Source organism: Dipodomys spectabilis, unplaced genomic scaffold (genome assembly GCF_019054845.1).
Source record: "Dipodomys spectabilis isolate Male_0828 unplaced genomic scaffold, ASM1905484v1 ptg000095l, whole genome shotgun sequence".
NCBI lineage: Eukaryota > Metazoa > Chordata > Mammalia > Rodentia > Heteromyidae > Dipodomys > Dipodomys spectabilis.
Window position 1 is genome coordinate 19,011,507 of NW_024870772.1, and position 72,089 is coordinate 19,083,595.

Genomic DNA, 72,089 nt, shown 5'->3' on the forward strand with positions numbered 1-72,089 from the left:
GATGTTGCAGCCCTAAATAGCCTTGACTAAGCAAGCTTATTCACCAGATGGCATCAGTCTGTATCTAGAGGTGCAAGAAAAAAATATAAATATGTTGCCTAACTCTTTTCTTTTTAATAATAGGAAACTTTACTCAGTTGAAGAATACATACTGTGAATGCAATGCAAATTGGATGAAGAGCCTCTGCCATTATTCCATAAGAAATAAAGCAGAAATCTGATGGGCTCCTTACTTGACTTGGAGCTGTCAAGATAGTGGAGCAAGGATGGAAAAAACATCGCTAGCTTCCTCTGTTAATTGATTATTTACTTAGTGCTTACCAGGTGGTCAGTACATCATTAAGGTGGAGTTACTTCTTTCCTTGTTTTAATGGCAAAAGTATAAGTATATTGCAAACTGAGGAAATAGTACATCCGTATCACAATGGAGATTCATTGCAACACGCATTTCTTCTTGTCACAAGAACATGATTCTTAGATTTTGCTTTTGTGACCCTTTTCTCCTTTACTGATTCTGTCTTCCATATGTCACTTCTGCTCACTCCCTTCCTTTACTTTCTCTGTATCCATTGGTTCTGTATCTGTGAGTTCAGCATATTTGTCATCAAAACCATATGAGGGCTGGGGATGTGGTTTAGTGGTAAAGCACCTGCCTAATATGCGAAAGGCCCTGGCTCAATTCTCAGCAACACACACACACATACACACACACATTATGTCTCTACTGAGCATCTAGAGACTTTTTTTCTTGTCTTTATAGATGGAGCTTCTTCTGGAACACATCTAACAGGCAGGTAGTATTACTTACTAGTGACCTATCACAGATAAGAAAACATGGCTATTTGTTGAGTTGTGAGTCCCTCCCCCCACAAATTTACATAATGAAGTCCAAACCTCTAGTATCCCAGAAGGTGATTTTTTTGGAGATAGGATATTTACTCAAATCAAGTTAAAAGGAGACCTTTAAGAAGTGCATGAAGCCAATTAACTAGTATAATAAGAAGGGGAAAGTGAACAGAGACAAACAGGGACGTGCCATGGGAACGTGAGGACAGCCCAGGAGAAAGGCCTAGAACAAATCCTTCCCTATAGACCTCAGAGGGCTTCTAGACTGCCAACTCCCTGAACTCAGTCCTCTGGCATTCAGAACTGGGAGACAGTAAGCCTGTGTGATTTAAACCTTCTCCTTTGTGGCATCTGGTTAAAGTACCCCAAACAAAGTCATCCTCAGAGACTATGACACCTGCCAGGATCATCTACCTAAGGGGTCTACAGAACTCCCCAAACTTTGATGTCTGAGTCTAGAGCTTAGGCTCCACTTAACCCCTTCTGAGGCAGAATGGTCTCTTCTCAGGTTTCATATCCATAAAAATGGATGAGCTCATTGTTATGGAGGTGGTAGTTTCTATATAATTTTAATATTGCCTGGTGACTGCTTCTTTGCCGTGTCTTATTAAGGGTGAACATTATTCTTCAGGAAGCTAGGGCCAAATTGACTTTGTCCATTTGTTCTTTAGACTAATGGCCTACACTGGAGCCATAGTTTGAACCTGAGACTGATACTGGGGTGCTGTTACCCAAGTCACGGTCTGAGTCGAGTAGAGTCACTATAACCCTGAAGCCGGTGTTCACTTTCGAAGGCCACTTTCATATATCTTTTGTTTTTTAGGTACTAAGGTCTGAACTCAGGGTTTTCACTTGTTCTGCTGCTTCAGTCATGCCTCTAGATTCTCCTCTTTATGCTGCCTGCCCTTGCTGAGATGACCGGTGTGCACTCTCACTACGCTCAGCTTTTTCTGTTGAGATGATATCTCCCAATTTTTTCCCCCTTGCTGGATTGGAATCATAAACCTTACCATCTCATCTCTCATGTAGCTTGGATGGCAGGTACACACCATTATGCCCAGTTATTGGTTGAGACGGGCGCTTCATGAACTTGTTTTGTCTGAACTGGTCTCAAATCACGATTCTCCTGATTTCTGTCTCCTGAGTACCAAGATTATAGGCCTAAACCACTATTCCCGGCATCAAATATTATTCAGTGACACTCAAAACTCACAAACTTGATTTACTCTGCTTCCTAGTCATGCAGTGTAATGTCCATAATCCTTTGTTTAACATCCAAGAACTTACAGAACGTTGTCCTATGCTTTCTATCTTACTGTAACACCATATGCACACATGGGCAGGCATGCATACTCCCTGACCCTCATGCTGCCAATCTTTTCACTCCAAGTTTCACTGAATGCTCTCTCATACCAAGTATTGCTCTAGATGCTTCATGACCTTAGGCTCTCTACTTTGCCCTTATCTATCCACTGGCATTCAATTAATTCCAATTTAGCCTAGCTCTTCAACTGAATTATTTCCCCTCTAATTCAAAGGTCCAGGGCCTATTTCCCAGCCTTCCTCCTAATGAGATGGTTATGACTCTGTCATCACCACAGTCTGGAAAAGCAAGGCTTCTGCCTTTCCAGTTTGCATGTCCTCTCCATTTAGCATGGTTGTAGTTCCTTCCTTCCTTCCTTCCTTCCTTCTTTCCTTCCTTCCTTCCTTCCTTCCTCCTTTTCCTTCTTCTCCTCTTCCTCCTCCTCCTTCTTTCTTCTTTTCCTTCTCCTTCTCCATCCTTCCTCCTGTTCCCCTTCCCTTTTCTCTTTTTCCTTCTCCTTCTTCCTTCTTTTTTCCTCTTCCTTCTCCTCCTTCTTTTGGTTTTGGTGCTTGTCCTATGGCTTGAATTCAGGGCCTGGGCCTTTGTGCTCAAGACTATAGCACTCTACCACTTAAGCCACAACTTCATTTCTGGCCTTTTGGTGGTTAATTGGAGATAGGAGTGTTATGGACTTTTCTGCCTGGACTGGCTTAGATCCTTGGATCCTGGCCTCTTTAGTAGTTAGATTACAAATGTGAGCCATCAAAGCCCAGCATTGAATGATCTTATTTATACAGTAAAGTTTCACTACAGTTTATAGATTTAACACAGTTTCTAGGTCACTCAAAGAAAACTTCTAGATAAAGCTCCAGAAAATCATCACGCAAGAGACCAAAAGCAAGAAGCCTAGTCCTTAGCTTTAATTTTAGGCAGAGGCAGATAAAGTTAGAGACACTTTCTCAGGTTTTTCCTGGGAGACAAAGTGTGTGCAAATGCTTATATGATTTTATCTTGATTTTAGACTTAACTACTTTGAACTCCAGGAGCTATATCACAGCACACTCTGGTAACAATTCTTTCACCTTAGGTCAAATAATGAAGTGACAGCTCAGATACAGAGGTGGCCCCAAACAGAAATAATATTTACTATCAAAGTGAAAGTTGCCTATGGTCAGTTTATTGCATTTCTCTCACTTGCTTTTGTCTTAAGAAATGTGAAGACAAAGGGCTAGGGAAGTAGGCCAGTAGTAGACTGCTTACCTAACATGTACAAAATCCTGAAAGTGATCTATCTCATCAACAAAAAGAAAAGAAAAAGAAACGTAAAGCCAGAATAAAAGAAATATCTGTCCTTAAAGGTCTCACCAAGCCTGGCTATTCAATAGAAAACCGCTATTGATTTTTTTCAAAGTCTTGATCTTGAAGGGAACAACTTCATTAGCAGCAAGAATCAAAACTCAGGTCCTCTTTCCATGGAAAAGTTCATCTTGAACTTGATGGAAATGATTCTGCCCTAGATAGCAGCGTGTAATTGTTAAGTACATGACCTCAGGAGCCAATTTGCCCAGGGACAATAAATCTTAGGGACCTTGTGAATGACTTAAGATTCTGGACTTCAGTTTCATGATCTGTAAATTAGGGATAGGTTATTGTTTTGTAAGATCATGTGATAGATTCATGAACCAATACTTGAAAAGTCTGTGAATCAGTGCCTGGGAGAATAACATTGCCTTGAATGTCAGCTGCTACTATTCCATAAAGGAAGAAAATGGTGAACTCCATTTCAAGTTGCTTCCCTTCCACATGCTTTTTTTTTTGGCCTTTTTAGAATATGCTGGAAATTATAAGCAAACATGTATTAGTTCTGCATGGGAGAACAGCTCCCTCTCCCCATAGGTGAAGGATAGCATGTAGTCTTGCCAAAAATCACCCGCCCCCAAACCACCTGTGACTGTCAATTACCTGACTGTGAGTCAGCAAAGAACCCTAGGCTCAGAGGTCACTTCCTCATCCGCTGACATCACTTCCTCATCCTTCCTCATCTGCCTGGTCATGCCTTCTCCAGACAGTGAGAGTTCCCCCAGGCTCTGAGGTCACTTCCACATCTGCTGCAGTTACATCTCCTTGCCTTTCCCTATATACTTCCTCGCCCTCCAAAAGTTCACTCTCTGCACACACACCTACATCTGGTGCAGGCCAGAAGTCTGGCTCTTCCGAATAAATTCTTTTTTGCCTGGACTGCATGGCAGTCTCGTTTCAGTAACCCTTCCAACATGCAGGGGATGGATGTATATTTAGTTTCACATACAGCCTCATTGTTATTTCCTGGTATTCTTCCAAGTTATCTTACAAGTTATCAATCTCGCCAGGACAGAGTGTGTTTTCTGACCACTTCCCTTTTGCAATTAAGGACTGTGACCACTCGCTTACGCAGAGTGAGACCAGCAGCCCTAACCCCAAAGGAGGTCAGAAACTCCCAGCTCTCCCCGCCAAAGGGGCTAGTTGAGAATCTGATACCATGTGTTTTAAGGTTGTGGCAAGAGCTGTGACCATAGGAACTGGGAACACCCACCAACACCCTGTCTTCCCCTAGCCTCCCTTCCTTCTCTTCAACATTATGCAGCTTGGTTGCAATGCATCTGTGAATGTTTTCAGTGGTGTTCAGTTTCTTGTTGAATTGCTAAAATTTTTAATACTTTTTTATTGTAAAAATACTGTATGGAGGGGTTATAGTTACATGAGTAAGGTAATGAGTATATTTCCTATCGAGCATTGTTGCCTTCTCCTTTATTTTTCCCCTACCATCCCTTCCTTCCCACCTCCCTAACTGCTCCCCCGAATTGCTAAAATTTTGAAGACAAAGAGACAAGCAAAGAAACAGATGGCAGGTAATCCTGGACTAAACTGCACTAGGAGCAGGTACACTCAGGATGAACTGAGGCCAGGGTGAGCCCTGTAAAGCTCTAACCAGAGCCCTAAGATTTGATCAGCTGCTCCACAAATAAAATTTGCCTTTGATATGCACTGTGGAGGTTTTATTTGCATAGGAAACCTTCCAGCCTCACCACAGAGAGAAGGGGTCATAGAGTGGTAGGAAGTTTTCCTGTTTACTGGCTACCTTCTGTGGACGTACTGAATGAGGGGGCTGAACATGGTTGACTAGAGCTGTCTCCTTGTCTCTTGTTAATTCTGCTGTTTCTCCGAAATCCACACTGTGCCTCTGCTCAATGTAAAGCTTAGAGGCAAGATAAGTTCACCAGACTCATCTTGAGAAGAGGTGGGAGGTGATGGTAGAAAGGTCAGATTGCATTGTGCCATCCACAGACTTTCTCATCTGGGCAGGAAGATTGCCCCATCTGACTTCATCATGGTACTAAACCCCATGTGGGTGGAGATGGTGTCTAGGCTGCTCATCACTGCATGCCCAACATCCCTTACAGGACTAGGTGCATAGACTTTTAGTGACAAGTTGTTGAATAGATAAATGTCAATAAGTAGATTCACTTTCTATCAGTGAGATGGGTGTTATTTTAAAATATATAATGAGACATTTTTGTTTTCACCCCCTCACAATCGTGCTAGCTTTAGGCTTAGTCAGTTTGATCATTGTACACGCTGTGCAGTTTCTGGGGGGGGTAAAAGAAGTAACCTTCCGAGATCTGAGGGGAAGGTTACATTTGGAAGTACCACATACAAACTGTGTGTAATTTCCTGGGAAAGGGATGGCAAAAGCTCTGGTTATTGTTCCATTTGAAGGATTTTGTGTTATACAATCTTCTCCATCCATGGTCAATTGCATTTCCTTAGAAACCTGGACTTTATCTCTCCTTACTGAGAAACTCAAAATTTAGATAAATTGAAGTTACTAGATCTGTTGAGGATAAAGTTGTAGAGCACAATTGAAGATTATGAAACGTTATACTCTTTTAGACATTGTGTTGACTACAGAGAGTATCAATTACAGCCTAACACAGAATTGAGAGTCTTTTCCTATAAGTATAGTCTAGGGATCAAATGTAGAAATGAGCAAAAGATCCATATCCAACAAAGTGGATTGCGTTATTCCATATGAGAATCAGAAGTTGGAAACAATTTCAATGTCCAGCAATAGGCAATAGTAAATAAATTATGGGGTATATCTAGTAAAGTAGCAAGCAGGACAGTTAGTTGTGACCATTTTTATACATGAATAGTTTCTGTCCTCAAACAACAAACCATTGAAATTATAAGTTGAAAAATAAGAGTGATGAGTTTGTCTCAGTTCTAGAACTCCAATTCTTGTTTTCTTTGGCTCTCAACAGGATTTAGATGGGTTGGATACGCAAATAACTTATGACCAAGAGTCAAAATCTTAGTAATTTGTTTTTAATGTCACCAAGTAGCTATGGATATTAAACATACCTAATAATAAAAGAACCAAACCTTTATCTATGAAGGTTTTATTTCTAAAAAGTACTTATCAATACACATATGCTAAATCATTTGCATTAAATTTTTACCAGTGAGTAGTTATAAATAACTTGTTTCTTCTTAAGGTTTCTATTTTTAAAGACACATACTGATTTCATATTGAATTAACTTTATGTTAAGTATAATTTTATACTGAAATTATAAGAGAATTAAAATCACCATATGATGAAACTGGGTTAATGCCAAAGAACTAATTGATGAAAAATGTTTTTCAATATTGAGGCAAGTTCCTCTGGTAAAATGAGTGACTACTTCCTTACTTTCCCATGAGAAAAGTAGCTATGAGGGATTTTCTACCTAAAGGGTTAGTGAACCTGAGATATGGGAAACTGGGCTTCTCAGTACCTCTTACATTAAAATTATCTGTTAAGTTGTGGAGGATAACTTGGTACTGCATTGAGAAATGGGTTGCTGGATTGCTTGGTGATGGTGGGTTCCCCCCCCCTCCCCGCCCTGCCTGGCAAGTGCTGTTCTAGTGAAGTTGTTCAACAATCTGTCCTATGGTATTTGTAACCTGCCCAAATCTCCTTTCAGCACACCCACTTTCCAGCTCTCCTTCTGTCTACGGTGGGTGATTCTATATCTCCAATAGACATATTTACAGTATCAGACATAAAAAACAATGACAGTTTTAGAAAACAAAGCCAGAAGCAGCATAGGCAAAGCTTCTGCCTTATGCTCCAAGTATGTGTTCCTTAGGAGGTTGCTATTCTTACCCACAGTAGAAAAGGGACAAGAGTGTGTTATCAATCCCAGAGGTTCAGTTCTCTCAGAGGTATGGATCCAGACAAGAGCAAGCATGGGAAGAAAGCAGAAGAATCTTCTGTGGTTGATGATCGCCTTTGTGCTTCTCAAAATCAGGCTATCTCTCCAACAAAGGGTCAATAACATGGCAATCCTGCTTGTGGATGTGCAATAAAATGAAGACTTCTCATCTTCTGAACAAAGTTAAGGACAACGTGCCACTCATTTTATTCATGATATGGAGGTAGTATTCAAAAGAAGGAATTTTATGAAGCATGGATTTTATTACTAGAGTTTCTGACAACATAGTAGTAGACTAGAAGTTTAGAGATACTTTTCTGTTAGCCTGAATTTTTCTAGGGCCATGCTTGGAAGAACTGGCACAGCCTTTGGAAATTCTCAGGATCTTCGTGGATCAAGCTGGATCCAGGAACTGTTTTCTTGGGGCTCTAAACACATATTAAATCTGGACAGAGTGGAGGAGAATACAAAAAAGCAAAAACAGAGTAATCAATTTATTTGCCACATTGTGGTTAAAAGTGTTCATGAAGGAAACATATGTTCAGCCTCCTGAGAAGCTAGGATTACAGGTGTGAGCCACTGGCTCCCAGCCCTAAGCAAAGTAATCTTATCTCAACTAAGAAGTCTGTGACCCTACAGAGAAGGTGCTGGAAGAAGAGGACATGAGTTTTCTAGGGTGATGTAATAAAATACCACAGAAATTTATTCTCTTGCCATGGGGACGAGAAATCCAAGATCAAGGTAGTGGCAGAGGTATGGTGAAGGATTGGTTCCAAGATCTTCCTGTGTCTTCTCTGTGACTTTCCTCTGTATGAGTCTATATTCAAATTTCCTGTTTTAAGGACAGTCAAGTCTGGTTAGAGTTCATTTTAATCTTAGATTTCATTTTAATCTTATTTTCTCTTATACAGACTCTACTTGTAAATATGGTTGCATTTGGAGGCACTTGAAATTAGAAATTCAAACTATGAGTGCTAGAACACAATTCAGCCTTAGCAAAGCCTATTTGTTTCTGACAGTGATAAACTCTGATATAGGAATAGTCCCCAGTCTTTAGTATCTGTAGGTACAGAGTCCTTCAACTCTTTTTACCAATGAGAGAAGGATGGAGAAAGTCAGTCAGTAAACAATGGTTTGCAATGAAACAGTGAGGTGCAAGACTTCCTAGAAGAGCCATCTATTCAGTCCCAGACTACATGTGACCTGCTCTCTTAAATGGAGCATTCGCAGAGAAAGCAGAGCCCTATGGTGAATCCAGACAGCCAGAAATGATGAAGCTGAGCAGTTTGGCTGTGCGGTGGAGCCCATTAATTATAGTGGGTTCCGATCATGTTTGTCTAAACTCCTTCTTGGTGTTGCAAAATTTACTCTACTTGAATGTAAAACACCAAAATGGAAGAGCTCATGCCCAGTATTCATCTTCCTATCCCCTGTGGCTTCAGGTCTATGGTGAGGAGGCTCAACCAGACAAACAGGAAGATATGCTAACGCTCACTGGGACCAGGTCCTGCAAGTCATGGGCTCACTGTGGCCTCATTGAAAGACATCCTTTGGAGCAGTGTAGGGGTGAATATAGTGGTCTGTAACACCAGCTACCATCTCTCTTATCATCAGTCATACATTTTGCACATTAGGCTGACACATTGGGAGGGGACTGGATGGTGAAGGGAGGGAAACACTCTCAGCTCAATTCCTAAATGTCTTTTATCCTTGCCCCAGACTGTGGTCAACTAGAGCAGTGACCAGCTGGCCAGCCGTGTTTGTTTAAGATGTTGACTAATCTCCGAGTTCATGTGCTGAGCTGGTTCATGAAGTTCTTGAGCTTTTATTATCCTTGGACTTCTAGCACAGAAAAAAATGAAATAAGAAACTAGTACTATCTTTTTAGTATTTTTTTAATTGTAAAAGTACTGTACAGAGGGGTTACAGTTACATGAGTAAGGTAATGAGTACATTTCCTATGGAACATGGTTACCTCCTCCTCCTTTGTTTTTCCCCTACCTGCCCTTCCCTCCCCCTATCTTTTTTTTTTTTTTAAGAGCTTTGATAAAAAGAGTCAGATTTAAGAAATGTGCACAATATCCATTGAGGGCTATTCTGGACCAGGAATGGTGCTAGGCTGTAGAACAGAATGAAATTTAACTTTCTCTTAGCTCTGTCAAAAGGTCTATGCTCTCAGGCTGCCTCCAAAGCCAGTGGTTCATGCCGATGCTTCAGTGTATTTGGAATACAATGATTTAAATGTGCAGCATAGTAAGCAGACATAAATTGTGAGATTTTACAAAATGAATATAGGCATGCGCTCTCTAGTGGGGTAGCCATTTGTGCCAGGGGCTAGGGAGAAACTGAGGAAATTCAGTTCTTCAGTTTTACAAGCCAGTGTCCAGTGTTCTCAGACAGGTATGCCTAACATCTGTCATATTGGACAGGACAGATATAGAACAGCTTATCATTGCAGGATGCTTTATTGGATACAGACCATGAACAAATCACTATGAACTTTTTTAAGACTATTTTTCATTCCAAAAATTTTTTTTTGTAATCTGTGGTCTGTATTACCTGAAGGCCAATAAAGATTGCTAGTTTATATCTCAATGCTAGTCACTATCGATTATTTAGATTAATTACTCATCTGGACTGGAATTATTGTTGTAGATTTCCTGAACTAACTCTTCATCTGCCAGCCTTGATCTTTTTTTTTTTTGTTGGTCATGAGTCCTGAACTCTGGGCCTGGGCGCTGTCCTTCAGCTCTTCAGCTCAAGGCTAGAGCCCTACCACTTGAGCCACAACGCCACTCCTGGTTTTTTTCTGCTTCTGTGGTGCTGAGGAATTGAACCCAGGGCCTCATGCATGCAAGGCAAACACTAACCACTGAGCCACCTTCCCAGCCCCCAGCCTCAATCTTTGATGGGCTTCACAATTCCAGTAATGGAGATTATTGTCCAAGGTAGAGGCTCTTGTCAGGGAATTCTTTCCAGGCTAAAATAGGAGAGATAATTTGATACATAGCTCTTAGAAAAGCTCATTGTTCTTTCAAAATATGAAAGAATACCAAATTCTTATTTGTGTCTTTGGAGACCATTTACACAATTCCCATCAAAATTGTTTATAGGAAGAGTAAATGTCAAATGTGGATATGAATATCAAATAAAAATGGGTTATACCATCTGCCTATTTGTCCTGCATTTTCCTTGTGAATACCAATTATGATAATTAAAAAACCAGAGATATTATCATAGACTGACAGATGATATATTACTACTAATAATCTTGTATGTTTCTGAAAATACGTTTTATAATTGGAACATGAACGAGTTTTTTGAATTAAGAAAAAAATCAAGCTTACCTTTTATAACACTTATTTCCTAAGAATTAGGATTCATCATGGTAGGAATAGTATCATGTGTGTGCTTGAGTAAACAGGGTCTACTGGCACACCCCAACTTTTCCTCCAGGTTTGTTGCTCTTAGTGCAATCTACTGGATCAGAACCTTGCAAACACAGAAGCTAAAAGCTTGTGACCTGCAGTTGCTCCTTGTGTGTTCACATTTCCTTTGGTCACCTTCCTGACTTTACCTCATCTTTCCCTACTATTTCTTTATAAATTTTTAAATTGTGAAAATACTGTACAGAGGGGTTACAATTACATGGGCAAGGTAATGAGTACATTTCTTATCAAGCATTGTTGCTTTCTCCTTTGTTTCCCCTTCCCATCCCTTCCCATCTCTTCTTACTATTTCTAACTGCTGTTGGCTATGTTTTATTATAACTGAGAACTATCTCAGCTGCTTTAACTCTTCTCTCTTTATACATTCTAGGTATCTTCTCAAAGATAAGAGCTTGAGTGATTATTCCACTAAGATTTGTAGTTTCTGACACTAGGTAAAGTGTATGGTCTTTGTTTCAGCCAAGTTCCTCAGTATCTATCCTCTTACTTTCTGTACTGACTGATATTAGCAGCAATTCGGGTGGCTGAAGCCAGGTGTAGTATAAGATGAATGTAATCCCAGCTACACAGAAAACTGATGGTCTGTGTTTGTCATAGTAATCATTGTAATAGTAGTAGCAGTAGGAGCAGTAGTTGTAATAATAATAGTAAGATGGAGGAAAAGGAAGAGGGGGAGAAGGAGATGGAGGAGGAAGAAAAGGAGGAAGAGGAGAAAAATAGTACAAATAGCAGTGACATATATCATACATCGTTCTGGAGATTTTGTATATGTCAATTCATATGAAACTCATAGCAACCCCCAGAGTACAGGGTCCCAGTCCACCAGTAAGCTGTTCTGAGTGTGAGCTTGCAGCCCATTTACCCAGAAATAGAGGTCACTCAGCCTGTAAGTAGTACAGTCTGGATTTAGCTATAGGACATGTGGTTTCAGAGTCCTCACTTTTGTTTTTGATTTTCCTTACCTTGACACTTGATTTCTTAAAATTTCATTGTAAAGGTGATTACAGATGGGTTACAGTTACATAAGTCAGGTAATGAGTACATTTTCTTTAGAACTGTGTCACCCCTCCCTCATTCTCTCCTAGTTTTCCTCCTCCTGTCTCCCCTCCTCACCCAAGTTGTAAAGTTCAATTCCAACATAGCGTCTAGTGGGTTTTACTACTGGATTAGTTCACACTTTGTCCCACTATTTCTGTGCTTCTCCTTCTCTTCCCCAAATCAGATAAACTTATACACAAAGGGTACAGAAATAAAAAAAAGTGACAGAAGGAAATAGACCAAAGAAAAAAGAAACGAAGAAAAAAGAGAACTGCAAACAGTAAAATATAAATCTTATTGTTTCCATTTCTTGGAGTTCATTTCAATAAGCATCATTTTATATGATCATATGCACATAGCTATTGCGCCCTTGTGATCCTCTCCTAAGAATACCATCCTTTGTACTCACTGTGTGAATGTTCAGACTGGTGTTTTTATAATTAGAGTCCTCATTTTTAACCACTTGTTTTAGGGCAGATTTCTAAACCTCAATTTTGGAGTTGAACATAGGTCTATCTGTGCTTAAAACAATCACTTATTTTGGCTCTCTATTGTGAGGTGACACAGTGCAAAAGAAAATGTACTTATTACCAGACCCATGTGCTGTTGGGCAAGAGGCAGCTTGTAGTTACAGGAAGTCCATAAGATCTGTAGTCAGCCTGCATTCATGGGACTTTTGCTGAGATGTACAATCCATGAGTGTTTGAAGAAAGTCCTACTTGAATATCTCAGATTTCAGTCTTTTCTTTAAGGGTATGACCGTTATCAGTGATACTTGTTTGCGGTTGGTGTGATGACAGCTGTGACACAGACTGTTTCTACAATAAGCCTACTCAGAACTATCACATCACAAATATGTTTACGTCTGTGTTGCTGCTACCCTATTTTAAAAGTCAGGAAGATCCACTTTATTCAGCAACATTGATTAAGTGTCTATCCTGTGTCAGAAATTTTGCAGCATGAGGAGAGTGTACACATAAGGATGATGGATGGAAAATACAGACTCCACATCTTCAAGGCTCCTATGGCCTACTGGGGAAGACACTAAGATAAATAATTAAGTCTTGAGAATGACAGAGGTGAAAGGGTAAAGGTGAGGGAAAGATAGGAGACAATAGGCTCTTTAGAAAAATCTAGGGATCTGGGGAAAGCCAGAAATAGCCATGAGCTGAGCTGAGACATGAGGGTTGAATAGGAGTCAACTCATTATCAGCACAGGGTCATCAGCCCTGCAGGTGGGAGGCAGAGCTTGTGTAATCTGCTCTTCTTCCTGGGTGCCCATTTCAGTGTATGCAACCTGTGTGACCCCCTTCCTCTTTCTCACATCCCTATGGCCAGTCAAATCACCCATATCCAATGGATTCCATGCCTGAGTGTGTCTGGGACCTTTCTCAGCTCTCTATGATATCCATCTGTCCACCAACCATTTCTTGCCTAGATTTCCCATTAATGGTTTCCACTAGATGCTTGGTCTACTGGTCTCTCACCACCATTCTCCTCCAAGTCCATTCTCCACACGAAGCAAAGCACATTTTGTAGTGCAACCCAATCCATGTTATTTCCCTAAGGGGAAAATGCTCAAGGGATCTTGTTGATCTTAGAATACAATTCAAATTTTTATCATGACAGAGAAGTCTTTATGCTTGCTTATGCAGTGTCATCTGCCCCTTTGCCTTCCTCTCTCTCCTGAGATAGACTAAACTTCTTGTAGTTCCTTGAATGCATCCTGTTTTGCTTCTTGGCTTTATATGTGTGTTCTCCCACTTTGTTTGAATACCACCATTACTCATCCCACAAGTCTCATTTTAAATATGGCTTCCTCCAAGAAGTCTTTTCTTGACTTCAAAGTTTAGGTTACAAACTCCTCTCATGTGCTCCCAAGACACATCGACTAATCACATGGTACAATAAGTGGCTGTTTTGTTTGACAGGCTATTAAGATAGGAACTAAATCCTAAGTGGCAAACCCATCCTTATTTCAAAGAATGATGCTAGCAGAGAAAGAATGTGGAAACCAGGTTAATAGTGTATATACTGAGCTTGAACGAATCAGGAAATAGTTTGAGGGACTTTGACAGAAGCAAATTGGGGAGGTTGAAGTTTGTTGTAAAGTCTGAAGTGACAAAGAGATTGGGATTTGTCCTATTTCTAAGAAATCTAAATGTCAACAATTGTGGCTGAAGTTGCTCGTCTGGTGGCAGGGCTAAGACGAAGCCACACATAGTGAAAACAAACTATGTTTTCACTGACAACAGTGATGAGTATATGCCCAGGACATGATGTAGACAGCCAGAGAGGAGATAGTCTACAGATAAACTTTAAAGGATCCTGATCCAAGATAGTCTCAAGGTGGGCTGTGTCCTGTAGAGCATGCTGACCAAAAGAAAGAGAATGGGATGTACCATTCAATGCAGAAATAGAGAGGTGTAGGAATTGTAAACAGTCAGTCATGGAGAAAGATAGAAGGCTGATGGCACTAGTGGATGAAACACTAAGGAATTATGGGAATTCATCATGATCCTTCATTAAATTAAACATTTCATCATGCCCAAAGAGCATCAACTCAGACTTTGAACTTTACCAGCTGAACATCTTATATATTGTCATTCCATGTCTCACCCCACACAGGGCATCTCCCTTTAGGTAAATCTTTCAGACTGACTGCGATAGGAGGGAAGAACTTCAAATTTAAGTAGAATCCTTGTTTTTGTTATTAAACTGGATTACTTTTTTTTTTTTTGGTGGTGTTAGGGATTAAGTCAGGACCTTAGGCTCACTATGAAAGTATTCTACTATTTGACCCATGCTGCTAGTTTATTTTTTTGTAATTTTAGTTTATTTTACACATAAGATAACACATTTTTTTCTTTTTTATTGTGAAAATACTGTACAGAGGGGTTACAATTACATGGGCAAGATAATGAGTACATTTCTTATCAATCATTGTAGCCTCCTCCTTTGTTTCCCCTTCCCATCCCATCTTCCCCCTACTCCCCTACCCAACCCTCCCCCCCCACCCACCAAAGTTGTAAAGTTCGTTTTTGACATAAGGACTTGTATGTCTCATTGTTGCAATGGGTCCTCCTGTATCCGTATTTAAATGATTTGTTTTTTCCCTTCCCCTCCACAAATTATAACAACATCAAAATACAGTGAAAGCAGGGGTTATACCGTGGGGAGGGACAAACAAAGCAACAAAGAAATAATCTTATAAATGTGTTAGAAACAATTGCATGAAAGAAAAAACATTTGAATATATATCTTAGGGTTCATTTCCCTAACATCAACTTATCTGACCTTTTCTGCTTGACTCAGACATATACTAGTTATTGCAAATAAGATAACACATTTTTATTTTTTGTTTTGGTCATGGGGCTTGAGCTCAGGGCCTGAGCACTATCCCTGAGTACATTTGCTCAAGGCTAGTACTCTACCACTTTGAGCCACAGTGCCACTTCTGGTTTTTGAGTGGTTAATTGGAGATAGTCTCAGGGGAACTTTCCTGCCTAGGCTGGCTTAGAACCAGGATCCTCAGATCTCAGCCTCCTGAATAGCTAGGATTACAGGCATGTACTACCACACTGTTTTGTTCCTATCAAATCATAACCTCCCAAGATATGATTTCTTCTACATCTATTTATTTTCTTCTAGAGTTCCAATTATACATATTGATAATGTTCTATGCTTTTCCCCCAAATTATTTTTCCTAATATTTTTCCTAATACATTTCTTAATACTGTAGTTTTGTAGCATTCTGTTGAACTGCATTTGAATTCACAGGATTTGACTCAGAATGGCTGTTCAGGAAATGTTTGTTGAATGGATACATTATCAGACATTTGAGATCAATAGTCTATAAAAATTCTAAGTTCTCTATGTTCTTAAACTAGAATTGTAAATGCAGTGCATAAAGTAAGTGGAAAGTGAAGCTAAAGATACAGAAGTTGCGAGTTTGGGCTTTTGAAGTTAGAGATGCCAGGAATGTGGAAAATCTGCCAAGTAAAACTGTAGGCAGTGATCAGAGATTGCTCCAGAGAGGGACCAAGTGGACTGCTGTCAGCAAGGCCATTGGACTTTACATCACACCATTGTGTGCCTTAGATGCCAGACACAGAGCTATAGGATCTAATTTTCCCCCCTCTGAGTTTCCATCTTGTTTCAGTTCCTTTGCCCTCTCGATAACACCATTCCTCCCATTTGGGATACTAGTAAGTATTGTGCCTGAGTGTTTTATATGGAAAATACATAATGTTCCTTTTTATTTTTACAGAGGCTCACAGCTGAGGATTTGTGTATCAGGAGATTCGGAATTTGGACTTTTGAAAAAATGTTGGAAGTACTTAGACTTTGGGGTCCCTTGGAGATGGACTAAATTCATTATGAGTTTCTGGAGGACTTAGGGCAGAATGTTATGATTTGAAAAATCATTATTAGCCTGAAAACATGCATATATGTCTTGTAAAACCCATGCTTATGAGCCAGGTTTTAGGTATGCTCGGTTTCGGATTTAGCAAGTACAGTCATCCATTAGTATGTATGGATGCTGTGGTATATTTCTGGACTTATTACATATGTGATCAGGTTAAGAACACTGAAATGAAGAGAAGATCCTGGATTGTCCACGTATGTCCAATGATACCACAAATCTCCTTCTGAGAGGGAGATAGTAAAATGAGTCAGAGGTCAGAGGTTACATTGGTGAGCTTTGAAGATGAAAGGATGAGCCAAATAATGTACATTGCTCCTAGAAGTTGAAAGAGGCAAGACAAGGGACTCTCCCTAAAGACTCCAAGCAAGCAAGCAAGCAAGCAAGCAAGCAAAGTACCCAGCAGCTCTGCAGATCTATTTTAGACTTCCAAACTCCAGGATCCTAAAATAATATTTTTGAACTATTTAAAATCCATACATTTGTGATAATTTGTTAGAGTAGCAATAAAATTAATACACATCCCTTAGCCTACAAGAATAAGGAGAGAGGAAGGTATTACTAGGGCCTAGAAAGAGTTGGAATTGTGGAACATGAAGGGCCACATGGGAGCTGTACCAGGACAAGCCAGTTGGGGCTAGAATGATTAATGTTAGAGCTGCATTTTAAACCTAGACTACCTACCTCTAGCCAGTATGTTTGACAGCCCATTTGATGGCCATTCCTCACGCTGCATGTGCTTTATCAGAGTTCTTCCCTCTCTGTCCAACTAACCCGCTTCATCCTCCTGGCTAGTTGCCTACACTTCCTTCTAGCAAGTTTACCTGTCTCCTGCCTGTCACACTGAAATTCTAACCTCAGCTCAGCCCTAGGGAGACATATTTAGATTGCCCATCCCATACAACTTTCATACTTAAAGTCCAACAGTGGTTTCTTATTTTAAACTTGTTTTTATTTTTGGTGTTGCTGAAAATAGTATGCCTCAGTGATTGCTGGTCATAGGAACTATTCTTTAAATAAAGGCTTAATTAGGAAACACATAAAAAAGAAACTTGACTGGCTCAGATTGAAGTAAGGGCAAGAATATTTCTGATTGAATCAAAAGTGATCTATGTGAATACACAATTTTTATATGTTAAAAGGTGTTAATGTTTGTAAGATCTTTGGGATTCCTGAACTACTACCATTTTTGAAATGACCAACGCCTGGTGTTCAAAATCATTCCTGGATAAGCTATCCATTCAAAGAAGAAGAAAGAACAGTCGATGTGATTGTGAGTGGGAACACATCACCAGTGGTTTCAGATTTAATAGGGAAACTAACACAATAAATCAGACTGTTAAATTTTGGTGCGGTAAAAAATGACTCCACAATTATTTCTCGCTTTTCTAATTATCTCTTTGTATGAAGCTATATTCTCATCACAGACTCAAGTAAAGTAATGTATCACAAAAGATAGAGCACAAAAGTAGAGTAGGGTTCCTTTTATTAAAGGGATTTGCAAACTACAGGAAGACAATCTTCTTTCAACTAGTAGTACAGTATTTCAAGATCAAATTTGTTTTTCATAAAAAGTTGCATTTTATTTCAAATGAATAAAGGATGTCTTTTCTGTTTTAACCATTATTATAGGATTTTGACATACTTTATTATTTTGAAAATAAATTGATTGATATATTACTATACTAATAAATATGAGTAAATTCATGAAAAATCCAACAGACATATGCAAGTGAGAAGATATGTTAAAGGATTAATTATAGCAATACAACCACTTTTGTTTAAGATAAGCAAGCTCTGGCTGTTGCTGTAGGATTAACTGTAATCAATATTTGTGTCTCAGAGCCTTATCTGTGTCTTTGGAATAGTTCTGGCCCCACTATTCCAAAGGTTATTATTGTACTTAAACTTTACCCCTAAACCATTCACCATGGCTTTGTTAATTATATATGACCATTTGTGCAATATTTCCCCCTCTCTTGTACAAGCTTCATGTTCTATCTCGATGTCCGTGCTCCAGGAATCCAGCACAATGCTTGTATATAATGTGTACATTGTGTGGGTACTCTTTATGACTACCACTACTGCCACCACTGGAGATTGAATTCAGGCTTGCTAGGCAAGCATTCTGCCACCTGAGTATCTGTGATCATCCTATCTCTGCTTCCAATTAGCTAGGATTGCAGGTATGTGCCATCATACCTGCTTAGTGTGTTTTTTTGCTAACACATTTGCAAAATGGATGGATGTGTGCATAAATGTCTATGGCAGGAGAAGTTAAGGGTGACCTGAGAACAAAAATCAGAGGGAGCCACATTGAGTGAAGGAAGCAGGAAGGACATCTGGAGAAGTGACTTGGCAATTGAGACAGGATGAGTAGGAGAGTCACCCAGGTGTGGGAGATGGAGGAAAGCATGCTCTAGATAAGGGCAGCATTTGAAATGGATAGAGACAAAAGAGTCTTGAGCCAGCTTGCTGAAGGACCATTTGAGGCTTTTAATCTCAGGACACTGAAGTGTGTGCAATGATTAGAAGCTATTGTTAGTGTGGATATAATGTGTAGATGTGTATGCAAGTACACTATGCACATGCATACTTGCTTTTAAAGCAAGTTCTGATCAATGTGTACAGAACTATTTGGAGCTGAGCAAGACGAGAAGCAGTGGGATCGGTTTGCAGATGTGACTGATAGAGGAAATCATAGTGTGGTTTGGGCTTGGAGAGTGGCAGAGGCTTCAAGAATTCCTTCACTCATTTTTCCTTCAACAAGAATTTACCACGCTTCAGCTGACAATATTCTAGGAAATGATGAATGTCATAGAGGTGAATGATACAGAAAATGTCTTTGAATATACAGGGTTGGTACATTAATGAGGGAATCAGATATTGACAGATCAATGAATAAAATGGCCAGGAAAGATAAAAGTACCTGAGAAGCAGCAGCTAGAGGACTGGCTGGAATTTCCAATGCAGACTATGGGAGCCCATATACAATGGAATGGCATGTTCTCTTTACTAATGAGAAATAAATGCCAGAAAGTAGACATGTCTTAGGAATGTCTTAGGAATGTAATGCATATATTATACCAGGTTATGAAGCTCGTGGGTGAAACATACCTGAATGTGATTTAGAAAGGACCTTTTGTTGTAATCTAAAGATCAAGATGTCAAGGAATGAAAAAAGATGTAGCAATACTATTATAGAAAACTCATTAAAGAGAATAGAAGAGTAAAGTCCTGTGGGTTTAGTTGCTAACAACATATTAGAAACAACCTTTCATCTTAATAAAGATTCATTAGAAGGATGAAATGTAAAACTGTCTCCCACATAAAGAAGACAAATAAGAGGAAGAAGAGGAAGGAAGAAGATTAGGAAGAGGAGGAGGAGTGGGAGAAGAAGAAAGCCAATGATTTCCCAGTGTTAACTGAGAAAAAGTAGGAAGAAGTTAAGGATGGCATGGAACGGATGATTAATGCTGTTTCTGTGCTGGAGTTTGAAAAATTAGTTCCTTTCCTTATCAACAGCATTTTAAAATTGGAACAAATCGTTTCATTTGCATGGTACCATTTCTTTAGTGTCCAGGGTCTCACTATATAGTTCAAGTTGACCTCCAACTTGAGATCTTCCTGCCTCAGATTCTCCAGTACTGATTACAGTGTGCAACCATGCCAGCAAAATGACCCAACATCCATTTTCCATGTTCAAATAGCTCAACTCAATCACTCTTCAACATGTAAGGAGATGTACCCATTCTATTTAGAAGATATGCTTTAGTAACTCAGCGATGTGTCACTTGTGATAAATGTGGTGCCCATTAGAAGTGGCCATTAGAGAATTGGGCAGAAAGAGGATGCAAACAAAGTATAATTAAAAAGGAAGAAATGGCCAGACATTGGTGGCTCATGCTTGTGATCCTAGCTACTCAGGAGGCTGAGATCTGAGGTGGAGGTATGGCTCCATTGGGAGATTGCCAGTCTTGATGAAAAAGCCAAGGCCTTATGAAAAAGCCCAACTACCTCACCCCCCCACACGGAGGAAACATCATCAGTTTTATATGTGTTTAAAATTAGACAGACCTCCTCCTCCTCCTCCTCTTCCTCCTCCTCTAGTATACATATATATGTATATATCTTTACTATATATATATAATAAAGATACTGTACAGGGGGTTACAGTTACATGAGTAAGGTAATGAGTACATTTTCTTCTTTCTTTCTTTCGTTTGTTCTTTCTTTTTCTTTCTTTCTTCTTCCTCTTCCGCTGCTCCTCCTCCTCCTCCTCTTCCATCTTCTTTTCTTTCTCTTCCTTCTTCTTCCCTCTCTGTCTCTGTCTCTCTCTCCTTGCTGGCATTAAGGAATGCTGAGCTTATACGTTTGCCTCCTCCTCCCCCCTCCACCTCTCATGCCTTGAAGAGCCTCCTTGGGTGCTGGCTTCTCTTCTGGATGGACTTGCATAGCCCTCTGATCTTCCTCTGCCCATCTCCTTCCTTCCCTCTCTCCTTTCCTCCTTGGCAGTCAGCTATCTCTAGGTTGACCGCCGCTGTGGACACTCACACTCTACCTCCCTAAAGCCACTTTGAAAAGATGCAAAAGCAGGGATTTGCAAAGGGAGTTCAGAAATTTCCCAAGTCACCACAGACACCTAGGGGATTCATATCTGGAACCAGACGGAGAGGACAAACTTTTAAGATGGATGAGAGGTCTCCTCAGTGAAGTTTTGGAAGAAGAGGATTGGAAGGGTCCTGGAGTGGTCCCCAAACTTAACTTTCTGGATCCCGACTGGGGGGTGGGCGGGGGGGTGGTGGATGAGCACTTCTGTGAGGGACATGCAGGTGGCCATTCGGGTCCTCTGCCACGCCCTCGTCTGCATCCTCCACAGCCCACCACCAACATCCCAGGAGAGGCCTCTGAGGGTGGGCAGAGCCTGGAAGCACCGGTCGCACCCACAGCCTCGTCTTTGAAGGCCCCCACGGGGACGGGTGGGGGGAGGAGGGTTTTGGTAAGAGTGAGGGAAGAAGGGAGGGCGAGAGGAAGGAAGCGGGGCAAGAGGTGGGAGTGGAAGAGGCAGCCTGGCCGGGGCTGATTGGCTCTGGAGCCAGCCCTGCCGATGTGGTTTATAAGAGTTGAGGCTGCCCAGGGCGCCCCTGCCCGCTTGGTCACCCGCGCGCCCCGGGAGCCACGGCCGGGCATCCAGCAGGCTCTCCACGTCTAGGCCCCGCCTGGCCCCGAGTCCGCTCCGCGGCGGCTGCTTTGGAGCTGGCTGAGGACCTCGGAGTAAAAGGAGGGAACCGCAGAGCCAGGAGAGCGCCCGGAGTAGCGGGCCAAGCGTCATGCGCCGAGCTAGCCGAGATTACAGCAAATACCTGCGAGGCTCAGAGGAGATGGGTAGCTGCGGATCCGGCGCCCCGCACGAGGCTCCCCTGCACCCCGCGCCGCCTCCCGCGCCCGCCGCGCCGCCCCCGCCCCACGCGGCCTCCCGGTCCATGTTCGTGGCACTCCTGGGGCTGGGGCTGGGCCAGGTGGTGTGCAGCGTGGCTCTGTTCCTGTACTTCCGCGCGCAGGTGAGTGGCCGCTCCTCCAGGGCGCGCTCGCCTCGTTCCTCCCGCGCGCGCAGGCGCGAGACCAGGGTTGCAGCCGCCCAGACCTTGCCCATTGGGGAAGGGGCAGTGAGTTGGAGAGAGGGAGCTGGCGGGGAACAGTGGGGGGGGGGGCTCGGACACGGTCACTGTGGGGCTCTCTCATCGGAGGCTTGAGGTCTGCGCACATGCGCTTCCCCCTGGCCCGTGCGGCGCGCAGCAGCGGCTGGGCACATCTGGGCAGCTGATGGGGTTTGAACATACCTCCCCCACCACACACACACACACACCTGGAAACTATATTAGCTTCTCTCACGTGGAGTTAAGCTTTGAGCAACTTTTAATTGAGTTGGGGAAAAAGTTGTGCGCCTTCCCAGGGGGCCATGGACAAGAGATCTTTTCCTTCCCTCCTGCCACCTGGTGATTCCCAGGGTTGGAATGCTTTACAAGGACGCTCAGGTTCAAGGTGCTAAAGAGGTGCACGGGGCCCGTGTTCCGATATCCAGATGGGCAGAATGGGATAGCCCTAATTGAGATGCCCCTCCATGGTCTGTGGTACTCTGCATTGGACTGCATCATGAGCCTGACAGCAAGCAATGAGGTGGGTGGAGGAAGGAAGCAAGGGTGTGTGTGTGTGTGTGTGTGTGTGTGTGCTTGTGATGGCATAGCCTTGCTGCTGCAATCTAGCCAGCAACCGACCTTTGAAGAGGTCTTACCCCGAAGGCTCAGTACTGCAGGGAGATGGCAGAAAGGAAGGGGTGAAGTGGTAACATTATGCTTTCTTGGTGGTTTGTGCTCTTGTGTTTTCTTGGAAATTGCAGAGCAGTTGGTTGGATTCATTCGAATCTTCTCGTCTGGTGTTGTAAACGCTTTCTCAGAGGAAGTGGGGGTGCTGACTGTGCGTTTTTTATGGGAAAAGAAAGTTGGGTTTGGACTTCATGGGTTTTCAGATTCAAAGGTGATTACTAAACCAAGCTGGATGCCTTAAACTGTGGCATGGCTTCCAACACATGGGTTTTTAACATGTGCCAAGTCTTGATTTCTACTTTTAATCATAGGTTCTTTTTTGGGGGGTTTAATATTTATTATCCACAAATTTGCATCTTATATTATTGGTGTGGTTTTCTCCTAAAGGAAAAGTAGCAATGATATGAATCCTACTTCAGAAAATTGTATTATTAGTAGTCATAACCTTACCTGTTGAAAGGATAATATTTGAATGGTTTATTTGCAACCCGAATTACACAAGTCCACGTGAAAGTGACTCCACTTTTTTTTCTTTCACTGGAGAACTTGGCAGTCAAGAAGGAATGGCTTATCCATTTTCCCATCCAGCATCTTGCTAACAACCCTATGTATTGCTTGCACATGACGCTTGTAAGTGGTGTGAGATAGGACTTATGAATCACTATTCAATACCTGTGTGAAGTCCAGTTGACAAGGGGGTCATTATTGATCTAATTCTTGGTCCAAGGAACAAGCAGTATTCACGACCGAAGAGGCATTTCTCTACCTTTGATCGTTTCTAACATTCGGGGCATGACATTTTCCTAGCAGTAATAGTGACATGAGGACTCTGTGTAGAAAGAGCAGCAGGGGTTGAATAAGTTCAAGGGACCATGAAAGCTTAGCTTGCCAGGAAGGATGCGAGGGAAATTGGCACAGCCATTGTAGGCAAGTGACCAGCCGGGATCTGGTTACAGTTGTTCAGCTTTCTTGAACAGTAGGGATGGGCGAGATGCCTGTCCTTCTGTTGTCACCTCCCATCACATAGCAGTCTAGGTGGCAGAGGAATAAAAATGAGATACTGAAAATACAAATCTCCCCAAGGTAAACAAGAAGGTTTTCATTTAGAGAATTTAATGCCATCTGAGTTTTGAGTGCCATTTTCCTAACTGTCATGATATTGGGTTTCTCTAAGATTTTGTGCCAAGTGTTGTAATCACTATTCTGAAACCAATTCTGTACTCTGTGAGTGTGTGTGTGTGGGGTGAGTACTGAGGCTTGAACTCAGGCCTTTTGTTCTTGCTTAGCTTTTTTGCTCTAAGTCAATACTCTATCACTTAAGCCATACCTCCACTTCCAATATTTTGCTGGTTGATTGGAGATAAAAGTCTCTTGGATTTGTTTGCAGAGGCTGGCTTTGAAGTGAGCTTTTCAGATTTCAGCCTTATGAGTAGCTGGTATGGCAGGTGTAAGCCACCAGTGCCTGGCTTGTATTGCATTTTTAAAAAGGTCGTCTAAGAGTAGCGTGCTCATCTGAATGTACCAGTAGATCTGAGTGAATTTTAAGAGTGTGGTATCTACATTTACTACCTAAAGGAATGCTCATCATTTAGAGATACATTCTGAACCAGTAGCAAATGAAACACCAGGATGTCTGGTATTTGTTTCATGGTCTATGGAGTAAATAAATGCTGCTTATAGATGAAGCAAGTTTCCTCTTGGATTGGAAATTGCAGAAGCCAGGCTATGAACATGTGAGGCTCTGTCTTCAATACTTTCCATCTTTATATGTTTGGAAGGCTTTCTTTCATAGTTCTAATTAAGAAGATTCGATTGGGCTAGTCACTGATTTAATATTTTTGTTTTTATTGATTCCTTTGAATGAGATCTTGGTGCCAATTAACAAACAGAGGTGTTTGGAAAATTGTGGATCCAAGTACTTAGGTTTCTGAGTGCATTTGAATGAGAATAAAATCATGAAGCACTAGGGGACATGTTCACAATTCTAATTTAAAGAAAAGAACTAGCCAGGCACTGTGGCTTATTGCTTGTAATCTTAGCTATTCAGGTGCCTGAAATCTGAGGATCTTGGTTTGAACTTAGCTCTGATAGGAAAGTCCATGAAATTCTTTGCTCCAATAACTTCCTACCCCCCCCTTCTCCCCCCAAAAAAACCCAGAAGTACAGCTGTGGCTCAAGTACTAGCATGCTATACTTGAGTATTTAAACTCAGGCCCTGAGTTTAAACCCTAGGATTGGCGCACACACACACACACACACACACACACACACACACACACACACACACACGTACAAACACATACATACAAGAGCTTCTTTTAGAGTCAGTTTTACCCTTATAGTTTAAAGGTGGGGGGAAAACTATGCAAATTTATAAGGAAAATTTATTCAGTGTATTCAAAAGAATGCCTAGAGTAGTGTAAAAATTATAGTGACTTAATTTTTTTTTTTTACTTTCAACTTGTATTTAAGCTGGGCATGGTAGTACATACTTGTAATCCCAGACCTCACAAGGCAGAGGCAGTAGTATTGAAAGCTTGAGGTCAGACTGGGTTACAGAACCAATCTGAGGCTACCTTGGGCTACATAGTGAGAACCTATCTGGGGAGTCAGGGTGGGGGAGGGGAAGAGTCCACTGGTTTTGAATAATTCACAATGAACTTTGTGGATGTTTCAGATTGGCTGTGCTCAGATTTTTCTTTCTTTCTTTTTTAAAATGTATGTACTAGACCCTTTGTAGATTTGCCAAAGTGAAAATAACATGTGGCTTGTGCTATATATTTAACCACATAGTACTCATACTTTGGTTTGCAAAGGAAAGGAAAAAAAACTTTCTATAAACGTGCTTGTAAAATGTGTGTGTGTTTAACGTCTGTGCAACCACACTCAAAGGGGGAAGGTTCATCTCTAAGATAAGCTTTTCAAGCTCTGTTCCCTTTTAACTCCTTCCCTTAACCTCCCAGCATGCCCCTGCCCACCCTGGGTGCTCTTTACCTAGGACAGCAGCCGCCGCTGAGAATCTGAAAGGAGGCGCCTGGGCCGGATAAGGAAGTAGGGCAATCGAGCATCCTGCCTCACTCAATCTGCCAAAGGCTCTGTGTGGAGGATGGTGTATTAAATAAAAACATTCCTTTCACAAGCCAGGTGCTGCTGGCTCACGCCTGTAATCCTAGCTACTCAGGAGGCTGAGATCTGAGGATCGCGGTTCAAAGCCAGCCGGGGCAGGAGAGACCGTGAGACTCCTATCTGCAATAAACCACCAGAAAACCGGAAGTGGCGCTGTAGCCCAAGTGGTAGAGTGCTCTCCTTGAGCTGAAGAGCTGAGGGACAGCGCCCAGGCCCAGAGTTCAGGCCCCACAACTGACAAAAAAACAAAACAAAACAAAACAAAAAAAACATTCCTTTCACAGCTACTCCCTCACCTGAGGAAAATGCACTTTTAGATTGTGTGTGTGTGTGTGTGTGTGTGTGCCAGTTGTAGGGTTTGAACTCAGGTCCTTGTACTTACTAGGCAGATAATCTTTCCACTTAGCAATGGCTCTAGCAAATAAATGTATTATAAAGTCAATTTAAAATATCAGGTATTCAGGTTTGCCTAGGTATAACGAATTCATTTGGGAATCAGCATGGCTGTGATCTATGTGGAACCTGAGTTTTCAGCTGACTGTAGTTTTCACAAAGACAGGGTCTGCCTAGTGTATTTAATTGACCTAAGGGGCCTTTCAAATGACTTGCAACACTGCACCAAAGCCCACTTTTAATTTATGGCTATGTACATTATCTTCTCAAAAGATAAAATAGCAGTCATGCAACTCCTCTACACAGACTGCAGTGTGCTGAGAAGCAAGTTGTTGGGTGAGAGACACACTCATTGGGTGGCCTGGATGCTGGTTGAAACTCCAGCAGCAGTTTTGCCCTAGCCCTGTGGTGTGTTGGCCTCATTTACTTGTGAGTGTGTTTAGTATCATACCCCCCAGCCCCTCCCAAGCTTCTGTATTGGCTTTTCTCCTGGGCACTAGAGTGAAAACATGTGGTCATAAGTTACACATCTATATCCAAGCTGAGTATGGTGGTTTATGCCTGTAATCCCAGGAGATCATGAGTTCCAGGTCAGTCTGAGCTATGTAGACAGATTTTGTTTAAAAGGCAAACCACCGAGGATCATTATATTGAAAATGAACTTTACAACTTGGTGGAGTGGAGGGGAGAGGACAGGGAAGGGAAGGGGGAGATGATGGGGGGGGGTAACACTGTTCAACAAGCAATGTACTCATTTCCTTATGTATGTAGTAATCCCTCTGTACATTGCCTTTACAATAAAATTATATAGCAAACAACTCCCACCCAAACCAAAAAAACAAAACAAACACACACACTGAGAGAGACAGAGACAGAGAGAGACAGAGAGATGGAGAGAGAGAGAGAGAGAGGAAAAAGTCAGAAAGAAAAAGAAAGTCTATGTCATCCAACCACGGGTTCTTTGAGGGAATAAACAGTTGTTGAAAACATATTTGAGCTCTAACCAGTGGCTCTCAACTGCATTTTTGAACAACTTTAGGGAAGATGCAACCACCGGACCTGTGTTAGGGGTCCCAATAAAGCCATTACCAATAAAGGGAATGAATGAGGTCTGGGCATAGTCATTTTTAAGAGAAGGGACAAGATATTTGCATTCTACTTCTTTCTATCAAACCATGAACTAGGATGATCTGTTTCTGTAACTTTTGTACTACTTACTGATAATTGTGAAACGATATGAAAACTTGTGTCCTGGGAAATTGAGTCATTTTCATAGCATATTATCAATATGGATTTTAAAGCAGTATCTTTCAAACAGTTACATGTTTGAAAACCACCTTGACTTTAGTTAAAATGCAGCTTCCCTGGCAGTATGCCAGGGTAGAGCCAAAGATGCTGCTTTTTGATTGTTTTTATCGTACTAGGAATTGAACTCGGGGTCTAGTTGTGCTAGGCAAGCCCTCTACCACTTGAACCATACCCTTAGTGCCTTTGGGTTTTGCCTTTGAAACGCTCTCCTGCTACATTTTTGCTGGCTGCCCACAAACTTGCCATTCTCCTGCTCATGTCTCTGGAGTAGCTAGGATTACAGGTATGCCTATCATGCCTGGCTCCAGATTTGAGAACATGTTTCTGCCATGCTCCTAGTGAGCCCATGTAGCTGTTGGTGCTTAACTGCACTGTGAGCATTGACATTGTATGTTCCTGCTGCTTCTGTTAGATAGCTCTTAGTTTCTCAGCATGAGTCAAGCTTAGTCAGTGCTGGAGTTCCTAGGCTTTTTCTCACTAGTTGTATTGTCCCCTTTGCTCAGCTCTTATCTAGGGATGAGCCAGCTCTGGCTTTTGCATGATAATACTTGGCTGAAGTCTGAACCCAATGGGACTTCCCTCAGATGCCCTGGCTTTTCTGGTTTTGTGGGGTTACTTATAGGTTTAGTGACACTTTGTCTTCCCTCCCTCCCTCCCTTCCTCCCTCCCTCCTTCCCTCCCTCCCTTCCATCCTTCCTTCCTTCCTTCCTTCCTTCCTTCCTTCCTTCCTTCCTTCCTTCCTTCCTTCCTTCCTTCCTTCCTTCCTTCTTTCCTTCCTTCCTTCCTTCCTTCCTCGTGACTGAGTGCTGTCCTATAAAGTCATATAGTCTGACTCATACTAATTATTCTCAAAAATATGGATTGCACATAGATTTGCCATGGTGATATCTCCCCCATGCTTATAGATTATTGTTGCATTTAAAAGCCTAGCACAATACAAGGGAGTGGTATAGTGGATGCATGTTTGTTAAAGGCTATCACTCCATTTTCAGTTTCAAGTATAGCTAAGGTACTTTCTAATTTATTGCTGATGGTTGGTTGATAAATCACACAATTTCCTGATTATGTTTCAAAATCTAATTAAATCAAGAAGAGAATTCTTATTAAGTTGGATTGAGCTCTAGTTATTATTAGCTTATCAAGGCTTTTCTTTCATATTTCTTTTATTTTCTATATTTTAGTGTCTTTAAATAGTCATGCAGAGGTGTTTCAAGCGAACATGTTAGTTTATGAGTACAATGCATCTAGATCAATGATCAATGTCACCCCTTTTATTATTTTTTGACTGGGGTCTACTATTAAGTAAATACATGGGAAATACATGGAATTTCTGATAATAAGGACAGGTCAAACTACTATGATTCAGGCAACTGAGAGCTAATTATCACTTCCATTTCCTTGGTGGTTGAAACCAGTGCAAAGACTGCCAAGTCCCAAAGCAGCCAACAGACCAACCCCGTGAGGCAGTGACTAGAGACAGACACTTGTGTTTGGCTCCTGCTTTAACCTGGCAATCAGCTAATAATACCAGAGGGGATTTGGGGTAGAAGAGTCCCTTCCTTCCATCCCCAGCACTTGTGTGGTCTACTTCTGCAGCCCTCCCTACTCCAGTGTGATATAAATATTACCTACACATGTCCAGACACCTTCTGATGGGTGGACCACTCCAGACCAAGAAACGTGGATGAAGGGTTCAGCTAAGAGAAATTGCACAGGAACTAGGAAATGGATTTTTCTCTCCTTTGTTTGGTTGATTAAAATATTCACTGAAGTCAAGTGCTGGTGGCTCACGCCTGTAATCCTAGCTACTCAGGAAGCTGAGATCCGAGAGTCCTGGTTCTAAGCCAGCATGACTAGGAAAGCCCTTGAGATTTGTATCTCCAATTAAGCACCAAAAAAGCTAGAAGTGGAGTGGTAGCTCAAAATAGTAGAGTGCTAGCCTTGAGCAGAACTGCTCAGGGACAGTCTCCAGGCCCTGAATTCAAGCCCCAGGACCAGCACACACACACACACACACACACACACACACACACACACACACACACACACAATTCATCGAGGAAAAGGAAAGGGTAAGCCACACACAGTTTAAAGATGGTGTTAACTTTGCCTTATTTATGTAAGCTTCATGTTCTAAAACCTCCAGGTGAGCTGCCGGATACCACCTGGCCCAATGAATAGAGATAAACCTTTTTCTTTGTCTGTATGGACTGATTACATGTGATTTCCTTGATGGTATCCTTGTCTCTGACTTCACTGTTGTTAGACAATTTTGAGAAGAACCCTGTGAGTCATATGTATACATTTCTCTTGAAGATCTACATATGCCTGATATTGTGGTGACAGTCAGCTCCTCATCAAAATAAATTAGAAGTCAATGTTTTCATCAACCAGAGGGTAATCATATTAACTGTGAATCACCAGGGACATAAAAACTCTTCTAAAAATAAACATTTTTATTCTCACCATTTTTCATTCAATAGTAGACTAATTAACAATAACCACTCTCATTTTCTTTTCTGTTTTTTTTTTTCCTTTTCAGATGGATCCTAATAGAATAGCAGAAGATAGCACTGAGTGCATTTATAGAATTTTTAGACTTCATGAAAATGATATGCAAGACACAAGTGTGGAGAGTGAAGACACTAGGTTAATACCGGATTCATGCAGGAGAATTAGACAGGCTTTTCAAGGAGCTGTACAAAAGGTAAGTCAAGGGCCCTTGCTGACACTACAGTTCTCAAATATTAAAATTTACTAAGTGCTATTCACTGTTCTTTTTCTTTTAATAATATGCAAAAAAGAGTGCTTTGAAGAGATTAGCAAAATCTTCTGATGGTGGTGGTAGTGATTTATTATGACACCCAGAGACATTTCATGCAAATTCTTTTCTTTCTAAGAGGAGGGATGTACATTAACGCTTGGAAGGAGTTCAAGGGTAGCTTGTGCTTAGTACGTGGATCAGTTTGTTCACTGGAGTTGCTTGGCTTAGAACCATTCCTTAGGTTCCCAGGGCTTTCTGGTAGCTATTTCTTTTACATTTGCCTTTGCCTTTGGTTCACTGTGAGCAGGGCTCTGATGAGAAGTAGTTGAAGCGGCCCTCTGTTGTCTTGTGTGGTGAGGAGGTAAACATGCAGGCCAGGAAGTGATGTTTGCAGAGCTGGAAGCTATGTGTCTGTGTTCTCACATTTGGGAGAGTGAGTTGACTGAGAGGAGATGGGGGACACACAAGACGAATGGCTTTCCTTAACCCACAGCTTAACTGAGATAACTCTGTAGACACTGCTTATCTTGTTTTCCTGAATTTAGCCACTTGGGAATTCTGCAGCCTTAGAATTAGTGTACTTACTGACTCCCAAGAATTGGGTAGAACCCAAATGCAAGGTAGCTGTTGCATTTTGATACTGCTTGCCCATAGGCCTGCATCCGTGTACCCACTTATCTCCCCAAACGTCTACTCTGCCACTCCCTGGATTAGCTCTTATCATTCAGAGTAAATCTGGAAGTTCTCAAACCTTTAAAATCTTAAGTTTCTTAAGATTTAATAACTAAATCTTAAATTTAATTCTATTACATTTATTTAAATTATTTATTTAAATTAATTCTATCAAATTCTATTAAAAAGTCACATAGAGTACAACATATTTTTAAAAGAGGGTGGGGCTGGGAAGTTGGATCAGTAGTAGAGTGCTTGCTTTGCATGCATGAGGCCCTGCATTTGATTCCTCAGCACCACATAAGTGGAAAAAAACCAGAAGTGGCGCTGTAACTCAAGTGGTAGAGCATTAGCCTTGAGCTGAAGAGCTGAGGGACAGTGCCTAGGCCCAGAGTTCAGGCCCTACGACCAAAAGCAACGATAAATAAATAAATTAATAAACAAATTAATTTATTAATAAAAGAGGGTGTCAGAACCAGGTGCCGATGGCTCTGTAATCTTAGCTACTCAGGAAGCTGAGGTCTGAGGATCGAGTTTGGAGTTTCAACTCTAACCATGGTAAGAAAGTGCAGTGAATGCTATAATTAATCTCCAATTAATCTGACTCCAATAAAGATGGAAGTGGAGGTGTAGCTCAAGTGCTAGAGTACTAGCCTTGAGCACAAGAGTTCCAGGAAGCACACAGATTCTAAGTTAAGCCCCAGGACTAGCACCAAAAAATAAATAAAATAAAACACAACAACACGCAAAAAAGAGGGTGTTAGTCAGAGGTAGAGGATGAGAGGTGAATCTGTTTTGTAAAACTAAAAATAAATACAACACCTATCAAGTTGAGATTTGCTATTTTTTAGGGGGGTTAAATTTAGGCACCATTTTCCAGCTTATTTTATTATTTCATGCATCACTAAGAAAGAACCATCATCACATTTTATTGGTATCTTCCTTTTGGAGAAACTACAGTGAGAATTGTACATCATAGAATCAATAAAGTATATTGTTGTAATATGTATAAAAGAACAAGTACATCTGAAAAAATGTTTTGTTGTAATTAATGTGTGGTTGCTTAGCTAAGTAAGTGTGTAAATTTAGGCTTAAATTCACTGACTATTTTATGTTAGATGATAGCCTTCAAGCTATAGCCACAGTCATTTTGCTGATCTAGTCATTGCTATGTTCTGTTTTATATGCATGGTTTTTGTTTTTGTTTTACCCCATTTGTGAAGCTTATCTCTTCAATACTGAGTACTACAAATGACCATTTACATGTGCTAGGGATAATCCATTACTTCAAGACTGAATGTCTTAAGATAATGTGGGTTAGGTAAATGATTGGGTACTAATTTTCTGTTTATATTGGCCCATATTGAATCATATAAAATGAAGAGATAAAAGTTTAATGAGGGCTGGGAAGTTGGCTCAGTGGTAGAATGCTTGCCTTGCATGCATGAGGCCCTGGGTTCGATTCCTCAGCACCACATAAGCAAAAAGAAAAAAGCTAGAAGTGGCGCTTGGCTCAAGTGGTAGAGCGCTAGCCTTGAGCTGAAGAGCTGAGGGACAGCGCCCAGGCCCAGAGTTCAGGCCCCATGACTGGACCCCCCCCCCCCAAAAAAAAAAAAAGTTTAATGACATTGATACTTCAGTTCTTCAAAAGTATCTTTTGAGACAGTTAAATTCGAAAATGCATTATTAGTGAGAACCAACACCATTTTTAATACCATTTACAATGTAAAAATTGTTAGCTCTTTGCTGGCCTAAAAAGAAAAATATATTATCTCATAGATCTTAAAAAGTGACTGAAAAAATTCATCTACTTATGTTTAAAATCTACTGATAAGTGAATATAATTAGATGGGCTCTTGAGGTTATCACAAGATCTTAAACAGAAAATTAGTTGATGAAAAGTAAGAGCATTTCTTTTAAAGTTAGGAAGATAATAGGCAGACTCCAGAAGATTGTAGTTCAAGGCCTTGGGGAGAGAGAGTGAGTTAATGAGACTCTGTTTCAAAGAACAAAGCCATATATGTTAACATGCACTGGTTAACCTAGATATTCAGGAGGCCTAGGTAGGAGGATCATGTCTGTGGCTGGTTCTAGGCAGTGAAACACTGTATCTAAAAATAACTAAGGTGAAAAAGGCTGAGGTGTGGCTCAAGAGTGGCAAGAGTGCTTGCCTAGCAAACATAGGCTGAGTTCAAACGCTGAGTACTGCTGAAAAAAATGAAATAAGAATAGTTAGGAATACAACAAAGATACCCACTGCCCCACTTCATTTAACATTGTTCTGAAGGTGTTAGCAAATACAATTATACCAGGGAGTGAAATGTGAAATATGAAACATGATTAGACCTAGATTTTACAATAAATTGAAAGGCTTAGATAGTGTTTTAAAATTAATATCAAATTATACAGGGAGGAGAATAGGATGGGAAGGGAAAACAAAGGAGGAGGCTACAATGCTTGATAAGAAATGTACTCATTATCTTGCCTATGTAATTGTAACCCCTCTGGTACAGTATTTTCACAATAAAAAAAGAAATGTACTCATTAAAAAATAAAATAAAATAAAATTAATATCAATCATTAGCTGTCTCTATACTTAACAATATTTAGAAGTTATAGTTAGAAAATGAGTGAGTCCCTTTTAAATTTGTAGAAACAAGAAAAGAAAAATACCTCACACAACACAAAAAGTGTTAATGTTTATACAAATAAAACCCTACAAAGGCATTTACTGTGGATTTGTACAGTACAACAACATAAACATGTAAAATCCTGACAATTACTGCCATATTAACTTGGGTTAAGTTTCCCAGAAAAATATAATCACAAAAATGCCTTCAAGTAGATGGTACTGTGTGTGAATGTATGTGTGCATATACTTTAATATAAAAGTCTTAAATAAGTGAACATAGTTTTGATTATTAAAAATAGATTGGAACAATGTGTTCACATTTGTTTTCTAACAAATGTTTTTATAATTTTATTTTTTTATTTATATTTTTATTGTCTTTACGTAGTTGTACAAAGGGGTTTCAATTTAACATGTCAGTTTGTGAGTACAATGCGTCTTGCTTTAAAACAAATTATAGCTTTCCTATGGTTTAATGGTAGAATGAATGTTTAGTATTTAAGAGGCGCTGGCGTTAAACCCCCAGCCCACCCCATCCCTCACCCAAAATTAAAATAAAAGTCCACCCATCTATTATCTTCTAGGGACAACAAATTCCAGGCAGTGGAGTCCTCCAATACTCTTGCTCTAGTGAGCTTTTTTCTTTTTCCCTGTACCCTCAGAAATTCCCTGTCCATTGGCTTCTGGGCTTGAGATTTCTGATTGCCTGGTTTGATAGTGTGAACAACTCAATCGTACTCAAAGATTTTGAAAGGATTGCTATAATGGCAGAATTTTTTTTTTTTTTTACAAGTTGAAGTGCTTGTTGGAGGAATGGTTCCTCATTTAAAATAAGTAAAACTACTAATAAGAGATTTGATTACTGGCAGCCAAGAGGACAAAGACTTTGGGGCAGGCAACAGTAATTAATGACTCTTCAAAGACAATAGTCTTAGTTATAGTACTAAGACATGTAGTATTAATTATACTATTATGCAAAGATATATAGTATTAGGTATACTACTAGATTATTATCTAGAACTTTATTTCATTAGTTTTCCATTTGCTATGGGATTTTTTTAGGGGTGGGAAATCATATATACAACCGTTTTTAAAGAGCAAGGAGCTATTAACTACTAGCATAATATACCAATTAGCATAGTATACAAATGTATACTGGAGATAGAACATTCCATTTATTCTCCCAGACCACATCTTTATGAAGGAGATGAATGTTATTGGTACCTTATCATTAGCTTCAAGCAACAGCCATTAAGTGCAGATACTGACCTAGGCATTTTGACATATCATTTCTATGAATACACAAGGGTTTTTTTCTTTGCCTTGTTCAGTGGACGGTTTGCCAAATATCTTCTTCTTCAACAAGGATTGTTAGCTGATGTGACATTTTAGATATTTTGCCAAAGCAGATTTCTCATTTCTCTTGCTAACATTTGAATGGATGTATTAGCCATTCAGAAGTAGGTTTGTGTATAACTTTTAGTTCAGACATAGATATCAAGCGAGCCCATAAAACAAAATTATATGTGTGGCTACCATAACTATTGAGAGATCAACCGATCTGGTGGTAACAAATACCAGACATAAGCACAATATTACATTATATGTGTGCAAAAAGTGGTGTTCACCCAGCCGGTTTGGTCAGACAAGTAATGCTGTTTTTTTTTCCTCTCCCCTCCCCCCTTTTTGTTGTTGTTTGTGGTTAGATTTTCTTGGCTTTGTTTTTTCCACTTTAGCACAGAACTCTGAAAGTCTCCTAATGATCCAGCTCAACCAACCACAATTTATAAAGTCTACCATAACAGTCTACAACAATAAAGACAGCTTGGGCACAGAGATGGTGTCTGATTTGTAAAATGATTCTTCTTTTGTTTTGGAAGCCTTCTTGGACTTGTCTGGCTGGCTGGGGGTTGGGAAGCTGGTGAGCGCAGGCCTCAGCGAGGACTGCCCTGGAATGGCAGGGAGGATACTCAGCCTCAGAACTGCTGGCCAGACTCGGTGGAAATCTACCTGTTTATGCAGTAACTATATTCCGGGCCTTCAGAAGTGTGACTCTACTTGAGTTCAGCATACAGAGCTGTTGATTTCACATTGAGAGGTTTTGCTCAGGACTCTGAAACTTTACTAGTAAAGGCATTTGGATGAGTGATACATGGAACAGAGATGAATATAAGAAATGTCAGCTGGGTGCTGGTGGCTCATGCTTGTGATCCTAGCTACTCAGGAAGCTGAGATCAGAGGATTTCCAGTTCAAAGCCAGCCAGGGCAGAAAAGTCACCGTGAGACTCTTATCTCCAATTAACCACTCAAAAACCAGAAGTGAAGCTGTGGTTCAAAGTGGTAGAGCACTAGCTTTGAGCAAAAAGTGCTCAGAGACATTGCCCAGGCCCCGAGTTCAAGCCCTATGACTAACAAAAAAAAAAAAAAAGTTACAGAAATCACCTTATTCTTTAAAAGGTATGACCCTTTAGATATTAGGAGGGAGGAAGAAGGCATGAGGATTTCCCAGTAAACTAACTGACCTTTCTTTCGTTCTTTCTATTTTTTATTTTTGTTGGTCATGGGGCTTGAACTCTGCTGGGCCTGGGTGCTGTTCCTCAGCTCTTCAACCCAGGGTGAGTGCTCTACCACTTGATCCACAGCACCACTTCCTGTTTCCTGGTGGTTAATTGGAGATAAGAGTCTCACGGACTTTCCTGCCCCAACTATCTTTGAACTGTGATCCTCAGATCTCAGCCTCCTGAGTAGCTAGGATTATAGGCATGAGCCACTGGTGCTAGGCTTCCCTGTATATTAAAAAAAAAGTTGGTTGATAAAGGCTGGGTTTAAATTGTAAACATTATAATGTAGATAATACACTAAGTTTTCAATAAGAATAGTGTTTAATGTTTTTAATTAGGATGTAAGTAAGTAAATAAGTACATTTTGGAGTAGAAAAATATTGTTTCTGATAAATTTAAACCACCAGCATGATGGTTTATGCCTATACTCTTAGTTACTTGAGTCTGAAATCTGGATTGTAGTTCAAAGCCAGCCTGGGCAGACAACTGTGGAAATAGGATCTCCAATTAGCTAGTAAAAGGCTGAATGTGTAGGTGTGTCTCCACATCAGACATGAGTGAAAAAGCCAAGCTAGAGTGTGAGGCTCTAAGTTTAAGCCCAGTTCCAGTGCATATGCATATACGCCTGCGTGCGTGTGCACAAGCACACACACACACAATTGAACAACCAGAAATGTTTAGAGACTGTGGAATGAAACTTACAGCTCCATGAAATCAGGAACACATTTGAATATATTGTGCCCATTTTTTTCTCCTTCAGGAATGAATGAAAAACAATGGTGAGGGGCTTATTGAACTCTGTACACTAATTCTTCTGAGTGAAATGGAACATAGGCAGGCTCTTATTTATCTGGTGTCTCCTCAGAGTGACACTGGATCATAATGGATACAGAAGGCAGGGGCAGCCATATTCCTCCCCCTCTGCCTTCTGCCCCCTCAGCAGCTCTGTTGAACTCTCCATAGCTTGTTCCCTTTAGACCTGAAGACCGAGGGACTACAATGTGAACTAAAAACTTGTTTCTGCCTCCTTAGACAGTTTTTTTTAAACTCTTGGATAACACTCCAGAATATAAAATGCCAATGATGTTAAAGACTACCAATAAGTTACCTTCTTGGCTTATTCCAGAGTATAGGTGTTTGAGCTTTTAAAGATTTAGTAGGGAATGGGAGGGGTGGGGGCATAAGACTGGAGAGCTACAGTGATTGAATAATTCACCCTTACCTCAAGTTCTTTTTTATTCTCTGGGGGATCAGTATATATTTGCCTTCATCTCCTCCAGAATGCATAATGTAAATGATACTGTTTATTGATATGAGAACAATGTTCCCGAAGATTTTCAATGCTTTGAACTTCAATAAAATATTCACTGTTATTTGGTATGGTCTAAGCTGAGTAACAAAGAGACCCATAAATTCAGTACCTAAATAAGACTTTTTTTTCATATATTAATCCAAAGTGAGCCACCCAGGGCTTGTCTGGGTTGCTTCTCCTCCCTCAATGTGTACCTTCTACCTCTGTGTCCAGTTTGGCTTCTCCAAATTATTGGAGAAAGCGTACAAAAAAAAAAAAATGAGGGCAGTACCTGGGAATGAGACATCGCTACTAGTGCATCCTATTGGCTAGACATTACTCATAATACCACACCCTGCGCAAAGCAGGCTGGGCAATGTAGTCTCCAGCTGACTGGCCATTTGTCAATACAACTTGAGAAAGAGGCTGCCTATAACTAGTAGAGGCAAGGTGAGGATGGGGAGAGGGGAGGAGAGGTTAGTATGAGCAGTCTCTGGCATTCACTAATCCTGGGTAGGTAGGAAAATAGATTCACTAATACTGAGTTTATGCTGAGAAGACTCAAATCTGGAAGAACTTTTACTGGTCAAGATTTTTTTTTCTAAAATTAATTTACTTGAGGATTATTTGGATTGCAGGTGAGAAAAATTTTTTTAAAGTAGATTAGACAGTTTCTTGGATACATTTAGACATATGAACCTTTGGTTTTACCATTTGCTCAGGTTTTTGTAGTTCTGTGGATTATAGGAACATCATTGAACACTACTAGAATTTGAATTCAGAGTTTGGGGCTTTCTTTGGCAGGCCTTTTACCACTTAAATCATGTCCCCTAACCAGGAATATTAATTTAAAACTACAAATTTTATCAGGTTAAGTGATAATGTTTCATCAAAGTATTTGCCAGTTCTGGGGCTTGAACTCAGGGCCTGGACACTGTTACTGAGCTTCTTTGGCTCAAGGATAGCACTCTATCACTTGAGCCACGTGCTCCCTCAGGTTTTTTCTGTTTATGTCCTACTGAGGAATTGAACCCAGGGATTCATGCATGCTAAGCAAGCACTCTACCACTAAGCCACATTCCCAGCCTTCCTCATATGTAAAACTTATCCCTGGATAATCAAGATCAAGATCTTGATTTTTAAAATTCCAGTTTTGGTTAGAGTTATTGATTATAGCTATTCTAACTGGGGTGAGGTGGTATCTCAGTGTTGTTTTGATTTGCATTTCTTTTATTGCTAGGGAGGTTGAACATTTCTTCATGTGTCTATTGGCCATCCTTCTTTCTTCTTCAGAGAAGTTTCTCTTTAAGTCTTTAGCCCACTTATTTATTGGGCAGTTGTTTCTTTGAGGATCTGTTGGGGGATTTAATTTTTGAGTTCCAGGTATATTTTAGATATGAAACCCTTGTCCATTGTATGACTAGTGAAGATCTTTTCCCAGTCCATGGGCTTTCTATTGATCTTGCATAACAACAGATGCTGGAGGGGATGTGGACAGAAGGGAACCTTACTGCATTGTTGGTGGGAGTGTAAACTTGTTCAACCACTTTGGAAAGTAGTATGGAGGTTCCTCAAAAGACTCCACGTAGAGCTCCCTTATGACCCAGCAATCCTACTTTTGGGCATTTACCCGAATGATCACAAACAAGACTATACTAAAGCTACCAGCACAACTATGTTTATTGCAACATTATTTACCATAGCTAAGATATGGAACCAACCCAGATGCCCCTCAGTAGATGAATGGATCAAGAAAATGTGGTATATATACACAGTGGAATTCTATGCCTCCATCAGAAAGAATGACATTGCCCCATTTGTTAGGAAATGGAAAGACTTGGAAAAAATTATATTAAGTGAAGTAAGCCAGGCCCAAAGAAGCATAGGTCCCATGGTTTCCCTTATTTGCAATAACTAGTATATGTCTGAGACAAGCAGAAACGATCAGATAAGTTGATGTTAGGTGAAATGCACCCCAAGATAAGGACTCAAGTGGTTTTTCTTTCTTGCTATTGTTTCTAGCATATTTATAAGGTGCTTTTTTTTGTTTTGTATGTCCCTCCCCCATGGTATAACCCCTGTTTTCACCATATTTGATGTTGGTATAATTTGTGGAGGGGAAGGGAAAAAACAAATTGTTTAAATAGGGATACAGGTAGACCCATTGGAACAATGAGATGTACAAGATGCTATGTTGAACAGGGACAAAGGTGGAGGCAATAATGCTTGATAAGAAATGTGCTCATTACCTTGCTCATGCAATTGTAACCCCTCTGCATAGTATTTTCACAATAGAAAAACTTATTAATTAAAAAAAAAGCAAAAAAAAATTCCAATTTTGGCCATGCATCAGTGGCTCACACCTGTAATCCTAGCTACTCAGGAGGCTGAGATCTGAGGATCTCAGTGCAAAGCCAGCCCAGACAGGAGACTCTTATCTCCACTAACGCAGTAGAAAACTGGAAGTAGCCCTGTGGCTCAAGCAGTACAGCCCTTGCTTTGAGCTGAAGAGCTGAGGGACAGTGCCCAGGCCCAGAGTTCAAGCCCCACAACTGACAAAAAAAAATCAATTTTGGACTACAATAAATAAGAAATCAACTAAAATTTAGACAGATTGTCTTCTTATGAAATTGCTATCATTGGAGCTATTATATAATTTCTAATTTGATCTTGAGTTTAGTTTTTGGTGTTTTTTTTAAAAACAAAGACATAGGGAAAAACGAACCCTCCTTTATTGTCTCTTTGTCTTCAGAGACAAGAGTATACGTTCCATGAAATTTTTTCATAAACCCAAAAGGAAACTGGTGTTCCCAGATCAAGATGTTAGTCATGTAGTGGTTTTCCAATGGGATTTTGTCTCTGTTTGCCATAACAGTTTTGGGAACTGCAATTCAATCCCAATCACAGTTAGCATTTATAAAAGCTGCCTTTATGGGAAATCTGAAGTAAAACTCACAGGGTTTTCCTTCAAAACCCAGGCCATCCACTGCCTTTGGCTGGGCAGTAGGCTATGGAAAGGGTGCTCAATCTCACAGGATACCCAGGCAAGAAGAACTTCCCTAACCTGACTGTGCTTCACCTCTCTACTTCTCCCCTATGACCTCAGCACAGCCAGGACCGAGAGGGCTCTGTCCTGTGAGTGGGGTAGGAGTCTAGCTGCTCACAGCCATCCTTGAACTTAAGTGGATGGATGACTGCATTAGGTACTTTGTACCTGGCCTTTCAATGTCATTTTGGGCCCTTTTGTGAGGTCTGAAAAAAATTTTTTTGGTTGTCTCAAAATTCAAGTCAGGCATTATTTCCCAATGCAAGTCAGCACTGGTGCCTGCCCTCCTCCCTAGGAGATTGGAGGTCACACCTGGAGCTTCTTAGCATCAACCGTAGTGGACAGGGGTTACTCTGCCTCAGACACCTGTGACTTTCTGAGGACAGGGCTCTGTGATGTTTCAGCTCCCTCCCCTCCCCCCCAGGAGCAGGCAGATGCCTGACAAATTCTCAAATAACATACTTGATGAATGGACTCATCTTTGCCCAGACTTGCTTTCAGTGTCATCTGGTATCTAGTTATTCACTATTGTCAGAAGTAGGCACATAGTAAATTCACAAAATTCTATCCGAGTATGTGAGAACAAGATTTTTTTTTATTTTTTTGCAGAGGAGATGGAGTTTTGAAAAAATATAGAAGGCACTGCCAATGTAAAGGTGGTGTTATTATTTTTCATTTGGAAGAGGACAACAGAGACATGGTAAATAGCACAGTTAGCTCAAGATGCCTTAGCTCTGCCAACTCCTAGATTAAACCTTTTAACCAAGCAGAGTTGTGTAAGACATTTGAAGATCGGAGCTCTTTATGAAGACTAATATTGCTGTCATAGGGCTACTTTTTGAAAGCCCAAGGGGACATTTAACTGTAGCAGGAGCTTTCTCATTTAAACCATGAAGGTTAAACAATAAAAACTAATTTTCTATTCCCAGCATACCCATCTCACTGCCAGGAAAAGCACTGCTCTTCTGAGGGCATGCTGGCCTCTGCCCTTTGGTGGGTAAGAGTGCATTAGCTGTTCGTAGACATGGATCTGTTCCACCCAGCACACTTCTTCTGAAAGAGAAGGTATCCCAGTTGATTGTATTTGGACTGACAGGAGATTCTGTCACCAATGATTCTTCCTAAGGATTTAGGGTGGTCTTCAGCCAGCTTCATCCAAGCCACGTTAATTATGCATCCCCCAGCCCCCAGATCCTGTGGATTTGAAAGGTCAATATGCGCTTTAGAGGAGGGAGGAAAGCTGAGCCAGCAGTTCTAAATCTTGTCTCTTCAGTTGCTGCATTAGCCCTGGTCCTGGCTGTGCTTTCTGTACCATGAACCGAGATTGCCTGGAAATAAAAACCAGGTAGGTGGTTAAAAAGGAGCTATTGCAGATGAATGCCTGAGGCATCCTTGCCAAGAGTGGTGGAGGTCAAGGTGTAAGTGTGCAGGTGTTAGGATCTTGAAGGTAGAACAATCCCAGAGTCCTCTCTGGCTGGAAACAGCCAGCCTTTTGGGAGGAGGGCGGGGCTTGCAGGAGAAGAAAAGCTGGAGAGCCAGGCAAGCCTGGTTAACGTGACTAAATGAAAAGCAACTCTTTTCTCTATGTTAACATGTTAATCAGCTATTAGTGATTGAAACTATGATTAAATCTGTCGGCCATTGATGATGGAAAGCATTCTCCATCCTTTCTTCCTTCCAAGAGGATGTGGGTGGGACCAAACAATAATCATGAAATTGATTACTCTGGTAACCAGCTCCCAACCTCTCAACATCACCTCACCAATATAAACTCAGGTCTGGTTAGTAGAGACTTATGAGTAGCAATGTCCCTCCCATCTTTCAGAAAATTCCAAGAATGGTAGGTGTTTTGTGCCAGGATCTGGGATGCAGGCCAAGCGCATATTTCTTTTCATATCACAATGTCACATAGGGTGTCATAAGCTACAGCAAGAAACATGGACTTGTTCCTAAAGTGGAAGCAGCTCCCAGAAGATTGTAAGAAGAGAAAGGACATGCTGCTCCTTGTGCTTTAAGATGAGCAGTATAGCAGCAATGGATCAGTTTGAAAAGGGCAGGAGACAGAGAGAGGAGGCACGAGTCTGTTACCTTATTCCCAATGAGAAGTAATGGAGGCTTAAAGGCAGGCAGTAGTACCAGGGATGGAGAGGAGGGAGAGACATTCTTTTTCCTGTTTCCAAGGTGGAAGTCTGCAGGACTTCTCTATAGGTTTTTTCATTTTCAGAAACAACCCACGTGTGGCATTCATGTGCTAACTCACTGATGAGTGCACTATTCTTGTAACTAGGTTGGGGAATTGCATGAAGGGTATCATTAAGATGTTAAAATGAATGCATTACATATGTTAACAAGTGTATGAACCCTGTATTATATTTGGCAAACGGGGTGTTAAATCCTTGTTCAACCAGCCAGATGTCCCTGCAGCTGCTCCTGCTACTGCAGAGGGAGGCAGCCACCTGAGAACCCAGCTACTAACTGGTGCCAGTGGTTTTAAGCATCTGGTCATATGAATTGCTTCTTCTGTGCTCTGATGGACAGGTACCACATAGATCACATGATTCAGCTGACATGACCCAGGTGGGACTTTCAGACTAATTTGACCCTTTCAGGGACTCTTTGCAGCTAGGGAATACCATCAGTTAAAACCGAAATCTCTTTGCATTATTTTGTCAGATGAAATGAAGCATTAGTGGAACAAACTTAAGACCAGTATAATAACATCCGCTCCTGAATTGAAACCCCATCAGTGTCTTGTTTCAGGCAATTATTCAGCTGGGTTTGCAAAGGGGGACTTGTTGTTTGCTGTAAGTGTTTATGATGTCATCTGCCCATTAAAGAATCCAAGGCCGGGGAAGTTTATTTGAACGTGAAAGAAAAGCCTTGAAAGAAAGGAGCAAGACTGTATTGGAGCCCTCATGGAGGCCCCTCCCTTCTGCTCTTGGCTTCACACTGCTTGCCTGATGGCTTGTGCATGCACCACCCTGGTTGTTTTCATTGTTTGAGCAGGTATTCAGGGCATTATGGAAAGAAGAAACATTTGAGCAGGAACTCACAGCGTTATGGAAAAAAGCGACATGAGACACATGTTATCTGCCCTGTGTTAGGCTTAACCACGTTTTATCCCTATCTCCTTGGCAGTTCCCCTTTCTTTCTCTCACATAGATTATTTGCAGCAAATTTCCCTAGCTGCCAAGAGAGGCCTTAAAAGTATTCCTACCAGTTTCTTTCTTTCTTTTTTTTTGTCGGTCATGGGGCTTGAACTCTGGGCCTGGGTGCTGTTCAGCTCAAGGCGAGCGCTATACCTCTTGAACCACAGTGCCACTTCTGGTTTTCTAGTGGTTTATTGGAGATAGGAGTCTCAAGGACTTTTCTGCCTGGGCTGGCTTTGAACCATAATCCTCAATCTCAGCCTCCTGAGTAGCTAGGATTACAGGCGAGAGCCACCGGCACCCAGCTCCAGTTTCTATTTATTTGTATATAGTATGGCCTCTTGTAAGTAGGCCCAACCTATAAATATAGATCCAGCTATGGGATGAGGTCCTCTTTCTTATGTTTGGAAAAAGAACCTAAAACGTTGTGAAAGGTGATCTGGGGTCAGGAAGGAGCACAATCCTAGAAAAGTGGGGTGAATTTTCTCTATTAGGCTTTTAGGAAATGGTGATATTTGGTTAAGTTCAGGAGAATTTGTAGAGCTACAGTTCTTCAGATCACAGTGACATGATCACCTCAATCTTTTGTATGCTTTATTTCCTGGAGGAGAAATTGTGAAAGCCCAAGATTATTTTTCCATGAGTTAAATGAAAGTTGAGATTTAAAAAAAAAGGAGTCATATCAGTTGTTTTCATGTTTGTTCAAATATGCTCTGACAGCAAAAATGAAAAATTAATGCAATCTAAATAGAATGATGCCACGAGGAAAAGCTTTTAAAAAAATGTTATGAAGCTTCCTTATCTCTACTGTTTATAAATGTGATTGATCTGCCAAAGCCTGCCCAGTGGTTTCCCTAGGCTGGTCACTTTTGCACAGTGTCCACAAGGTGGCACTGTGTCAGAGGGTTTCTTTTAGCCTTGCTTGGGCAGTCATTTATTTTTTTTTAAATTTTCTTATTTGTCCTGTTTTGAAGGGTTAACAGAAGTGATTATAACTTTAGGCATAAATCATGCCTTTTTAAGAACCCTTTTTAAGAACTTCTGTAAAGTCTACTTGCTACAGTTTGACCATAAATAAGTTCATTCATTCATGTACACTTTCTTAGTAACTTACAGGTATGATATTGTCTTGGGGAGTTATAGAAACCAAAGGCTTTCCTCTCCCCTCCCCCCCAGTCCTTTGCATGTAGGAGACAATACATTCACTGTACTCTGAGAAGGCTAAATGTTGATTTTTTTTTCCTGGAGGTGGGGGTGGGCAGAACATTAAGTTCTCTTGGAGATTATTTGATGTGGCTCCTAGCCAAGAGAAGAAGCTGGAGGGCTCGCTGCTCCCCTGTGTCCTCCCACGGAAAACTGTTCCTGGCTTCTGCTTCAGGCTGTTTTCTGGGAGGTGTGTGGAGCTACCTGTACTTTGGTATGCAAATTGTGGGCATTCTGGTAGTGTAGGCAATATGTGTCTACAATGGATGTTTATGCAGAGAATTACCTAACTGCTTTTTATTAATTTACAGCTGGCTTAAAAAAAGATAAAACACATTGATTTTTTTAAAGATCTCTTTCATCTGAATAATTTGTTCAGAAGAAAGGAGACAGGTTTCTCTTTGTAAGTGCTTCCCCCAAATTAGATCATCAGAAACTCCCCAAATTCAAAGAAACTGGAAGCAATAGCTGAATAAGACTTGGAGGGGGAGGGAAAGAATTTTATGAATTTTAAAATGCTGTAATTAACTTGAGAGATGTAAAAGATTAATGGGGATGAAAATCAATGTAAAGGCAAAGCTTAGAAAATGGATGGGGTTGGCAGTGGAGAAGTCTGGGTGTCTCTTCAGAAAGGTTTGTGTAATCTTGAAAGTGATCAACATTGGGGGGACATTCAAGGACTCTAGGGCTGTACAGAGTCCATATCTGGCTCTTGAACTGATGAAGCAGAATGGCTGTGCTCTGTGGCATGGACTCCATATTGTCTTGATTACAGATGGGCTGTTTCTGAACCAGAGGACCTACAGACCTTCATTTGGGGGTGGGGATTTACCAGTTAATCCCATCCCATAGATTAGCCAGTTCTGCACTAGTTGTTTTCTGAGGCTCCCATGGATTCGGAGCTCATGTTTCCAAGTGTTTAGGCTGCTTTTGTCAGATCCTTAGGGACACAACAGTCACATGCACAGGCAAGGTGCACCTCCTTCTCAGAGTTACCTCTGGGGTGGCCAGCATGTGTGTGAGTGTGTGTGAGTGTGTGTGTGTGTGTGCATGTGCCATGTAGTAAGGGTTACTAGGCTATAGATTCTTTTCTTGAAGCTTCCTAGAGCGTATTTGATGATGATGTCTTATGAAAATGATGAACATAGCTCCAGAAGGCAGAGGTTCAAGTCCCAGCTTTGTCAGGTGAGTTCTCTCCCTCTCTCTGTGTCCTTAGGCTTTCTCAGTCTGAAAAAAGAGGTTCATAATAGTTACCCAGGTTCTGATTCTCTTAGGTCAGCTATGATCATAAAAAAGAAAACATCATTGGCAGGGAATGTGAGAAATTATTTACCTTTCAACACGTGGAATAGAGACATAACTTGTGAGAATATAATAAACTCTTGACTAAATGAAGGTGTCACCAATGACTCTTCATGGGAACACTCAATTAACAATAGTTTTCTCAGCACCTGCTGCATATTAGAATTGCTGGGGAGCATCTCTTTTTTTTTTTTTTTTAACAATATCAAGTCACTATCAGACTAATTCAATTAGATCTACTGTGAATGGGGCCAGAATCACCCCAAAGTTCCCCCTACAATGTGATGAGATTCCCACTGGTTTGCATTTATTTCTACTCACATTTTTTAAAACAATCTGGAAGCCTAGAGATATCCTAAAAACATAGTCTTAGAAGAATGTTATGTCCATGATTGCACATGAATAGCTATAATTCTAAGCTCAGATAGTTGGAATGAAGATGTCCATTCTGGGAATACATTTTTTTTGGTAACCTAAGGTGGTAGACTCATCACAAGTTTCCTTTTGCACACTGAAACTTCCTTATTGATTTTCTGGGATGAATTGCAATTCTTGGATACCTTAGAGAAATAACACAAGAGAAGCATTACCTCATGGGTCTCTAACTAGAGATTTAATTCATCCCAGGGCATGAAATCTTTTCTCTGACAAAAGACATTGACAGTGCTTCTGAGAGGTGCTAGTGATTGAATTTTCTCATAAGCAAATGGGTCTGTGGCAGCGCTGACCTAGAATCCATGGATTAAATGGGAATGTTGGAAATGTTAATTCTCTTTCACCACTCCCGTGGGAAGGAACTTGCCTTATTCCTTTAATCAGTGACTTGAGCTGCAGCTGCTTTGGCTTAGGCTTCCAGGTAGTTTCTGCATTTTGCCAACCTGTGAATCTCTGCAAACTACAAATGGATTTGTCATTGTCAAATTAGGCACCTGCCAGTTGCAAACATTCATGGTGTATGCCCCACAAATTGTGGCATGAGGGCTGCGTCCCCAATGCTCCAGCTCTATACAAGGGTAAAGGGTGACTTGAGATGAACCTCTAACACTTCTTCCTAGAAGTCAGCCACATTGTGATGTTAGGACTTTGGAATAAGTAACTGAAATGAGCTGCACTGTGTCTTTCAAGGGTCATTAAAAATAGCATACCATAGATTCTCATCTCTTTTGGGGCTCTTAAAGGCAGAGAGAAGAATAAATGTTATCTTATTTCTAGAATCCTTTTAGCTGATAACAATTGAACTTCTGTTATTCTATCTATCTATCTAATTTATGTGTGGATCACCTATCAATCTACCTATTATCTATCTACCTGTCTATATATCCATCATCTATCAATCACCGATCTCAAAACACTTCTAACTTGACATTCAAAGAACTTAAGCTATCTGGCCTTTTAAACATCACGGATGTAGAACAAATGGTTACCCTACTAAGAAGAGAAATCAGGACTCTCTCCAGCATTTCTAGTACATAGAGAGTTGAATTTACTTTCTCTCAGCTAAGTGCCTACTTGCTTTATCTCGTTTAGTCTTCTTAAATAGACTATGACATGTTAACATCCTCAGTCCATGAAGAACTTTAAACCAAGGTGAAAGCCTGAGCTTTCATCCACTGTATCTTATTATGTGACATGATAGCACATTTAATGCTAGTGAATGCCTGGATTTAGGTGGGCATGTGGTTCCCTATTGAAGCCTTCATTTTGAGAGGTCAAATCAAGATAGTCACTTATTTTTGCTCTTTATATACTTGTATTCCTGGTTTGTGCTTTTAGATTTGTATTTGAACCAACATTTTAAGTTAATTATTGGTACTCTAAAAGCTCTTAGGCTTCCATATCATACTTTAAGTGCACTGTAACTTTAAATAAAAAATAACCATTGGGAGCTTGGCATTTTTCTGTTTCCTGTGGGTTGAACTTCAGTGTTATACCAAGAATGCACTAATGGAATAGACAGAGTGTCCCTATGATTTAAGAGGATCATATATTCGGTCTAATTATTGCTTGGCTATTGAACTTTATCTCCACTTGTGTACTTGCTTCAGGGTGTTAATTAGGCTCAATTATTTCATGTTTTGGAATTTGTCTTTTGCTTCCTCTCGTGGTCCACTGGATTCTGTCTGATGGCACATCTGGTAGACTCTTTAAGCACATCAACATTTGTTTCTTTGGGGAAAAACTTCTTTGTTAGCAATCTAACCCAGGTATTCCATGGTCTCTGCACTCTGGCATCTTTTTTTTTTATTTGTTTTTTGGGTCCGGTCGTGGGGCCTGAACTCTGGGCCTGGGTGCTGTCCCTCAGCTCTTCAGCTCAAGGCTAGCGCTCTGCCACTTGAGCCACAGTGCCACTTCCGGCTTTTTTCTTTTTGCTTATGTGGTGCTGGGGAATCGAACCCAGGGCCTCAGGCATGCAAGGCAAGCGCTCTACCACTGAGCCACCTTCCCAGCCCCCACTCTGGCATCTTTTAAAAGAAAAAGGAGTTAAATTTTCATATTCTTATTAAATTTTCATATTCTTATTCTTGTTAAATTCACATATTCTTATTGCTTTAAAGAAAGAATGAGTTTATAAATAAAATTCCCTTTTCTTTTTTGTTTCAGGAATTACAGCATATCTTTGCATCTCAACACATCAGAGCTGAGAGAGGTAATCACAGATTTGGGGAAACATTTGAAACCACAGAAGGTCACAAGTGTCTGGGTTAATATGGTTTCTCTCTTCTCTAGTTGTGGAAAGTTCATCATCTGGTCTGACCAATAGGGGCAAAGTGGAATCTCAGCCTTTTGCTCATCTCACTATTAATGCCACCAACATCCCATCAGGTAAGTTCTACTTTCATTTAGCCTGGAAGATATTTCAAGAGTCATGCATCAGCTCAGTGAAATGCTCAAACCTATCTGGCAGCCAGTGGCTCACACTTGTATCCCTACCTACTCAGGGATGATATCTGAGGATTAGGGTTTTAAGCCAGCCTGGGCAGCAAGGTCCCTGAGTCTCTTATCCCCAATTAACCACCAAAAAACTAGAAGTTGGCTCAAGTGGTAGAGCACTAGCCTTGAGTACAAAAGCTGAGGAATAATTCAAGCCCAGGGTCTGGCACCAATTTATAAAAATATACTAAAAAGGACTCAAACCTATTATTAGCTCATTACTAGTTTTTTTTTTTGTCAGTCATGGGGCCTGGGCACTGTCTTCAGCTCTTCAGCTCAAGGCTAGTGCCCTACCACTTGAGCCACAGTAGCACTTCTGGCTTTTTCTGCTTATGTGGTGCTGAGAAATCGAACCCAGGGCCTCATGCATGCAAGGCAAGCACTCTACCACCAAGCCACCTTCCCAGCCTTGTTACTAGAATTTTTGAGAACCTTTACTTCTAAACCAAAAGAAGGAGTCTTAGTCTTCATTTGACCCCCATCCTGGGAACAGTGTCTTGTCAAATCGTGTCAGAATGGACCATCATCACACTACTTACTCTCTGATCATAGGAGTGGGTGTGTATTTTGAGTGGCCGTTAGTTGGAAAGGTTCCTTGTATTATGTTTATTTGTTTTTACTTATACTGGAGGTGACACATGCCCATGAAGGACCTCTGACTTGAATGAATTTATACAGGTAGTCAGGGACTTAGCTGTTTCCCACAGAGATCCAGGTTGGGGCTAACAGAATGACCTGTATAGAGACAGTAGTCCTTTGGACAATGACATGGCCATTCTTTTTCTCCAGAGGCCACTTATTTCCTCTGGGAAAGAATTAAATTTAATATAGAGACCTGATTACCTTGGGAAAATAAGGACCAGAGTTCTGTCTGTGCCTGTGGCTACCTTCGTGCACCAGATGTTACCTCACGTGGCCCCACGTAGCCTTGAGTTAATTGGAGATCAAAAACATTCCGATAGAGGCATAATGGAATATGATTGTAACAATACTCACTTTAAACTCTGTGGATCAGGCATTTTACTCTTGTGTTCTATCCCTTCATCACCACAAGGCTGCAAGGTAGTGATGATCCTCAGATGTTGCACACAGGAAAACAGGTTCAAATAGTTTGTCATATGCTCAAGGTCACAAAGGTAGCAAAATTAGAAGCTGAATTTCCACTCTCAGTATTTCCAAAATCTAGGCTTTTAATGCTATAACCTAGCCTAAAAGCAGGCTACAAAGTACTTGTGATGAGTTGGCTCGGCCAAATGTAAATAATTCAAAGCTCTTAGGTTCTCTTTCCTTGTAAGAAGTAGATTCATGTCTAATGACAAAGACTCTAAGAGCTGACTGCTAGTGTACCATTTACTGGCTCTGTGGCCTTGTCCAAATGGCTGAAATTGGTGTCTCTAACCTCTGTTTCATTACAGAGGCATGTAAATAGTCATTGTGATTGCATCTTCCTTGTAGGGTAGCTGTGGAGACTGAGAGAGGTCACAGGCTCACCTCCTCTAGAAGCAGCACAGGGCAAGCACTCAGTGAATGTGTCTTGCAATCATTTAATTATATAATTTATATAAGTAATCTTAGAACTTGATTTGAGTTTAAGTATGCATACTCCGCTTTGGTTTGAAAATGACCTAAGGGGTTTTTTTTCAGCTGAAAAAGTATAACTTTTAATAAATAATTGTGAAGCCTGGGCATGGAGGGATATCTTTTTTTCCTGATTAAGTCATAAAAGTGAGAAATCAATTCTTGAGCTGTTTTTATTTTTGTTGTTGTCGTTGTAGGTGGTGGAGCTGGAACTTTGGGCCTTGCTGCTGTCCCTCAGCTCTTCAGCTCAAGGCTAGTGCTCTACCCCTTGAGCCACCACACTACTTCTGGTTTTTCTAGTGTTTTATTGGAGATAAGAGTCTCATGGACTTTCCTGCCCAGGCTGGCTTTGAACCACGATTCTCAGATCTCAGCCTCCTGAGTAGCTAAGATTACAGGCGTAAGACACCAGTGCCCAGTTTTGAGCTGTTTGAACATTTATTAAACTACCTATCCTGTCCTGACCCACAAACTTACTACATAAGAAAATTCTCTTGGTCTATATGTACCTTGTGGTAGATCTACACTATTTTTCTCTGAGTGGAAAACTATTTTGTATGTTTGCAAAGGCAATCAAATTAATACTGATGCATCAGCTGTGCGTGCTGTGAATGTACCCTACACTTATCTTTTCAGTTCAATCTAAATGGCATGTGATAAATATTGCATTAAACTGCGTGCCAAAGTCTGGTTGGCAATAGCAAGCATGTTTTAGTTATAAAGCTCTCTCTGCAGGCACCTAGAATGAAGTCATTGCCAAAAAACAAAACAAAGCAAAAACTCCTGTTTATTTCTGGAATTTGATGGGTTGGTGATGGAAGGAAATGTTAGTATAAATGCTTGTGTTTAAAAGGAACTCCATTTGCTTCTCTGGTTGGGTCAATCACTCCTTGAGCCCACTGATCTTTCAGAGCTAGCCAGTATTGTATGCTTCAGAGGATGATGACTTTAATTTATATTTTCAGTTTAGACTCTTGTATTTTTTTTATTCTGGTATTGGGGCTTGAACTCAGTGAATGGACACTGTTCCTTAGTTTTTTCATTCAAGGCTGGTGTTCTACCACTTGAGCCACACCTCTACTTCCAGCTTTTTTGGTAGTTACTTGGAGAGAAGAGATTTTCCTGCCTACGCTAGCTTTGAACTACAGTTCTCAGATATCTGCCTCCTGAGTAGCTGAGAGTACAGAAATGGTTGGTGTAGGTGTGATTATGGTGGCGCATGTAGATGGATTTATACATACTTTCTGGATAGCTGCTCAGTTGTGTGAGTCTGGGAATCATGTGGGGTATTATAGGTGGAGAAATTAGATGATAAGATGAATAGAATCTAATTGTTGGCCACTTCCCCAAAATTACTACAACCCAGGTTTTCATAAAGGGTGGAGGAGATTAAGATGTGTGACATATGGAAATTAGCTTTCTATATTAATTTCTTGCTCTCTTGTCAGATTTGTCTCTGGCTTGTTCTGCTTCCACCTGAAATGACCTTTTTACTCCTGTTGGTGTGTCCAGATCTTATTCCTCTTTTAAAGATTCTAGGCTAAGCAACAACTCTACAAAGTCATTTAAAAAATTTTTCCTGGATTAAAAAAAACTGTTTTCTAAATCTATGGACAGATACTTTGGATATTGTTTAAAAAAAAAACCACACCAAAAAACCTGTTTTCTTTGAAATCTCATGGCATTCATATGCATCTGTCCTTCCCTCATGTTCTTCCTACTTCTTATGTCAACTGGATCTTCTTTCTCTTTAGTTTGCTGTTCTTTTCTTTCTTTCTTTCTTTCTCTCTTTCTCCTTCCTTCCTTCCGTCTGTCCTTCCTTCCTTCCTTCCTTCCTTCCTTCCTTCCTTCCTTCCTTCCTTCCTTCCTTCCTTTCTTTCTTTCTTTCTCTCTGTTGTGGAGCCTGAACTCTGGGCCTGGGCACTGTCCCTCAGCTCTTCAGCTCAAGGCTAGTATCCTACCACTTGAGCCACAGCGTCACTTCTGACTTTTTCTGCTTATGTGGTGCTGAGGAATCGAACCCAGGGCCTCATGCATGCAAGGCAAGCGCTCTACCACTGAGCCACCTTCCCAGCCCTGCCGTCCTTTTCTTGAGGGCAGGAAAATGTGTATTTGTCCCCTGTTCCTTGTCTAACCTAGTACACTTGTTACATATGAATGTATCTCTCCCTATATAGCAAACTAAATTTCAAGAAAGGAAACTATCATTGGAATAATGGCTGTTACACTGATTTTTCCCCCTCCTGCCTCATGGAATCATGAGGTGGCTCTCCTTCAAAGAATGAATTTTAAGTCCTGTGCCTCTCCTCTCCACAGGTTCCCATAAAGTGAGTCTGTCCTCTTGGTATCATGATCGGGGCTGGGCGAAGATCTCCAACATGACTTTGAAGAATGGAAAGCTAATAGTTAACCAAAATGGCTTTTATTACCTGTATGCCAACATTTGCTTTCGCCATCATGAAACATCAGGGGACCTACCCACCGAGTATCTTCAGTTGATGGTCTATGTCACTAAAACCAGCGTCAAAATCCCAAGTTCTCAAACTCTGATGAAAGGAGGAAGTACAAAATACTGGTCGGGGAATTCTGAATTCCATTTTTACTCCATAAACGTTGGAGGATTTTTTAAACTCCGCTCTGGTGAGGAAATCAGTATTGAGGTATCCAATCCTTTCCTGCTGGATCCTGATCAAGATGCCACGTACTTTGGGGCATTTAAAGTTGGCGATATAGATTGACGTCTGTTTGGTGGAGCAGTAGCACACTTCTTCTTCTTCTTTTTTTTTTTTTTTTGAGATGTTTGGAAACTTTTTTTTCAAAACAAGCCAAAAAGATGTATATAGGTGTATAAGACTACTAAGAGGCATGGCTCAGGATGGTACCAAACTCGCAATCTGTAAATGCATACATGTTTACAGCCAGGGAGATATGGGATACTTGGCCACGGTGGTCACACAATGGTTTTATAATTTTGTAATGAATTCATAGAATTAAACCAGACTGGAGCAAGTGTGGAAGGAGTTTATTTTCCTGTGGTTTGGTGCTACCATGGACCTTAAAGCAGAGAGGGTGCCATGTCATAGCGGATGAACCATCATCTGAAGGGTTAAATTCTTCTGAATTGTTACATCATGCTGGAACCTGCGAATTAAATACTTTTTCTAACAAGGAAAGAACAAAATGTGTATTTTTATATAAGGTCTAAAGTTATATTTCAGATGTAATGTTTTCTGTGCAAAGTATTGTAAATTATATTTGTGCTATAGTATTTGATTCAAAATATTTAAAAATTTCTCACTGTTGACATATTTAATGTTTTAAATGTACAGATGTATTTAACTGGTGCACTTTGTAAATTTCCTGGGGAAGACTTGCAGCTAAGGGTGGGGGGTGGGGAGGAATACTGTTTTTCTAATATCAAATGTAGTATATTTCTTCATTCTTTTTAACTTAAAACATTTTTCAGACTTGCCAAGCCTATGCAAAAAAAAAAAAAAAAAAAAGAAAGAAAGAAAATAGATGCCTTGAATAATAAATAGGATGTGGTCACCAGGTGCTTTTCAAATTTAGAAGCTAATTGACTTTAGAAAGCTGACATTGCCAGAAAGGATACATAATAGGCTACTGAAATCTGTCAAGGGCATTTATATAATTATTGAACAGGTGTCTCTTTTTTATCAAGTGTTTCAAACTGTAAACTTTGAGGTGTTTTTTTCCATAGAAAAGTTAGTAGTGGTTATCAGCAAAAATCTAGTTTTTAATTTAGTAGAAGTTATGCTGTATAATAAAAACATTGCCTTTGAATGTTATTTTTTTGGTACGAAAATAAATTTCTATGAAACCTGCTTTATTATTTTTTGTAGGTCTCTTTAACGTCTGTCTTGCTCAGTGATTCTCTTCTCTTCAATATGAAATGGTTTCTTTTTTCAAAGATTAGCTTGAAGACCGGCAGATTTAATTTAAAAATGAGGAACAGATTCAAGGAAATGAATGAACCTTAGAATTTGAAAAGAAAATAAATTATAAGGGATTGGTATACAAGGATGTAGTCAGAGAAAACAAGTTTCTTCACCGGAAAAAAAAAGGACAAAAGTTTATGTGGGTAAATTCATAATGTCCTGAAAAAAAACCAAACAACTACTTGACCTGGGGAACCATTTGAACCTTTTCTATCTTAACACGGGAAAGAAGGCATGCCCTACCAGCCTGGACACCTGTCCTCATGGACATTTATGTGGGTGAGCTGTCTGAACCAGGTTGGCAACTCGTGAGAAATAGATATGAGAATATGAGCACTTTAGAGAGGCACAAGAAGCCATAATTCAAGGCACTTGCCATTTGTGGATAAACGTTTCTTGATGATGCTGGGCACCGGTGGCTCATGCCTATAATCCTAGCTACTTAAGAGGCTGAGATCTGAGGATCACAGTTCAAAGCCAGCCCGGGCAGGAAAGTCCGTGAAATTCTTATCTCCAATAAACTACCAGAAAACTGGAAGTGGGGCTATAATTCAAGTGGTAGAGTGCTAGCCTTGAGCTGAAGAGCTGAGGGATAGCGCTCAGGCAGAGTTCAAGCAAAAAAATGTTTCTTTGTGGTTGTGACAGGCCAGAAGCAGAGAAGAAATCGCAGATATTACAAAGGAAAAACTGTATATTTTAAACATCTGAGTTGTAATGGCAGAATTCAGTCATTAACCAAAATATACCCCTTGCTTAAAAACTGCCAGTAAATCAGAGTAGAATGATGCAAAATACGACTTCTGTGTTGTATATCTCAATTGCTGTTTCTTGGTTTAAGGACAAATTAATTTTGGTGAGCAGCAATTGGTCTCTTCACTTTCTGTTGACACAGAATTTTGTTTTGGCCTCCTTTTATGATCCTATCATATCCAACCATGAATACCATTCATTTGTTTGTTGATTGCTATGTTCTAGGCATGGTACCAGGCCCTTCTTGTGAGTACTATGCTTGTCTCCCTGCCTTTCAGTTTTCATTCCAGGTGGGATGCCACTCTACAAAGGGTATGGGAAACTGCAGCGTATAGGCTGCTGTGGGCACAGAGAAGTTTGTGCATGTTCTGGGAGCAGAGAGAAGGGCTATTGAACTCTTTCTGGGAAATCATAAAACTTCTGAAAATGAAATCAGACTGGATAGGAAGTGGGATTAAAAAGCTTCAAAAATGGATGTAGAATACCATTACCATTTTTTAAAGGCAATATGTCAGTCACTTTCGCATGGTTATAATAAATACCTTACCAAAAATGTCTTAATGGAGGAAAAATTTGTTTTCTCACATTATTCTAAAGATTTCTGCTCATCACAGCTGGAAGAATTGTGGAAGAGCAGAGCACCTCACGTTGTGGCAGCCCAGAAGCACAGACATAAATACCTATGCGCTTGGCTATCTCTTGTTTTATTTTTTAAAGTCTTATTGTAAAGGTGATATATTGAAGGGTTAAAAATTGCATAAATAAGGTAATGAGTACATTTCTTTTCTAGCAGTGTTACCCTCTCCTTCATTTTCTCCCACTTTCCCACTCCCCCAACTCCCCTCCCCTCCAAGTTGTAAAGATCATTTCCAAAATAGCATCTGTTGTGTTGGTTCACTCTTTGGCCTACCTTTTCTGTGATTTCCCTTTCCTTCCCCAAATCAGATAAACTTATATACAAGACACTGGATATTGAAATCAGAAATAGTGACCACAGGAAATAAACCAGAGGAGAAAAAAATGAAATACAAAAGAAATAATTGCAAACAGTACACTAAAAAAATAAATGAAAACAAGAACAACCACCACAAAACCCTCTTGTTTCCATATTATAGAAATCATTTTGATTACTATCATTTTATGTGGCCATGTGTACATCGCTATTGGTTTATTGGAATCCTCTGCTGGGACTATTGTAGATGTATGCTAATTATTACATATGAAGGGAACCATGGAGCCCATGTTTCTTTGGGCCTGGCTTACTTCGTTTCATATGATTTTTTCCAAGTCTTTCCATTTCCTTATGAATGGGGCAATGGCATTCTTTCTGATGGAAGTATAGAATTCCATTGAGTATATATGCACCACATTTTCTTGATCCATTCATCCACTGAGGAGCATCTGAGTTGGTTCCATATCTTAGCGAGGGTAAATGACGCTGCAATGAACATAGTGTACTGGAAGTTTTAGTGTGGCCTTCTTTGTGATCATTGGGGTAATTGTGCAGGAGTGTGATTGCTGGGTCACAGAGAAGCTCTATGTTTAGGTTTTTGAGGAGTTTCCATACTGCTTCGAGAGTGGTTGAACCAGTTTGCATTCCCACCAACAGTAATGCCCCCTTTTTAACACATCTCTGCCAGCAGCTGTTATTTTTTGTTTACTTGATAATGGCAATTCTAACTGGGGTGAGGTGGAATCTCAAGATAGTTTTGATTTGCATTTTTTATGGCCAGAAATATTGAACATTTCTTCATGTGTCTATTGGCAATTCTTATTTCCTCTCCAGAGAAGTATTCTTTTAATTCTTTAGCCCACTTATTAGTGGGTAGTGTTTTTTTTTGTTTTTGTTTTTGTCGGTCGTGGGGCTTGAATTCTGGACATGGGTGATGTCCCTGGGCTCTTCAGCTCAAGGCAAGCTCTCTACCGCTTGAGCCACAGCACCACTTCTGGTTTTCTAGTGGTTTTTATTGGAGATAAGAGTCTCATGGACTTTCCTGACTGGGCTGGCTTTGAACCTTGATCCTCAGATCCCAGCCTCCTGAGTAGCTAGGATTACAGGCGTGAGCCACTGGCGCCTGGTGTGGTTGATTTTTTTTTTTAAGAATTTGTGTTTGGGGGTTTAATTTTTTGAGCTCTAAGTATATTTTTGTAAGAGGCCCTTGTCTGTTGTATAGACAGTGAAAACAGTGAAGATTTTCTCCCAATCTGTGGGCTTTCTATTGATCTCTCTAGCTATGTCCTTTGACATGCAGAAACTCTGTAGTTTAATGCAATCCCATTTTGCCAACCTTTCTTTGATTTGTGGTGTTTCTGGATCTTTATTTAGGACGTTTCTATCTGTGCCAAGGAGCCCTAGTGTTTCCTCTATCCCTTCTTGTAAGATTTTCAGGATATTTACTCTTACCTCAAGGTCTTTGAACCATTTGGAGTTGATTCTGGTGTAGGGTGATATGTAAGGATCTAACTTCTTTTTTTTGCATGTGTATAGGCAATTCTGCCAGCACTATTTGTTGAAGAGGCCGCCTTTCTTTCATCTGATAAGTTTGGCTCCCTTATGAAAAATTATGTGGCCCTAGGTCTGTAGGATCATTTCTGGGTCTTCAGTTCTATTCCACTGGTCCTCAGGCCTGTTCATGTCCCAGTACCAAGCTGTTTTTATAACTACAGCTTTGTAATAGAGTTTGAAGTTTGGTATTGATATTCCTCCAGTACTGCTCTTCCTGCTGAGGATTGTTTTCATTATTTGGGGTCTTATATTATTCCATATGAAGTTTTTGGTGCTTTTTCTATTTCATTGAAGAATGAGGTTGGAATATTGATAGGTATCACATTGAATTTGTAGATAGCCTTGGGAAGTATTGCCATTTTCAAGATGTTGATCCTTCCAATCCAGAAGCATGGGAGGTTTCTCCACTTCCTAAGTTGTGCTTTAATTTCCTTTTTCAGGTTTTTAAAGTTTTCATCATAGAGGTCCTTCACTTCTTTAGTTAACTCCTACATATTTAATTTTTATGGGCCTATTACAAAAGGAGTTGCTTTCTTGATTTCAGCCATGCTCTTCTCATTGTTGGCATACAGAAAAGCCATTGATTTTTGAAGGTTAATTTTACACCCTGCTACTTTGCCAAAGTTTCCAATCAGCTTGAGTAATTTGGGAGTGGAGTCCGTGAGATTCTTTAAATACAAGATCATGTCATCTGCAAAGAGGGAGAGTTTTACTTCATCTTTCCCTATTTATGTTTGTCTCTTGCCTTATTGCTCTGGTTAGGAATTCCAATACAATATTAAAGAGGAGTAGAGAGAACGGATATCCTTGTCTTTTTCCTGATTTTAGAGGAAATGGTTTTAACTTTTCACCATTAAATAAATGCTGGCTGTAGGTTTGTCATATTCAGCCTTTATTATATTGAAGACTGTTCCCTGGATTCCTAGTTTCTCTGTGTGCTGGGTCTTGTCAAATGCTTTTTTTTGCTTCTATTAAGATGATCATATAGTTCTTGTCCTATTGATGTGTTGAATTACATTCATTGACTTGTGCTGGCTCTCTCTTTCTTCCTCTTTTATTCCAACTCAGGGCCACTGTCTATGAAAATGTCACCCACATTCATGGAACATTTCCCCTTTTAGTTAATCCTCTTTGGAAATGTCCTCACAGACATACCCTAAGATATACTTTATTAATCTTCCAGGAACATCTTCAAGTTGACAATCAAAATTAACCATCATGGGCAACCAACGTTCCATCTTTCAAAGATGGATAAAAACAACTGAGGAATGGAAGGTGCTAATATCTGCTAAAGCAGAACATGGTGGCATCAGTCTGAAATGTCAAGGAAGATCATCTATGTAGGATGACAGCAATTTAGTTAGCAATGTGGATTTTATGTCCAATGTCATCCTGATTGGTTAGAGGGTTTTACAACTTTCAGGAAAAAAGGAACTAATAAAATGTTTATAAATAGTCTGTGCCACGAAGAAGGCCACAGGATATAGGAGGATGTATGGAAAAAGCTTCTGTTTTCTAGCCATGCTCTAAGCTCTAGGCTTACCAGGCTCTGAATAGTATGTCAAAAAGCAAGAAGAAATTTACTGCTTTTTCCATTTTTATGCCATTTTTTTACTTCTACATTTTCTTTTCAGCATCCATTTATCTTTTTTCTATTCTCTATGTTTTAATCTGCCCTCGCTCTGTCTCTGCTCTGTCTCTTGTCTCCTTGTTTTATCGTAATGTCTGACTCTCCCCAGGAGGACCATTTAGATTCTCTGCTGGTCTGTGGGTTATATGGAGGCTGCTGCATCTTGAGATGGAACCAGTCACATTACTACTCAGCTACAACTACATAAATGAAGTGAGATATGAGGAAATCATGTCAGGAAAACAACACCTACTAGATACAATGGCAATCTCAACTGTTCATTTTATTTGCTCCATTTCAAGCTGCTTAAGCTGTGCCAAATCTGAAGGAAAACATGCCAAACTTGAAGTTGTCTTCTCTTCTTGCATCAGTAGTTACAAGCACACCAGACCCACCTACCTTTGTTTCTTTCCAAAACCACATGTACAGCAATTCTTGCTCTGTGTGCTTGCTTTCCATGTTGCCCTTTGTCTCATTAATATCCATTAGACCATCTTGAAAAATACCTGTAGAAGACTTATTTCCTCTGAGGCTTTGGCAGGAAGTTGAACCTCTCATGGCTTATTCTTTCCTCTGTGGTTTTTGTGTGTGCTTATTGATTTGACTTGAGATAGTGTATCAGGATAATTGCATTTCCAGAGGGCAGATCTTTGACCTCACTTGTAATCCTACTTTTAGCCTGTGGATTCGCCAGGGGCACACCACACAAATATTTGCTTCACTTTTAGCTATGAAACTGAAATATGCTTCCCAGAGCTGCATTTATAAATGCTAATTAGTTATTGATTCACATTATCATGATTTAGCCTTGTGTCACTTTTTTATAATAAAAATGTGTACATAGTGCATACTAGACTCTAGCTATAAAACAGAAAGCCATCCTTTTGATAAATGATATTTTTATGATGCTTCTATTCTTGTAACTTAAGAAATTTTATTTCTTAGTCATTTACTCTCAATTTCCCCTCTTTCTTCTTCTTTTTTTTTTTTTTTTTGGTCGGTCATGGGGCTTGAACTCTGGACTTGGGCACTGTCCCTCAGCTCTTCAGCTCAAGGTGAGAGCTCTGCCACTTGAGCTACATTGCCACTCCAGTTTTCTAGTAGTTTATTGGAGATAGGAATCTCACGGTCTTTCCTGCCCAGGCTGGCTTTAAACCTCAATCCTCAGATCTCAGCCTCCTGAGATAACCTTAGCTAGGATTATAGGCGTGAGCCACCGGTGCCTGGCTTTCCCCCTCTTTCTTGTTGATGGATTTCCCATACACAGGCTTGTTGCTAGTGTATCTTGACCAGTGCTCTGGCTATCTGTAACAGTAATCTCTAGAATATAGGATATGAATGGAACCAAGAGTACTGATGCCAAACACAGGAGAGTAATGGCTCAGGTCAGGCAAACTGTCTCTTTTACTTTGCTTGTATTCTATTCAGATGTTCAGTGGATTGGGTAAGATCTACTCACATTAGTGAGAATAATCTTTTTTTTTTTTTTTTAAAGAACTCAGTTTATTAACTCAAATGTTCATCTCTTCTAGAAACATCCTCCCAAATACATCCACAAATCATGTCTTGTCAGCTATGTATGTATGTCATTTCATAACCCAGTCAAGTTAAGACATAAAAATTAATCATCATGGGCCACGTGCTGGTGGCTCACGCCTGTAATTCTGGCTACTAAGGTAGCTGAGATCTGAGGATCCCAGTATGAGGCCAGCCTGGGCAGAAAAGTCTATGAGACTGTTATCTCCAATTAATCACAGAAAAAGCTGAAAGTGGCACTGTGGCTCAAGTGACAGAACTCTAGCCTTGAGCAAAAGAGCTCATGGACAGCTTCCAGGCCCAGAGTTCAAGCCCCAGGTCTGGCAAAAATAAAAAAAAAATTAACCATCATGGTGTACTGAGGACACTTTGAGAAACCTATGCAGTTTCCTATTCAAATTTAGAAGAATGAGATCCTAAGACTTAATAGATGAATGGAGACAATTTCACATACAACTCTAGGGAAAACACAAATAATAGACAAGACAATGAAAATCTAAATGAAGACTAGTGTTATGAAACATGTATTGAAGCTGAGATGATATCTGAGTTATCATGGCTCAGAGAGACATTATCTATAAGCCCAGGCGAAGAGGGACTCTCTCCTTCAGGATTGGATATAAACCAAGGATAGGGTAACACCCTCCTTCCTCTCTCTTCTACAAGTTCACCCATCCAAGTGACCCAGCTTGTGTTGGTCACTTCCAAAATGCAATTTCCAACTGAGTTCAAGCCTAGGTGTATATTATAGGAGTGAGTGGTAAGATGCATGTGGGTTGTAGAAATCAAGTGGAACTTGGGCCGGGGAGGGGTGAGACTCCACATTGGTTCACATTGGATAGACATTAACACAGATACCGTTATAGTGATTTTGATCCAAGAGCTCAAAATTGAAGATTAAGCTCTTGAAGATAAGCAGGATCCCCAGAAGTGGGTGCAAGTGACTGACCAGACATGAGAGATGCCTAGATGGAGTAAGAAACTCCACATGCTCATGGTCCCTGGGCAGAAAGGACCAATCTGACAGTCTCTCCAATGGGTAGATTTGGGAAATTTCCATGCAATCCTATCTTGGAAATTATGAAAGACTGTTAACTTCTGTATTACTTTCTGGGACTGCAATAACAACTTACCACTCTTGCTAGCTTAAAAAAAACAGAAATATTTTCTCAAGGGTGTGGAGCGAAAAGTCTGAAATCAGGTATTGGCTGGAAAGTGTTCCTTCTCTTCTAGAGGCTTTAGAGATGATGTCTTCTTTGTCTCTTCCAGCTCCAGTGGATGGAGAAGACACTTGTGGCAGACTCACTCCAAACTGTGCTTCTTTACTTTTATGAAGAAGGCTGTCTAATCTGGTTCCTTGTATATTGTTTTTCATGTTTTTGAGACAAGGATGGATTATGCAGCCCACGCTAGCCTCCAGAAGACTGACATTACAGGCATGTGTCATCATGGTGGGATACATTTGCTTCTTTTTCTTTTTAATTTGTCAGTTGTGGGGCTTGAACTCAGAGCCTAGGTACTTTCTCTGAGCTATTTTGCTCAAGGCTAGTGATCTACCACTTTGAGCCACAGCTCCACTTCCAGTTTACTGGTGGCTAATTGGAGATAAGGGTCTTAAGGACTTGCCTGTTCTGGGCTGACTTTGAACTGTGATCCTCAGATCTCAGCCTCCTGAGTGGCTGATATAAGCCACTGGTGCCCAGCTTGACATGTGTTCTTTTAAGAAACAAATGGAGCCAGGCATCAACAACTTACATCTGTAATCCTAGTTATTCAGGAAGCTAAGATCACAGAGCATCTGCTTGAACAAAAAAGGTCAGGGACAACACTTAGGGCCAAGTGCAAGCTTCAGGATTATGTCTTTCCCCCCACCCCCACCCCATGGCACTTATTGTTGGATTTAGGGTTCCTCTGATAATCTAGGAAGGATGATCTCATCTCAAGATCTTAAGCTTTATTGCATCCACAATGACTCAACTGAAGACACATACATAAATTCTGAGATTTAGGATGCATCTTTTGTGGAGGGTCAACATGCATGTGCTACTACGTTCTCCAAGATTCACAATCATGATCCCAACTGCTACAGGTTGATCACTCTATGCTCTTCCCTTTTGGATTAATGGCTTCCGGGAAGGGCTGGGAGTTTACAAGAAAGAGACTGAGATTGTGAGATTACTAAATGATATGGGTGCCTCTGTAGTCTCAGCAGCTCAGGAGGCTGATATCTGAGAACTGAAGTTTGAAGCCAGCCTTGGCAGAAAAGACCATGAAACTCTCATTTCTGATTAACCACCAAACAGCTGAAAGTAGAGGTGTGGCTTAAGGGGTAGAGTGCTAGCCTTGAGTAAAAGAAGCAAAGTGAGAGTACTCTGGCCCTGAGTTCAAGCACTGGTACTGGCATGTGTGTACACACACACACACACACACACACACACACACACACACACACACACACACACACACACAGAGTCGTAAAATAGAGAATGATGCAAATTCCTAAGTTGTCATATAGCTAAAAGAAAGAAATCCCAGAGTAAGTAGATAATCAAGAGCCCAAAACTGTTAGGGAGGGGGGTTTAATGTGTGTTTACTTCTTCTCAGAATTTCCTTACTGTTGTTGAATTCAGTGATAAAGAGCATCAAAAAGATTGTTTTGTTCAACAGAGAAAAGAGATTGCGGCTTTTGGCGTAATCTAGGCTCTGAGTATGGGCCTATGTGCTTGTGAAAGGGAAAACCCTAGGGTCTTGGGCAGAGCATAGAAGCTGCAACAGTGAGGAGCCAGCTTTTTAGAGAGAATGAAGGGGCTTCTCCCCAGACAGGGGCCTACTGCTGTTCCCAGCCTTTGTCTTAGGTTGCGTTCAGAATTAGGGGCTATAAACCTCTGCTGGAGCCAGGCTCAGCTTCCAATAGTCCATCATGTCTTCTAGCCCTTGTCTTCTTCACATTCCTCCTGATTCTAGAAGACAAGATGAGGAAGCAGAACAGTTTGGTAGGAAGAGAATGTTTCCCTAAATACCTTAAACAGACTCAAGAGGCTCAGAGTTCCCTTTTTCTAAGATGGCTTGACAACTTGTTTTCTACCATCATCAAGGGAGTAAGGGTGGCAGATGGAAGGATTAATTGGAATGTCCCCCTTAGCATGTAAACTGCCAGGGTAGGGAAGAGGTCGTGTGCCATGACTATTTAAGCAGGTATGTGTTTTAACAGATTGTCGAAAGGAGCTCAGAGTCAGATGCACATTATTTTGTACATAAAGGTTTGTGAGAAACATTTCCTTTCATAATAGAAATTTTTTTTCTTCCAATCCAGGAATCCCTGTGTAAGACTGAGGTATCAGCACACAGAAGGCCAACCTTGCAGGATACAGTGTCTAGAGGATGTGTGTTGCTCTGAGGATAGGTTTTGGCATGTGGTCCAAGAGCTGTGCAAGAATTCAGATTTTCTTTTTCTTTTTCTTTTTCTTTTTTTTTATTGTGAAAATACTGTACAGAGGGGTTATAATTACATGGGCAAGATAATGAGTACATTTCTTATCAAGCATTGTAGCCTCCTCCTTTGTTTCCCCTTCCCATCCCTTCCCATCCTCCCCCCACCCCCACGCCCAATCCTCCCCCTCCCACACACACACCAAAGTTGTAAAGTTCGCTTTCGACATAACGACTTGTATGTCTCATTGTTGCAATGGGTCCACCTGTATCCCTATTTAAACGATTTGTTTTTCCTCTTCCCTTCCACAAATTATACCGACATCAAATACAGTGAAAGCAGGGGTTATACTGTGGGGGAGGGACATACAAAGCAACAGAAATAATCTTATAAATGTGTTAGAAACAATCACATGAAAGAAAAAAAAACATTTGAATACATATCTTAGGGTTCATTTCCTTAACATCACCTTATCTGAACTTTTCTGCTTGACTCAGACATATACTAGATATTGCAAATAAGGGAAACCATGGTACCTATGTTTCTTTGGGTCTGTCTTACTTCACTTAATATAATTTTTTCCATGCCTTTCCATTTCCTAACAAATGGGGCAATAGTATTCAGATTTTCTATTAATAAAAACTAACAAAAGCAAATATGTTAGTCAGTGTTCTCCAGAAAGAGAGAGAACCAATAGGCCTGACTCTCTCTTTTCTTTGTGTCAGTACTGGGGCTCTTCTCTTGATAATCATCTTTTTTTTCACTTTTATTTCATTTCCATTAAGCTAAGAAACAATGAGTGTTATTGTGTCTCCTTATAATTTTCTCGGGAGCTTGACAAAAACCAAACAGACAAAAAACAAAATAAACAAAATACAAAAAGAAATCCCTCCCAGAGCAGGAAGAAACCCATTGCTTCCATCTTTTAGCATTTCACATGCCACAGGCACTCTCCCTTCCAGCCCATTCTGTTTGGCTCAGTTAAAGTTACTATAGTCATAACACCACCTCCCTCCAGCTTCAAGTCCATCCTTACCATGGGACAAGGTTTATGGACTATATATCACATTAAATTGTCAAAACTTATCAGTGTCTATTAATAAACTTTCATGTATTTTTTTTTGCCTGGGTGAATTAAGAAACATCTGAGTTTTATCCCTTTTTGGAGAATCATGCAAGCACATGTCTAAGTGGGAGAAAAATGAGGGAGAGGGTAACAAGTTGCACAAGAAATGTACTCACTACCTTATGTATGTAACTGTAACCTCTCTGTACATCATCTTGACAATTAAATTAAATTAAAAAGATGGATTGGGCAGTGGGCAGAAAGGATACTATAGTATCAGATGACTCTGCTACTGGGCAGGTTGGCTGAAAGTTTTGAGCATCTCTTAGTACTGACCAAGTGCTAGGGCTGTTCTCACACACAGTGTCTCTTAACTCTCACTACAATTTTATATAGTGACTATAGTTATTATCTCATTTTGCAGACTGGAATCCTCAGTATGTATGCATGTATGTATGTGTGTGTGAAGGGAGGAGGAGTAATAAGCTTTTAGAATTCTAAGTCCTATGGAGAGGTTCAGATTATAGGACTCCAAGTCCAGTCCCTCTTAGATCTGTTCACAGCAGGCATTTCAGGCAGCCTTTGTTAGTATAACTTTTCAGTGAGTAACTAACTGCTAATAACACACACACACACACACACACACACACACACACACACACACACACACACACACACACACACACACACACACACACACACACACACACACACACACACACACCCTACCTCTCTAAAACAAACAATTCAGTAGAGTCATATGGTATGCATTCATTATAAAGAAATGAAACACATTGGCAGTTGTCCAGACAATTAGCAAGCCTCTCTTATCTATGATGAGGGGAAGATTCTGGCCTTCTGTAGAGTTCATATACATCCTATTGCAAAGAACAGCTCTAACTCCCTTTTTTCATGTTCCTCTTATTTCAAACAGTGCCATGTTTGGTCTGCGGTGAAGCGTAAAGTGGCCTATTGCTGATTTATGATTTAATGGTGAAGCTGTAGAAGTTTTGATAAGCAGGAGACTAAGTAAATCTTTACTGGGAGATACCTGTCACTCCACTAAGACTGAGTGATGTGGGAATTGGACTGGATGGGGGCTCTGGCTGGTTCCATGCTCCCAACGAGAGCTACATACCTTTAACTGGGTCAGGCCACTCTTCTGAGGGCAGGCGCAGTCTTACTCCATGAGCTTAGGCAGAATTCTGTGAGCCCACAGCCATCTTAGTATCCCTTTCAGCAGTGGTCCTCTAGCTTTCCTGTTCCTTTCAAACTTGCTATCTCTTTTATCACTTGGAGAGCTGATGCCAGAGCAAGAGGCAGGAATAGAACAATAAGTGTTGGTAATGCTCAGAAAACTTCTAGCTCCCAGGATGGAAAATGTCTACTGGACTCAGATGCCCACTGGATTTGCCCACAGTGTTTGTTCTAAGTATAAAAGATGAATTGACAGATCTCAATAATTGCGCAGCATTGTCAGGTTTGCAACTCATGACTCCTGGTGTGCTTGAAATTTCCAGTCAGAGGAAAGTAGAGAGTCCTCCACAGGACATGTGTAGGCACCATCCTGGGCCAAGAGGCTTCATGGCAAATTAGTTTTCCATTTGTTTAGTGTCTATTAGTGCCAGACAGGCAGTGAGAACAGAAGGATGAACAGCAGAATTCCAGACTTCTAGGAACTTTAAGGAGACTAGATTAAGGTAAAAAGTGTTACAATAATAGAAATAGGTGTTTGGGCCTTTGGAAACACAGAAGAGGGGCCTGGTGCCATGTCAAGTTCAGAGAGGGCTACCAGGTGCTAACAGCTGAAGCAAGTCTCACAGCAGTTCAGCAAATGAAGAACTGAGTGGGGACAGAGTGGAATCCAGGACTTAACAGACAAGACGGAGAAGTTGGAAGAATATGAATCCACTGGGGAAGTGAAGACAAGAAGAGGTCACCACAGAAGCGGAGTTGGGAAAGAGGGGAGAGATACCAAGTATGAGAACCAAGGGGTGAATCTATGTAGTTTTTCTAGTCTCAAAGGATAAAGTCTTCTATCTATCAGTCAAATGTAGAGGCCACAGAAATACTTCCCTGATGAATGGCTTTGTTTTTAAACACCAGCAGTGTAATTTGTCTCCTTTTGGGAGTGGACAGCCATGTGCTCTTATGGAAGCTAAGAATGGGACCTGGAAGGAGCAGGTCACTAAATGGAGCCATCCACACTCAAGGTCTTTATGGATCAGTCCCTTTCTGGTCTGTTCATCCATATGCAAGACATAGAAAGAAACTTTCCCAGGGGCTCGACTCCTTAGATGCCTACATCTGCTTTTAGAAGGTGTGGTAGCAGGGCTGGGAAGGTGGCTCAGTGGTAGAGTGTTTGCCTTGCATGCCTGAGACCCTGGGTTCGATTCCTCAGCACCACATAAACAAAAAGAAAAAAGCCGGAAGTGGCGCTGTGGCTCAAGTGGAAGAGCGCTAGCTGTGAGCTGAAGAGCTAAGGGACAGGGCCCAGGCCCAGAGTTCAGGCCCCATGACCGGACCAAAAAAAACAAAAAAAAACAAACAACAAAAAGCAGAAGGTGTGGTAGCAAAAGCTACCAATCTTCCTACCAATTCAATTCTCTTCCTCTATCCAATATGTGGGCATATTACACAGTTCTACCATATTGTAACTACATACCGTTTGGATGTGGATTGTAGCTTAAGTGATATCCAGGTAGAAACATCTAATTTCTGGTGTCCAGATCTCTACTGATCTCTTTCCTTTGACACCAAAAGCTGTAGTTTTCCATAGGATGTATTTTCCAACATTGTAAGTAAAACTAAGGGGAAACTAAAATAATCCTTTTAGCTTTGCTTGCTTTTAGTTATTTGCTTTTATCACTAGTGTTAGAGGTCACTAGCTAAGCAATATACTCCCGTTAGCTTTGTATCAGTAACACCTCCAATGTGTGTGGTCACTATGGTAACAATTGTTTAGGTAATTTTCAGGAACTTGGAGACTACTTTTACTTACCTCAAGCTGATTGAAATTACTAACCCTTCCCTTAAGCCTGTGCAGTTGTCTAGAGGCTGACTTTCTAATGTCAGACAGCAAAAACGTTACCTGCCATCCATCTTAACATTGTTACCTTCTGAATCTGTGTCCTTTGAGGAGCCATGTTATTTACACATGGGTAGACCACTAATGATCCCTCTTTCCTTATTTCTATTTTTTTTTTTTTTTGATTGTAGGGCTTGAACTCAAGGCCTGGGCACTGTCCCTGAGCTCTTTTGCTCAAGACTAGTGCTCTATCACTTTGAGCACAGCACCACTTCTGTTTTTTTTTTTTTGGTCCAGCCATGGGGCCTGAACTCTGGGCCTGGACGCTGTCCCTCAGCTCTTCAGCTCAAGGCTAGCGCTCTATCACTTGAGCCACACTGCCACTTCCGGCTTTTTTCTTTTTGCTTATGTGGTGCTGAGGAATCGAACCCAGGGCCTCATGCATGCAAGGCAAGTGCTCTACTACTGAGCCACCTTCCTAACCCCACACTTCTGGTTTTTGAGTGATTAATTGGAGATAAGAGTCTGACAGGGACTTTTCTGCCTGGACTGGCTTTGAACTGCAATCCTCAGATCTCAGCCTGCTGAGTAGCTGGGATTACAGGTATGAGCCACCAGTGCCTGGTTTCCTTATTATTTCTAGACCACCCCATTTCTTCATGCCATAACCAACCCCAAGTTTTATCCTTATGGGGGCAGATTTGAGTCCAACCCCTCCCCTTTAGATTTTGCCGTGAATCTATCTATCTATACATACATATATTTTTCAAAACTCATTACTTCAGGGATTGGCATACTTGGAAGCAGACAAAAATCAACCTGGTTGGGAAACATAAGCACTGAGTAAGGCAGTGAATCCCATTAACGCATGAAATATGAGTAAGAAGTAAACTTTTGGTTTGGAACTTGGAATTGTTTGTTGCTGCAGCATAACAGAGACATCCCCTCCTCCCCCCCTCCCCCCACTGTCCATGGAAAGACGCAGATGGGCCGCCACTCCCCTGGGACTTGAAAAGTTGCCACCTGGACTGCTGGTCAGCAATACCAAGCACAACTGACCCAGGCTTAGCCTAGATGTTTGGCAATTCCCACAGACCACCTGCATCTAGTCAGGAATGCAATGAGTGCAGAGGGAGCTCTTTGCTTAGCTTATGGAGAACCATGATGATAAGGACTCCATTACCACTTCTGTGTAGAGAACACAAACAGGAAGGTTTGTCTGCAGCAATCCCAACTTGAGCTCTAATGTACTTGTGGCTGAACCTTCCCTCCCCCTGCGACTTGTATCACCAGGAATGATTTGGGGGATGATTTTTTTTAAATTTAATTTAATTTTATTTGTGAACATACTGTACAGAGGGGTTACAATTACATGGGCAGGATAATGCGTACATTTCTTACCAAGTTGGGGGATGATTTTTTTTCTACTCTGTGTACATTTTTTTTTTGAAATCAGAAATTCCCTTGAACACTTTTGTCTTAGTGTACTGAGGAACTGGGCTGAACTTCCCATTCCTTTCACTTTAGCCCTGTTTTGGCTTGATGGAACCTCTATTCAAGCCTTATTTTTCCAAACTTGTTTGGCTGCTCAAAGCAAGATCAATAATCATTTCAGGTTCCTAGATAACAACTATTTTTGAACCAACTGTACAACTGCTCCAAGTGACTGCAGGAATTGGCCATTAAGATGACGGAGAAACATGTTTCTAAGGAACAACAGTTGATTTCATGTCAGAAATAAATGTGGCTGGGTCCCAGCCAGCTCTTTCTGTCCACCTCCTACCTCCACAAAGCTCCCAATCTACCTTGCCTGTGTTTGGAAGGGCAATTTTCTAAAAGAGGGTGGTAGTCCTGTCACTCACTGTTTCCAAAGCCTCCTGTCATGTCTCACTGGCAACAGATTAAATGCAAAACCTCTTCTGACATCAGCCACTTTTTGCAACATTTTTCTTGTGAAATCTCTGTCTCCTGGCATAGGTGTATATGTCACAGCATGCTACCTCCTAAACCATGTGCTTGCTTCCATGCCTCTTTTGCTGGGCATCATGGTCTGGGCAGCCTTCCTCTTTCTCTGCCTCATCATCTGCGATCCAATCACTTATCACCTTTCCTGTGAAGCTTTCTTTTCTCTCAGGTCCATCAGGCTGTTAGCTTGTCCTGTGAGTCCCCTGTGGTACTTTGGTGCAGCCTCATGGGTTGATTTGGATTGCTCCCTTACCTGTTTGTTCTTTCAGTAAGGTTAGGCCTGTGTGGTAATCATCTTTGTGTATTTGGTAGACCATACAAAAACCAGTCACCAGGAGCTGTCCAAGGAATATTTAAAAAGAAGGCATGGAGGAAGGAATGGAGAAAGGAAAGAAGAGAGGGAGAAAGTGAAGGGGGAAGAAGAGAAAGAAGTGAGTGTGTGAAGGGAGAAAGAAATATAACAGAGATAGAAAAGACACTTAGGTTGATCGTCATGGGGAAGGCCTGCTGTTATCGCAGGAGTGGAGGGAACTCCAAGCCTCCTGTGAGGTTCCATGTCCTATCAGCCTTCAGTTCTAATAGACAAAAGAACAAATTTGTTGTCTAAGGCAGAGCCTTAAGTCCCAAGCACAGGTACTTTCTGGATACAGAGCCCAGTACAACCAAAGTTGTTTCCTGCATCTGCCCTGCTTCAGTAAGTCTCAGAGTTGGATGGTCAAAGACATGGTTCACTTGGGCATAGCTCAAGCCACTAAAGGCCACATCTACATAAGTTGCAAACAGTAAAGCCTCAGTTGGGGTCCCTGAGTAAATGCTTCTATTCCTCCACCCACCTTTTTGGAAACCTGGAAAGTTGTTCTGTGGTTTTTTTGCTGACCATTATCCATTGGGAGTAGGAGTTTGACAGTCATGTTCAATGGGCTTGAAGTGGTTATGCTAAGTGAAAATAAACACAAATAAATCCTGCCTTCTGCACTGGGTTCGCATGTGGCTTTGGGGAGCCATTTGTATCTATCTTTGTTTTTTACTGAGTCTTACCATAGAAAAGTAACATTATTCACAAGTCACTGTCGGACATAAATTTTATTAGATATGGGCTTCTAAAAGCCATTCCCTCCAGCTGGCTTTAACCCACTACTGACATGAAATTACCACAATCTTCACCTCCAGTGAGTCTTGTTCAGGTAGGGTCACTTGGTTGTATTTGATTCATTTCTAAAAATAGCTTCCCAAAATGAATCTCTACAGAAGAAGTAGGCTTCATTCTATCAGATAAAAGAACCAGTTAATATCTCATATCTATGTAGCCAATAACATAATCCAAAAGCACAAAAAGAGAATTTTGTATAAAATCCCACTTTCCATATCTAATAGAAGGGTCCCACATGCAGTTTACCTTTTAAGAACATTTCCTAAGAGTATATTTTGGATGCTTTTTATATCCTATCTAAAACTATAATGTTGCCTACAGGATATATTAAACTCATATGGAATTTTTATTTATCAGTATAATTATTTAAATACTTTGAATCGCTTGAAACATGCATTCAAAATGCATCAAGTTCATAAAAACGTTTGTACCTTTTAGTGGAGAAATTCTACCGTTAAAAACAAGAGTTGGAGATAAATACCTATTTAAGAAGATG

General features: G+C 40.7%; 1 protein-coding gene across 1 annotated transcript; it reads left to right on the forward strand.

Annotated features, from left to right (window-relative positions):
- The first annotated feature begins 21,449 nt into the window (after nucleotides 1-21,449).
- On the forward strand, nucleotides 21,450-54,418 carry Tnfsf11 (TNF superfamily member 11). Its single transcript, XM_042685583.1, has 5 exons — nucleotides 21,450-21,858; nucleotides 29,990-30,154; nucleotides 48,666-48,711; nucleotides 48,792-48,887; nucleotides 52,890-54,418. The coding sequence occupies exons 1-5, from the start codon at nucleotides 21,628-21,630 to the stop codon at nucleotides 53,309-53,311; spliced, it is 960 nt and encodes a 319-aa protein (XP_042541517.1). The 5' UTR covers nucleotides 21,450-21,627; the 3' UTR covers nucleotides 53,312-54,418.
- The last annotated feature ends 17,671 nt before the right edge of the window (nucleotides 54,419-72,089 follow it).

Bases quoted from the DNA above. Each gene is read 5' to 3' on its own strand.
- Tnfsf11 (XM_042685583.1), top strand. From the start codon at position 21,628: ATGCGCCGAGCTAGCCGAGATTACAGCAAATACCTGCGAGGCTCAGAG. The intron at 21,859-29,989 runs GTGAGTGGCCGC...TTTCCTTTTCAG, and splicing joins TCCTGTACTTCCGCGCGCAG to ATGGATCCTAATAGAATAGC. The intron at 48,712-48,791 runs GTAATCACAGAT...TCTCTTCTCTAG, and splicing joins ACACATCAGAGCTGAGAGAG to TTGTGGAAAGTTCATCATCT.